At 37.3% G+C, this 72,089-nt stretch overlaps 1 protein-coding gene across 1 annotated transcript; it reads right to left on the bottom strand.

The window, feature by feature from the left end:
- Nucleotides 1-21,313: 21,313 nt before the first annotated feature.
- LOC120524288 (olfactory receptor 10A6-like) lies at nucleotides 21,314-52,121 on the bottom strand. Its single transcript, XM_039746148.1, has 3 exons — nucleotides 51,855-52,121; nucleotides 45,349-45,462; nucleotides 21,314-22,279 (listed from the first exon to the last, which is right to left on the bottom strand). Exons 1-3 carry the CDS (start codon nucleotides 52,119-52,121, stop codon nucleotides 21,314-21,316), a joined length of 1,347 nt encoding a protein of 448 aa, XP_039602082.1.
- Nucleotides 52,122-72,089: the final 19,968 nt, after the last annotated feature.

Below are 72,089 nucleotides of genomic sequence, written 5' to 3'. Positions count from 1 at the left end.
CGATTAGTAATACAAGAATAACCTGATTTTATTGGCATGCAGCAAAGGTATCTTTTGTTTAAGTACATTTTTTATCTATACTAATAAAAGGCAAAGCCCTCACTGACTCACTTACTCACTGATTCACTCACTCATCACTAATTCTCCAACTTCCCGTGTAGGTAGAAGGCTGAAATTTGGCAGGCTTATTCTTTACAGCTTACTTACAAAAGTTAAGCACGTTTCATTTCGAAATTCTACACGTAACGGTCGTAACGGTCGACAACGTCCGCCATGTTGAACTTTCTTATTTATGCTGTGATATATAAATCAATAAACTGAGCAACAGGTTGTAAAACAGAGTTAGTAATTTGTGAGGGATAACTTGCTGGGACCAGTGTCCCAGTTGGAATTGATTTGGGATCCCTACCTGACCAGGATACCAGTATCACAGAAAGACAGAGGAAAACAATATATTAAGGTTATTGTCTCTCTCATATGCTTGGCAGCAGTGTCCCAGACCTATGGTGCCCCTGAAGCATCATGGGAGTTGTAGTTCTTTGGGTCAGCCCTATTGGGTCCAGTTGGCGCCACCAGGGGTGCTGAAGGGACTAGTGGGCCCTACTAATTTCGGGACACCCAAAGTACTTCAGTGTCTGCATTAAAAGGAGCGTTGTCCTGGTGAATCGGAGCTGGGAGAGGAGATAGGCAACACTTGCCTAAGAGGAGTAGCTGTTCAGTGCAGTGAAGAGTGAAGTAGAATTTTTACAATTGTCTTTGGAAGGTACTGTTTTATAATAAATCCCTTTGTTTTAAACTTGCGACTTGTTTTATGTGTTAGTGTTTGGGGCTGTGTGTGCCCCCTGTTATTCACAAACTGTAGTAACTGGCAAGTCAGAAGCATTATATGTAGGCATGACAAAATACATACAGCTTGACGATAAAAATCTTTTCACAATATGAAATTTTCATAAAAGAAATGTACTGTGTGTTTAGTGTTACTTTTGCAAAATAAATTCAAATCAGTGCACAAAGTTTTAATATATATTTTTGTAGGCTTGTTCTTTTTATTTAAATAAAATAATCTTGAAATATTAACATAACATATTTCTGCTGCAGTAACATAAGATGTGTTGCATGTATGTGTGACAATAATAACCCCACAAACCTATAATATAAAAGCTACTCTACCAAGTTTAAGTTTATCTTTTCATTTTCTGAATTAATATATCTATCATCGTTACAACAATGGCAGCCCCATTATTTCCTGATTGAATGCCTTACTGACCCATTAGCTGTGGTTCCTGGCTGGATCTATAAAGACCTTATGATATACTATGTCCTTTTAAAAGCAATTTGACAATCGACACTCTGCTTGAAGCTGACACTACTCCACAGTGGTCCCCTGCAGTTGAACACGCTCACCCACTGGCACAGACGTTTGATTTGACCAGAAGAGCAAGCACCGGATATTTGGCTGCTTTTTCTCTTTCTCCTCCATTCTAGAGGCCTGCTGTAAAGAGCAATTCAAGATCCACTGCTGTAAAATTCCTTCTTACTTGAATGTACCCCTATTTCTGAATCAATATCAGTGAAAGATGTATTGATGTCATGAACACACATTTTCGTATCTGTGACTTGTGAAATCTGTGCCCAATCGAGTTTTAGTATTTCAGGAAAATTGTTCCATTACAGTAAGTTTGTGCTTTAGTGGCTTTGATCTAATTGAAAACAAGTATGAAGATGTAGTGGGGCATCCATAAAATAATGCGATTCGCTGTACTCATTCGAAAATGCAACTTACTAAATTAGATGTGTGGATATGAGACACTTAACCTGTTGTTCAACCCGACTTTCACATACAGTGATGTTTATGTTGTGTGCCGTTGAACAGACGTTGAATAACGATTTTGTCAAAGTGCAAGTGCGCGGTTTTTCAATTCGTTCTTTAAATTCCCTGCATTTGATGAAAGACATTTTTGTTTGGCTTTGTGTTTCATTTCACTTATGTGGTAATGTCATAAAACACATGATACAAGGCCACATTTTGTATTTGTAGCATTTTGTATCACAAAACTCAATAAATTGAATTATTGTCTTATGCGAATTATTACTATGCAATTTGGATTGAAATTAAAATACGGGAATATGAAGAGACTGGTAAAAAGCAGCAGTTTTTTACCAATTAAATCGGACTCACAAGCTTGATTACCAATGACCATAGAAGAAACACCGAATGCAGGATCACATTTAGAAATCGTACTTCACTTGCTTTTGGCCTTCCTTTAGGTATTGTGTCATATTCATAACTACAAAAGCACCACTCTTATCTGAAGTATTGAAAAAGGGTTTTATATTGAATATATTTAAACTCTCTATATCCCTAATAACCAACTGACTAATTGATCGACACTTTGACTTTACCTATATCTTTTGACAAATGACAAAAAAGTTGACATGTTTTTTAGCAGCTTCTTTTATCTTTTCATTTCTTAAACTGTAAATCAGAGGGTTCACCATTGGAAGCAGAAGATAAGTTAAGCTCCCAACAAAAATGCGTCTTTCATACAAGAAGCCATCCATTTTAAACTCTGCATATACGATAAAACCAAAAACATAGCATATCGATACCAAAACCATATGTGAAGAGCACATAGAGAAGGCTTTTTTTCGACTTTCTCTTTTCTTTAGCCGTAGAACAGAGAGCAGAATTTTAACATAGCTCCACAATACATAAATCAAGGGAACGTAGTTAACAATAAGCGCTAACCCAAATAATCCGTCTTCTTGATTGGTAGCTTCAGCACAAGAGAGGGAAACTACAGCTGGATAGTCACAGTAACAGTGCATGATTTTATTAGAGGCACAGTAGGGCAGAAATGAAGCTAATATGCTGTTAGCCGCTGGGACCAAAAAGCCCAGTATCCAGGTGACTGCCAATATTAGAAAACATTTTTTAGTATTTATGATCACATTATAATGTAGGGGTTTCACTACAGCAATATATCGGTCATACGCCATCGCTGCAAATAAGAAGTTTTCTGTACCTCCAAAAGAAATAATAAAATACAATTGCACAAAGCAGCTGGAAAAGTTAATCTTATTATACCCAGTAAAGACAGCAAGAAGTTTTGGTGTAATTGAAATTGCTATCAGAATGTCTAAAAGGGATACATTACAAAGAAAAAAATACATGGGGGTGTGCAGCCTGTGGTCCAGTGAGACCAAAATAATGAAGAAGAGGTTAGTAGTTAATGTGATTAACAGCACAAGGAAGCCGAGAAAGAGAAGAATCTTGTAGTCTTGAAAGTCTGGAAAACACACAAGCTCAAATTCTGTAACAGTCAAAGGTGTTGATCCGTTCATTTGTATAACGATGAGGTCATACTGTAAAAAACAAAAAAATTAAATTACGTTTCATGTCTTGATGTTATTATATCTAAAATACGTCTTCAAAAGTTAAACAATAAAATAATCTTTTGTCACTGTGTGCAGGCGAGCCTGCAAGTTTATGTGAATGAGCTCTCACCTCCATTTAAAATCCTAATTTTCCTCCTCTTCATCTTTTTGTTGTTTTGTTTAAAATATGTTTGAAGACGCTCTCGCTTGATGCATTTCTGTCTAATTTACATTAACTGTAATCAAAGAATTGTGAGCAGCTTGCATTTTCTTCTGAGCTTTCACTTGCAATGATCAATTTTGCACCTCTGTCCCATAACACTTGTTCCTAAGCAGCCTCACTGACTGATTCACCCATGACAGTGTGCCCAAACACACCTCCCAGCTCCATTATTAAATTTGCTGATAGCATCACCATCATGGTCCTGATCATCCTCAATGACGCAATGGATTAAAGAGGAAAAACATTGTGATCTGACATGGGGATGCCAGGAAAACAAACTCTTAATTTAATAACTGCAAAAACATATAGACAATAGTAAGCAGGCAGTAGACGGCTCGTAGAGTGCAATGGAGGATATCATCAGCTTTACATTTTTTGATGTCAGGTATGAGCCACTTTGAAACACTCACAAGGTCAGATGCGAGCCTAGCATTTTTCCGGAATCAGCTCTCCTGTAGGTAAATCAAGATGTGTGACATTGCTGCATGCTACATCTCTCCTTAAAGAAGGGCTGACCACACACATCAAGTATTTCTGCAGATTGGAACGAGACAATAATGTAGCTAAGACACTGAATTAAGAAAGCTAATATTTATGTAAAGTGCATAATCTGACAGGCAACACCAAAGAGAAGGCAGGATGTCATTCATAAATAACTGGAAAAGGTGGAAGAAAAGAATTTAACTATGCTAGCTATAACTGGCAATTATTAATTAAAATTTAAAAACGGTTAGCTACGTTACTTGTCGAAGACAGGTAATATAATACATTTTAAAATATTTCACATCTCTTGCTCTGTGTATCTTCCCGTGGCTGGCTGAACCTTTCTTGATGAGCCATAAAGTCTGCCTCTCAGCCCCTGTCATTTTGCGGTGTGTTACTCGCCTCTTGTCTCCTTTTGTACTTCTCGTCTTTGAATGCGACTCTCATTGTGTGTTCTACACTGTTACTCCTCCACTTGCACTTCCTCTTTCGGTCAATTAACCAAAGCCAAATCAATGAATAAGATTGCTCAGAGAGACTGAGCACACACACACACGCACACACACAGACCATTGTGTTTTGGTATACAATAGATTTTAATTTCTTGAAATGTCACTGTCAACATGCAGAATGTGTTTATGTCTGTTTGAATCACACACATTTAATGACACAAATGCTAAAACTGTCTTGTATCAGCAGCACAAAATAGAAGGAGGCAAAGGTTTTAACTAAGCAAATATTTTCAAAAAAGGCAAGACTTTAAGGGCAATGAATAGTGATTGAATGTGCAGATGAACTGTAAGTCTGATGGATACCAATTATAGAGAGATCGGTCAACATCACAAATTTAGAAAATTATCAAGGTTTTAACATAGGAACCTAAAGAACTATCCAGTTAAAGAAGAAGGCTGCAAACCTGCAAAGACATTTAGAGGAAGTGATTGAATGTGGACTGAAAGCCTAAAAGCTTGTCTGTTTCCTCACTCTCAGCTTTCATTCTACCACCTGGCGATCCATGAAGTTGTTTGAATCCAACCGAGTGCATGTAGAGGAAGCAGGGATAGGGAGATTGGTCAGAACTGAGGTAAGGATGATTGTAGCCAAATATAGAGAGGTCCTTGAAGAACACCTGCTCCGGAGTGCACGTCACCTCAGAACTGGGGCCATGGTTCACCTTCCAGGATGATAAGGACCTAAAGCACACAGCCAAGTCCACACTGGAGGGGCTTTAGGACAAATCTCTGGGTGTTCTTGAGTGGTCCAGCCAAAGCCCAGACTTGAACCTCACAGACCATGTATGGAGATGGCAGTTCATAGATGCTTTTCATCCAGTCTAACATAAATTAAGAGGGTCTCACAAGAAGAATGGTGTGTAAGGCTGGTAGAGACTTGCTAAAGAACATGCCAAAGGGACTCCTACAAAGTACTGAATTAAGGGTCTCAATACTTCTATGAATGAGAGATTTCAGTTTTTGATTTAAATTAAATTTGCAAATTTTTCCGAAAACTTGTTTTCACTTTGTCTTTGAGCTATTAAGTGTAGAGTGATGGCCAAAATGGTACATTTAACCATTTAAATTTAATCTATAACACAATAAAGTGTGATGAAAGTGTAGGGCTCTGAACAATTTCTGAAAACAGTGTATAAATGTAATTTTATGTTTAGGTTTATTAAGTTTAAAATAATCAGGTTCCCTTTATATTATTTATAATTTAGTGTTATGTTGTTGAATTGTAATTTATGTTTTGTTGTCAAAATAAAAATATATTAAATAATTGATTTTTCCCAAGGTAAATATTTTTTACTAGGCTCACCTGCCTGCAAAAACATATAGACAGTAGTAAGCAGGCAGTGGTCGACTTTTAAGTTGAATACTTCTCAAGGCAATTCAATATGTAGATCAATTTGATATTTTATACAAACTGATTAATTTGGTTATATTGCATTTGAGTGGTATTACTTTAATACTCGTAGTTTCTGTTATTTTTGTGATGAAATTGAAACTTTTTCTATATTGAGGTCGCCCTGAACCCCCCTGATATTTACTACGCGGTGAGGCATTTGTACTCCATCAACATTAATTATTTCCAGAGACATAATTTTGCCAGCTCATCGCGCACAAAAGCAAGGGAACGATGGGAGCACCAGAACTCTGCTCACATCATGTCGCTTCGTACCGCAAGCTGCAATTAGTATGTCTGTGATAAGCGGAATACCGCTACGCTTTCCACTCACGGGACGGAAGGACAATCCTGATCGCTTTTATATAGAAGGATTACTTAGTCTATATTTTATAAACAGTTAATACTGCAAAAGTAATAAATGATATTCTATATTCAAAACACATGCAAACATTCTTAAAACTTTTGTGATTAAATTGCCACTACACATTTTATTTTTAATAAAAATTTTACATACCTGATTCATGTCCGTAATTGTCTTGTCATGTCATGTCTTCACATTTGGCAAGGTTTCAATATACAGTACAATCAGAAAACCAGAAAAATAAAAATAAATGTGTGTCTTTAGTAAGTAATTCCTTATGATCTGTTCAGATAAACTGCTTTCAAATACTGAGAGAGCCCTGTACCAGCATCTATTAAGCATGCTTCGTATTATCCCCTAGGGCCTAATTTAGAAATAAATAAATAAATGAATAAATAAATCGTACGCAATTACTGTAATTAAAGAATCTCTGAGTGACATTACACCAGAGACATACTACCTAACCAGTTTATATTTAAAATAACTTGTTCAGATTTATCTTCAGAAGGACAAATATATATATTTATATATATACAGTTTAGTGTATATTTATACTGTATGTATGTGTGTATATGTACTGTATATATTGTCACAGTCAACAAAACCCATGATGAGTAAACGGTCAAGAGACGAAGGGCTACGAAAGGGTACTAACCTTTCTCTCTCTTTTTCCGCAGAAACAAAGAAGAAAAATAAACTGCCATATCACAGAGCCAAAATGGCCAACTTGTCTTTCCGCCCCTCCTTGATGACATCATGAACAAGTCGGACCCAAGACGTCACTTCCCCCATTTAATTTCCTGTAGCCATTTTGATTTTCTGTATAAATGCCCCCCTATTTGCAATGTTATTTTGTCAAATGCTTGGTTGAACTCTTATGCTTTAGCTTTATTTTGACCTGTCCGTTGGACATTATATGGGGCAGTTCCCAAAAACTTTATTTGGTTGGCTGTCGAATTTTCTTTCCATTACAATATATATATACTGTATATATATATATATATATATATATATATATATATATATATATATATATATATATATATATATATATATATATATATATATATATATATATATATATATATATATATATATATACAAAAAGTTTAAAGATTCAGTTTAAGGATTTTGAAATTGTTCTAGGTATGACACAAATGCATACCCAAATACCCCTCCTGAAAGATATCCAGTACCTCTTCATCAGCATGTGTCCCACTCTACCTGTTATCTTTGCAAATTTTCTCTCCATGTTTTCACTCACTGTCTACAGTATACTGGATTATATTCTTTTCTGACAGTCACTGGCATCTCCTATCACTGATCAGAGGTTGAGAGTGGCCTCCTTGTCAGACCAGTTATCTCGTGCTGGCATCTGCCTTTACTCTGTAAGCTTACTTCAAGATGGTGACTTAATACAACCGTGCTTAAAAGTTCTGATTTTTGTATCAAGCTGTCCTTTATGCTGGACAACTTTTTAACCATCAACACTAATTCTGTCAGCAACCCCCCTTATGTCTGGTTGGCTGTTAAAGGTACTATAAGAGATCTTACTATAAATGAATCTGCTGGATTAGTACAGGCATATCATTAAAAAATCCATGATTTGAAATAAAACCTATCTGCTCTTAAGGAAAAGCACCCTTGAGTTAGAGATCCTGACCATGAATCATTGATCACCACTACCAGATATGAACCAAACACTCTACTGCTGCAAAAAGCAGATTTTGAGATCCACTAAGCTGAGTAATTAATTAACAGCTATGTTGTTGCCAGGCATCTACGTCCATCTCTGCCATTAAAAATAATTCAGGCACCACCTCCCCAGACTCATTAAAATTAAATAAATCCTTTTATGAGTTTTACTCAGATTTATTCCTATCCCTGCTCTCCGCAAGATGAAATATCCTCTTTTCTAAATAAATGACCCTTTCTCAGATTAAATAAGATGAAGGCTGTGAGACATGACTCTCCCGTTACTTCTCCCTTTCCCTGTTCATCTCATCTGCAATCGTATGACAGTGCAAATGTGGAGAGTACAATTTCCATCTAACAGAAAGAGTGCAAAGTTTAAATAGGAGCAAAGACAAAAGAGAGCAGCTGTTGAACTTTTTTTTTCCAACCACCATGGATAATGATTTAAGTTCCTTACGGCAGGCATGTAAAACATGCGGACCCCTGGGCTGCATGCAGCCCGCAACAGAAATCTTTGTTAGCACTGAACTTGTACAAAATGATTACTATTGTTTGTGTTTGAATCTTTCTGCATTTTCGGCGTTACTAATTGACTTTTCTCACTTCTGCCTTCCGACAAAAGCGCGTTTTCCCATGGCATTACGGTACCGGAAACGTCATCTGCTAGTATAGCCACGAGCCTTGACCAAAATTAATGAGCCGCAACGTCACAACTGAAGTGCTAGGGTGCAGCAGGGGCGGCTTTAGGAATGTGCAAACTGTGCACCTGCACAGGGCTGCCAAGGCAATATATATTGAATATAAAACAGAAAGAGAAAATAACGACACAGCTGACTGCAATGTGGCCAAAAAACATTGTGTTTCTTGTTAATTGGTACGCTGCATTTACTAATGTCGCTAGAGTCGGAGCAGTAAGCTATATGTAGTATTATAACGTTCTGCCGTAATGAGAATATCATGGGACGCCACTTGGTTTTCAAGTCACAGGCACGTGCATATACAGTACAGGCCAAAAGTTTGGACACACCTCCTCATTCAATGTGTTTTCTTTATTTTCATGACCATTTACAACACTCCATCACTCTCCTTCTTGGTCAAATAGCCCTTACACAGCCTGGAGGTGTGTTTGGGGTCATTGTCTTGTTGAAAAATAAATGATCGTCCAACTAACCTGACTTCTGCACAACACAACTGCTGGTCCCAACCCCATTGATAAAGCAAGAAATTCCACTAAATAACCTGATAAGGCACACCTGTGAAGTGAAAACCATTTCAGGTGACTACCTGTTGAAGCTCATCGAGAGAATGCCAAGAGTGTGCAAAGCAGTAATCAGAGCAAAGGGTGGCTATTTTGAAGAAACTAGAATATAAAACGTGTTTTCAGTTATTTCACCTTTTTTTGTTAAGTACATAACTCCACATGTGTTCATTCATAGTTTTGATGCCTTTAGTAAGAATTTACCAATGTAAATGGTCATGAAAATAAAGAAAACACATTGAATGAGGAGGTGTGTCCAAACTTTTGGCCTGTACTGTAGAAGAGTGTCATGAGCACGAGGCGGCTATGCAGTATCCACAACGGACGTGGCAATCTGCCATGCATAAGATACCATATTGACATTGGCGGGCAAAGGGGCCACCAATTCTTTCTCTGCCCAGGGCCGCCACGAGCCTAGAGCCGCCCCTGCTAGGCTACACTACTGGCTGGGCTGCTGAGACTGGCCACTGGGCAGAACTGACCATCACGAGTAGTAATACCCCGTATATTTTCACGTTTTTTTCCCCTAGTTTTATGTAATTTTGTGCCAGTATTGTAACAAACAGTTAGTGAAGACTACAGCTGAAGATCTGAAGTGGACGCAAGAAGTTGGTGAGTTGTTTATTAACATATTTTTGTGATTTTGAGTTTGTAAAATTAGTGTAGGTCAGTTGGCTTTTTGCATATTGGCTTATTTTACAATATAAAATTTGAAGTAAACTTCCATCCATCCATTTTCCAACCCGATGAATCCGATCACAGGGTCATGGGGGTCTGCTGGAGCCAATCCCAGCCAACACAGAGCACAAGCCAGGAACCAATCCCGGGCAGGGTGCCAACCCACCGCAGGACACACACAAACACACCCAAACACCAAGCACACACTAGGGCCAATTTAGAATCGCCAGTCCACCTAACCTGCATATCTTTGGACTGTGGGAGGAAACCCACACAGACACAGGGAGAACATGCAAACTCCACGCAGGGAGGACCCAGGAAGCAAACCTGGGTCTCCTAACTGCAAGGCAGCAGCGCTACCACTGCACCACCGTGCCACCTTGAAGTAAACTTAGTAAAGTAAAATTAGATTTTTGGAGAATTTGTTTTCCAACTTGAATTACTGAGCAATGAATTCAGTGAGCGTTTTCGTGATTTCAGTTCACACGAACAGGACTTTGCGCTGTTCTCTTACAACATTGAGAATGTGCCTGAGAATATCCAAATGGAATTGATTAAACTGCAGTCAGATTCTATTCTGAAGGCAAAATACAACGAAGTTGGTGTACCAGGCTTGTATGCTTATCTGCCACCCTCGGATGTGTTTGGAAGCACTTACCTTTGTGAGCAATTGTTTTCATTAATGAAAGCTACCAAAACCTCACATCGCTCAGGACTTACTGTCAAGCACCTTTCATCCCTCATAAAAGTTGCAGCTGCACAAGTTTTCAAGCCTGATATTGACAAACTGGTTACTAACAAGAGATGCCAAGTGTCGGGACAAAAGAGATAGATCTCACACTGTAAGACTCCTATATAAGCAATGAATATAATATAATAATATAAGGAGCTAGCTAAGAGGATAAGACTCTAATTGTATGCTGTTGTACAGAGATTGTATGGAAATAAATTGGTTTTCTTTAAACTTTAAGTGTTACATTTTTTTAAGTTTTCAGTATTGGAAAGGAAGCTACAGTAACTTTGTATAATAGTATAATAGTATTTGTTACAGTGTGACCCGCTGACGCACGTATGGCAGTCGAAGCGGCCCACCAGTGGTGTGAGTTTTATCTTTTTATCCTTCATCCTGGACTGTGTTTAGCCATGTTACAGTTACTCTTTTCCCCAATTTAATTTTAATCTGGACTATTTCCTGAGAAATATATGGGTCCAAAGGTGTTTTATATAGTGCTGCCAAATCGTTAGAAAGCAATAATCATTACTATCCAAAAGAAAAAAAAAACTACCAAACCCAAATACATGCTTTTATTTTTATTTTTTTTTCTATTTTAACATATTTTAATCTTCATTTAAGCAGTATCTATAGTTAAATGTGATATAATGTAACAAGTCTCATGCCACATTTACATTTTGAACTCCAGGGTTTCTTAAACTTTTTTAGCTTCTTCCCAACCCATTCCCATGAGTGGTAGGTCGTCTGTGTAATGATCATCAGAGATTCCCCCTTGGAGAATCGTTGATGATCATCATGGGGTTTGGTTGCAGAGGCTAAAAAAAAGTCTAAAAAAAACCAATTTCATCATGGGACATACAGATTGCTCTTACCACTACTGATGTCAATGTGCATGAAACAGCCCGCACAAATTAGATCTTTTTTTTTTTAATTTTATTGTAATCATTCCATACAAATAAAAAATTTTTTACAAAAAAATAGGATTGAAAAACAAGTCTCCTCCCACCCCTGAGAGAGAGAGCATGGCCAATGGAGTATAACTTAAGACTTATAAACATACCTAAATTGATAAGTTTAATAGGGCAATAGAGATGAATGGAGAAGAAAAAGAAATGCGGAGATAATTGCTCCTCGGTGCTTTAACACTAGAATTACCAGAGTCTACGAAAAAACTCGTAGATCCATCCCACCTTAAATCGCTTCTTAAAACCGTTCTCACCTCTCCGCCAGCCTCCTTTGTCCTGTAAATGTGCCGATAAAAACAAACTGCAAGCAGCCGGCTATTCCATCCCCCCACCGACTTAGAACGTGCACGAACTTCTCCAAGCTCATGCCTTGATTGATTATCTGGGAGTGAAGTGGAGTTTTAGAGTGGAAATAATAAATTGTTCTTTGAAACACACGCATTTCATGTGTGTTCCGTTTCTACAGTAATCTGTGTAAACACAATGTTAAAACAGAAACATTTTTCATATTTTAGTAGTAAATGTTATAAAATGTAGGTATAAACAATAAAATGTGTGAAGCCTGAAGGCCAAAGATCAAATAAACACTTTCATAAAAGGTTCAAGAATGTTACAAAAGTTTCCGTGGCGTACTGGTAAGATTTTGTCACTTATAGCGCAGCAGAATTGCTGTACATCAAGAGTCCCAAGTTTGATTCCACGCTGGGGAGAACATTTTTTTTAACCTTCGCCATTCTGCCTGCCTGAACTCCCTGTCTATCTATATAGTAATAACAGTAATTTTATTGTTATATAGGAGCTTCACTGTCCGCCTATCATATAGTGCCTTTCCTTCCTATCTATCTATATATCTATCCCCTTAGCTGTTTTTTATATATCTATTATTCAGTGCCTTCCCTGTTTATTTATATATCTAGTGCCTTCTCTGCCTGTCTGTCTGTCTGATTGCATATAGTGCTGAACTTACTGCTCTGTACTATTCTGTCCTCTGCGTGTCCTGAAATACAAAAGAAACACCACCATACAGCAACATGTGTGAATCCGAATCCCGATCTGACGTTGTTCGTTTTCAAATAATATTTCATGTACTGTGTGTTGAACCTGCAGCACTGAATAAGCTGACGCCTTCTGTAACAGCGTCAGCGTGTATTCAAACCCAATCTGACGTTCGTTTTCAAATAATATTGCATGTACTGTACTATTTTAGAATAAAAACATACATTTGATTTCAGTCAGTCTGTAAGAGCCAGTGTAAATGCATGATAATTGTAAAGGTTAGCTTTTTTTTTTTTTAAATTCAGTTCCATTCTCTCAGTCGTGTTCACGATCCCCCCTCCCCATCTGACACTGCTGTTTTCACATAAAGACGCACTATAGCTCGAATGTGATTTATTTGGTGATGCGCTATAGCTCGAACGTTATTTATGTAGGGAAGAAAGTACAATGTCAGGTGCTCATTCAGTGTAATAGGAACCATAGCCCAGATTGATGTGTACACTACAACAAGTAGACATGTCGTGAATGTAGGAAGGGTGTATGGGAATTGTTAATATTTGAATGTGATGATTTTATATAGCATGGATTGGAAATCAGCAATTTTTAGCATTACCCCACGCAAGCTGTCGTATCAACCGCCTACTGTAACTTGCTTTATTTTTTCTTCACTTATAGTCTAGAATAAAAGTGCACTTGTTTTGTTATACTTGTACTCCAACATATGTTCCTGTGTTTGAGCGACATGGTCATGCTCAAAAAATAGACATGTAATGCCACGAAAAGTGCACGCAGGCACTACAGTTCGCAAGCATTGGTACAAGAATGCAGTCACAAGTATGCTGCAGAGCTATAGTGCATCTTTATGTGAAAACAGCAGTGTCCTTAGGATCCTGAACATGACTGAGATAATGAAAAGTGAATAAAAAAACAAAAAACTAACCTTTACAAGTATCATAAATTACACGGGCTGTTACACACTGAAATCAAATGTATGTTTTTATTCTGAAATAGTAAGAATAAGAGCAGTTTACTTCTCAAAACTGAGTTGTGCGGGATCAAACTCATTACCTTTTGATTATTAGTCAGCAGCTGATACCATTATGCTACCGTAGCAGCTGTAGTAAGTATGTGTCAATGTGGCATGCTAAGGCAGCATTTTTCCTGCAGTTATATTTTTGAATAAAAGCATACTTGTTCTGTTATATTTGTACCTTTTGTGAAAGTTTTTCTTTGATATTTGGACTTCAGGCTTCATACATTATATAGTTTATGCCTACATTTTGTCATTTACTACTACAATATGAAAAACGCTTCTGTTTTAAAAATTTGTTTACACGGATTACTGTAGAAATGGAACACATGTGAAATGCGTGTATTCCAAATAACGATCTATTATTTCCACTCTAAAACTCCACTTCACTCCCAGATAATCAATCAAGGCATGAGCTGGTAGAAGCACGTTCTAAGTCGGTGGAGGATAGAATAGCCGGCTACTTGCAACTTTTCTTTATCAGCACATTTAGATTAACAAAAGACGCTGGCGGAGAAGTGAGAATGGTTTTAAGAAGCGATTTAAGGTGGGACAGATCTACAAGTTTTTTCGTAGGCTCTGGTAATTCTAGTGTTAAGTGTTATTGTATTTGTATTTCATGAAGGTTCATTGTTTACATTTGAACCAGACGCTTGCGTTTCTTTTTTCATATTATATTTGTACTTATTGTGTACTATGTTGGTATCACAACACACTTAATAAAAAAACAAATCGAAAACTAATAATATTAAAATCAAATCCTTACCCACTAAAGGGCACCATTTTTAAATTAAATCATTTTTTAGTTTTTCACAATGGTGCATTGCTTATAACAGATCGAGAGTCATTGGTTTGAATTTTGATCACAAATGTTGTAAGCATGGCATTCCCACTTTCTTTCTGTGCCCACATGGGTTTTCCTTTGGGGACTCTAGTTTTGCTCCCACAAGTACGGGTTAGCTTAAGGGGAGATTCTACATTGGCCCAAGTGCATGTTTGTGTGAGAGGGTACTGCAATGGACAGTTCTGGATACTTTGGCCGACTGGGACCCCACTTGGGTGCACTTTAGATAAAATGAGATTGTGCCGGATGAGTGATTTAAGGTGGGACGGATCTACCAGTTTTTTCGTAGGCTCTGGTAATTCTAGTGTTATAAGCGTATTCTAAAATATTATTGATTAGATTCTGCCAGGTTTTGAAAAAATTCTGTACTGATCCTCTAACTGAATATTTGATTTTTTCCAATTTCAAATAGTATAAAACATCGGTTTCCCACTGACTTTAAAGAGTAGAGTTAGAAGTGTAGTGAATGCAATCACAGTTTGTTTGTCCTTCTCCACTTTAAACCCATCTGGAAGAACACCAAACACAGCTGTTAATGGGTTAGGAGGGATTGTGACACCAAGGCTATCTGAAAGGCACTTAAAAATTTTGGTCCAAAATGATGTTAATTTGGTGCAGGCCCAAAACATGTGACCAGTGAGGCTGGTGCTTGATTGCAGCGTTCACAGGTTCGATCTTGCCCTGGAAACATTTTGTACAGTTTTAGGCGAGGCAGATGTGCTCGATATATAATTGTAAGTTGAATAATTGTATGCTTTGCGCATATGAAGCTCGAGTGAAGTCTCTGCATTGCTATTTTCCACTCCTTTTCTAATATATTGATTAAGAGATCTTTTTCCCATTGTCCTCTTGTATCTTTAAAAGGGAGGGACTGTCAAATAATTTTATATATTGCAGAGATGGTGTCTAAGTCCTTGAAATTGAGCAATATTTTTCTGGCATGGAGGAGGGTGCAAGATGAAGAAAATTGGGCAGGTTCTGCTTAACAAAGTTCCTGATTTGAAGATAGTAAAAGGCTGGAAAGTTAAATTTGGAATGTAATTGTTTATAGGATGCAAAGATGCTGTCTATATAAAGATCTTTCAACAATTTAATCCCAAATCATTTCCAGATATTTAAAACTGCATATGTTTGTGATGGTTGAAAGGTGGTTCTCTTGTAGAGGTGCCACAGATAAAAGATTCTCCATCTTAAAATGCTTTCTACATTGGTTCCAGATTCTGAGTGAGTGAAGCACAATTGGGTTGTTAGTATATTGTTGATAACTTGCATTTATTGTTTGTTTTTAGTATTTTCAGTATTACAAAATTTCATGCAAAACATAAGATATTCGACAGGAAGCTCAGCTGCTTTTCTCACCACTACCTGTTATGATGTTATATACTGTATATGACATAATCGCAATTCAAGCCATCTTCAGAAAGACCATAGGAAATGTGTGTGAAAACACAAAACCAAAAATAAGACTACAATACAGGAGCAAAGCACAAAGTCGTTAGCCTGATATATTGCTTGCACAGAGACAGAGAGAGATAATAAAATCGGGAGATGACATGTAATTTTCTGTTCTCGATTACCGGCAGGATTACAACGCTATTATGTCTGTGGCAGCTCATAAAATGATATCAAAACAATCAACAATCTGGGCCATACAATTAGCAACTACTCCTTGCATTGCAGCAAAAAACATCAAAAACCATCATAAATCCACAAAATGCAGCCAGAAATCTTTATTTAATTCATGAACAATTCATAAAGTAAAATATACATAAATATTTGCATCAAAGTAAAAGGAGAGCAATAGGAAATGCATCAAAACTCAATATCAACACAAATCCTGAAATCAAAATATATTGTATTAGCAATTAACAAAGATTCTGAAAATGAAGTAAACATGGTCATTAATAAGCCTACATTTAAATTATGTACAAAGAGAATACTGATCTAATTATCACAGAACAAATAAATTCATAAATATTAAAATATAAGAGTATGGTACACACATACAATCTGTAGCCTGAGGAAAGAGTAAAAGAAAAAATGTTACCAAATCTAATAGACTATCTAAACGGTCATCACAAAAAATAGAGCAGCAGAAAATTAGGATATTTATCCAATGTTCATGTCTACAAGTCACAGTGTGATCACCATGAGGAGAGCATCATACATAAATGAATAGTCGTGCCGCTTCTTCAGGGTGTTAATATTGTAAAGGTACATGAGACAATAAAGAAATAAAAAAAAAATAAAAAAAGCTGTCTATACAGGTAGTCCCCAGGTTACGGACATCCGACCTACGACTTAAGAATGGGGCTGCAGCTGTGACACATGTGCCTCTGTAACTGCCGCTCCATCATCTTCGGCCTGGGGCGCTGCAAGAGGTGGCTGGATGGAGGCAATTTAGCTGCTCACGCAGTGTAGTGTCTCTCGTAACATAGCAGGAAGTTGCCACTCATTCAAGTACACCAGACGTGCTGAGGAGCAGTGCCTTCCTGCTGTGATAGCGTGGACAGTGCTGTGCAGAAGAATTCATCTTAACTTTTTGTCTTCACCCTTCAATACTGTCTCTGAAACACAAATCTGATGCAAGTGCTGATGATACAGTAAAGAAGAGAAAAACCATCACCATTGAAAATAAAGTAGAAATAATAAAAAGGTCAGAGAGAGGTGAAACTCCATCATTCATTGGCAGAACACTTGGTTACAGTCGGTCAACAATAGCATTTATTAAAATAATGTACCTGTTCCGAGTTACATACAAATTCAACTTAAGTACAAACCTACAGTCCCTATCTTGTAAATAACCTGGGGACTACCTGTATATCTTTATGATAAACTGCAGAAATAAATGAGCTACAAAAAATTTACAATTATGAGTAACTACAAATTGGCAACTGCAAATGGTAGGTTATCTTTTTGAATTAACCTAATTTACTATAAGTCTGACCTTCATAAACCCAGTGTGTGACACAACTCAGGCAACTATTAGAAGAAAAAATAAAGCAGTTTATACAAGGTTGCACAAATAATAATGTGAATGCTACTCATGTATTAAGTAAAGGCTAAAAACTTAAGATAGCCTTACCTCACACAAGTCTAGGCCAAAAATATGTCATCTAAATAAAGAACAGACATGTAATAGAACTATATGGAAGAAATTAAACAAACTATAAATAATGATCATAAAAATAGAAGATATACAGCAAGTAATCTATAAAAAACACAGAAGGGCTTATGAAGAAACAAAGACACTGTTTGATTGTTAACAAAGAATAAGCAATAAGGTGTATTCACAAGGAGAAATAATAAAAAGAATAAAGCAAAAAGGAGTGAAAAATAATGAATATTCTTTACGTGTGTATGAAATAAAGAGTAATAAACATTTAGCCAAGGCCTCAAACCTAAATTATGTGTAGTTTAAATCAAACTAAACTGATTTAAAACTAACTGCTTTGGCTTTTCTCAGGGATTTTCGCTTTATTTAATAATCAGTTTAAAACTTTGGATGTTTCAAAATGTCCTTTTTTATAACAAGGGAGCCCAGCAAGGTAACCTAAAACATGTTTGTAGTATGATTGTTGTAATAAAGAGTGTAAAAAAAGTTTACACTTTAGCTTAAAATAAAACTTTGTTAATGCAACATACTGTATTTATTTTCCACTGTAATATCTTGACCTTAAACATGTAATAAGATTTTCTATAGAAAAGGTTACTGACATTACCACATCATGTTTGTTGTTTGACCATCTTTAGTACTGTATATTTTACTTCTATAAAGGAGTGTTGTGTTGTTATAAAATTCTGAAACACAAGTGTTTAACAGAGAGTTTTTAAATGTTTATGTTCAGCAAAGCAATGGTGTGTGTCTTCCTGTCTGGAAATTTTTACATAGAGTAGAAGACAGAAGCACAACAGTACTTCAGCACTGGAATTTGATCAACGATTTAGAGCAGGAGAACCAAATGTGATATTAAGGTGGTTATGCTTAAAGAAATTGCCTAATTATTTGTCTAACTAGTCTCAGTATGATAAGCTCATCTTTATTATGCAGCCCCTAGCTGGCCGATTAACCTTCAGCATGGAGTATAATGTATCTCTCTCTGTCTATAACCTAATACAGGGTGATCTAATGTCTCATAAATGAATTACATAGATTAAAATGTTATCAACTTTATGCTAAATATTCTCTTGTGTATTCATACATTATGAAGTCTTCGTCTAACTAAGGATTGTCAGCATTACCCGATTAGTAATACAAAAATAACCTGCTTTTATTGGCATGCAGCAAAGGTAAGCTAATTTTTTATACTGTATATTACTGAAGTCTGAATAACCTTTTTATGTAAGCTGAATATGGGTCAGGGGCCTCATGTATAAACGGTGCATACGCACAGAAATATTGCGTAAGAACGTTTTCACGTTCAAATCGAAATGTATAAAACCTAAACTTGGTGTAAAGCCACGCACATTTCCATGGTAGCTCATACCCTGTCGTACGCAAGTTCTCCGCTTGGTTTTGCAGACTGGCAGCACCTAGCGTCAAAGCAGTGCTATTGTTCCTGTGTGGTTTATCTTTCTTTTTTAGATCCACATCCCTCAAGTGGCTTTATAAATACACTGAAATTAACCGCATATTGTTTATTAGTTTAATGCATCTGATTGTAATTAACCTGTAACAATATAATGGTCCACAGAATGGCCAAACTATTCTAAATACCATAACTGTTTTAGCGTTGTTACTCTCACTGCAACTTCTTCTTCTTTCAGCTGCTCCCGTTAGGGGTTGCCACAGCGGATCCTAACCTAATCAGGATGACAGTATCACAGAAAGACAGATGAAGGCAATATATTCAGGTTATTGTCTCCAGGCCTATGGTGCCCCTGAGGCATCATGGGAGTTGCAGTTCTTTGGTCAGCCCTATTGGGTCCAGTTGGTGCTACCAGGGGGCACTGAAGGGACTAGAGGGCCCTACTAATTTCGGGACACCATAAGTACTTCAGTGTCTGCAATAAAAGGGGTCTTGTCCAGGTGAGTAGGGGCTGGGAGAGGAGATAGGCAACACACGCCTTGGAGCAGTAGCAGTTCACTGCAGAGAAGAGAGAAGGAGAATCCTTACAATTATCTTTGGAAGGTACTGTTTTATAATAAGTCCCTTTGTTTTGCACCCAGGACTTGTTTTATGTGTTCGTGTTTGAGGCTGTGTGCGCTCCCTGTCATTCACAAACTAAAGTACCAGGGAAGTCAGAAGCATTATAATTAGGCATGACAAAATACACACAGCTTGACTATAAAAATGTTTTCACAATATGAAATTTTCATAAAAGAAATGTACTGTGTGTTTAGTGTTACTTTTGCAAAATAAATTCAAGTCAGTGCAAAAAGTTTTAGCAAGTTTTAACATATATTTTTGTAGGCTTGTTCTTTTTTATTTAAAATATTAACATAACATATTTCCGTTGCAGTAACATAAGACGTGATGCATATATACGTGTGAAAATAATAACTCAACAAACATATAATATAAGCCAGCTCTAACCAAGTTTAAGTTTATCTTTTCATTTTCTGAATTAATATATCTATCATTGTTCCAACAATGGCAGCCCCATTATTTCCTCCTTGAATGCCTTACTGACCCATTAGCTGTGGTTTTTGGCTGGATCTATAAAGACCTTATGATGTAATATTTCCTTTTAAAAACAATTTTGACAGTTGACACTCTGCATGAAGCTGAGACTACTCTGTAGTGTCCCCTGCAGTTGAACACGCTCACTCACTGGCACAAACTTCTGATTTGACCAGAAGAGCAAGCACTGGGAATTTGGCTGCTTTTTCTCTTTCTCCTCCATTCTAGAGGTTTGCTGTTAAGAGCAATTCAAGATCCACTGCTGTAAAATGTCTTCTTACTTGAATGCACCCCTATTTCTGAATCAATATCAGTGAAAGATGTATTGATGTCATGAACACTCATTTTCGAAATCTGTGCCCAATCACGTTTTAGTATTTCAGGAAAACTGTTCCAATACAGCAAGTTTGTGCTTTAGTGGCTTTGATCTAATTGAAAATAATTATGTAGATGTAGTGGGGCATCTATAAAATAATGCAATTCGCTGTACTCATTCGAAAATGCAACTTACTAAATTAGATGTGTGGATGTGAGACACTTAACCTGTTGTTCAACCCCACTTTCACATACAGTGATGTTTATGTTGTGTGCCGTTGAACAGACGTTGAATAACGATTTTGTCAAAGTGCAAGTGCGCGGTTTTTCAATTCAATCTTAAAATTCCCTGCATTTGATGAAAGACATTTTTGTTTGGCTTTGTGTTTTATTTCACTTATGTGTTCATACAACACATGATACAAGGCCACATTTCGCATTTATAGCATTTTGTATCACAAAACTCAATAAATTGAAATATTGTCTTATGCCAATTATTACTATGCAATTTGGACTGAAGTTAAAATACGGGAATATGAAGAGACTGGTAAAAAGTAGCAGTTTTTTACCAATTAAATCGGACTCACAAGCTTGATTACCAATGACCATAGAAGAAACACCGAATGCAGGATCACATTTAGAAATCTGGAACCATGTAGCGTACTTCACTTGCTTTTGGCCTTCCTTTAGGTATTGTGTCATATTCATAACTACAAAAGCACCACTCTTTTCTGAAATATTGAAAAAGGGTTTTATATTGAATATATATGAACTCTCTACATCCCTAATAACCAACTGACTAATTGATCGACACTTTGACTTTACCTATATCTTTTGACAAATGACAAAAAAGTTGACATGTTTTTTAGCAGCTTCTTTTATCTTTTCATTTCTTAAACTGTAAATCAGAGGGTTCACCATTGGAAGCAGAAGATAAGTTAAGCTCCCAACAAAAATGCGTCTTTCATACGAGAAGCCATCCATTTTAAACTCTGCATATATGATAAAACCAAAAACATAGCATATCGATACCAAAACCATATGTGAAGAGCACATAGAGAAGGCTTTTGATCGACTTTCTCTTGTTTTTAGCTTTAGAACAGAGAGCAGAATTTTAACATAGCTCCACAATACATAAATCAAGGGCACGTAGTTAACAATAAGCGCTAACCCAAATAATCCGTCTTCTTGATTGGTAGCTTCAGCACAAGAGAGGGAAACTACAGCTGGATAGTCACAGTAACAGTGCATGATTTTATTAGAGGCACAGTAGGGCAGAAATGAAGCTAATATTGTGTTAGCCGCTGGGACCAAAAAGCCCAGTATCCAGGTTACTGCCAATATTAGAAAACATTTTTTAGTATTTATGATCACATTATAATGTAGGGGTTTCACTACAGCAATATATCGGTCATACGCCATCGCTGCAAATAAGAAGTTTTCTGCACCTCCAAAAGAAATAATAAAATACAATTGCACAAAGCAGCTGGAAAAGTTAATCTTATTATACCCAGTAAAGACAGCAAGAAGTTTTGGTGTAATTGAAATTGCTATCAGAATGTCTAAAAGGGATACATTACAAAGAAAAAAATACATGGGGGTGTGCAGCCTGTGGTCCAGTGAGACCAAAATAATGAAGAAGAGGTTAGTAGTTAATGTGATTAACAGCAGAACAAGGAACCCGACAAAGAGAAGCATCTTGTAGTCCTGAAAGCCCGGGAAGCACACAAGCTCAAATTCTGTAACAGTCAAAGGTGTTGATCCGTTCATTTGTATAACGATGAGATCATACTGTAAAAAACAAAAAAATGAAATTACTTTTCATGTCTTGATGTTATTATATCTAAAATACGTCTTCCAAAGTTAAACAATAAAATAATCTTTTGTCACTGTGTGCAGGCGAGCCTGCAAGTTTATGTGAATGAGCTGTTCACCTCCATTTAAAATCCTATTTTTCTTCCTCTTCAACTTTTTGTTGTTTTGTTTAAAATATGTTTGAAGACGCTCTCGCTTGATGCATTTCTGTCTAATTTACATTAACTGTAATCAAAGAATTGTGAGCAGCTTGCATTTTCTTCTGAGCTTTCACTTGCAATGATCAATTTTGCACCTCTGTCCCATAACACTTGTTCCTAAGCAGCCTCACCGACTGATTCACCCATGACAGTGTGCCCAAACACACCTCCCAACTCCATTATTAAATTTGCTGATAGCATCACCATCATGGTCCTGATCATCCTCAATGACGCAATGGATTAAAGAGGAAAAACATTGTGATCTGACATGGGGATGCCAGGAAAACAAACTCTTAATTTAATAACTGCAAAAACATATAGACAGTAGTAAGCAGGCAGTAGACGGCTCGTAGAGTGCAATGGAGGATATCATCAGCTTTACATTTTTTGATGTCAGGTATGAGCCACTTTGAAACACTCACAAGGTCAGATGCGAGCCTAGCATTTTTCCGGAATCAGCTCTCCCGTAGGTAAATCAAGATGTGTGACATTGCTGCATGCTACATCTCTCCTTAAAGAAGGGCTGACCACACACATCAAGTATTACTGCAGATTGGAACGAGACAATAATGTAGCTAAGACACTGAATTAAGAAAGCTAATATTTATGTAAAGTGCATAATCTGACAGGCAACACCAAAGAGAAGGCAGGATGTCATTCATAAATAACTGGAAAAGGTGGAAGAAAAGAATTTAACTATGCTAGCTATAACTGGCAATTATTAATTAAAATTTAAAAACGGTTAGCTACGTTACTTGTCGAAGACAGGTAATATAATACATTTTAAAATATTTCACATCTCTTCCTCTGTGTATCTTCCCGTGGCTGGCTGAACCTTTCTTGATGAGCCATAAAGTCTGCCTCTCAGCCCCTGTCATTTTGCGGTGTGTTACTCGCCTCTTGTCTCCTTTTGTACTTCTCGTCTTTGAATGCGACTCTCATTGTGTGTTCTACACTGTTACTCCTCCACTTGCACTTCCTCTTTCGGTCAATTAACCAAAGCCAAATCAATGAATAAGATTGCTCAGAGAGACTGAGCACACACACACACGCACACACACAGACCATTGTGTTTTGGTATACAATAGATTTTAATTTCCTAAAACATCGCTGTCAACATGCAGAATGTTGCTTATCAGATGAGAGAGTGTTTATGTCTGTTTGAATCACACACTTAATTTAGTGACACAAATGCTAAAACTGTCTTGTATCAACAGCACAAAATGGAAGGAGGCAAAGGTTTTAACTAAACAAATATTTTCAAATAAGGCAAGACTTTAAGTGCAATGAATAGTGATTGAATGTGCAGATGAACTGTAAGTCTGATGAATACCAATTATAGAGAGATCGGTCAACATTACAATTTAGAAAATTATCAAGGTTTTAACATAGGAACCTAAAGAACTATCCAGTTAAAGAAGAAGGCTGCAAACCTGCAAATAAGAGAAGGTGATTGAATGTGGATTGAAAGCTTGAAGCTTTTCTGTTTCCTCACTCTCAGTTTTCATGCTACCACCTGGTGATCCATGAAGTTGTTTGAATCCAACCGAGTGCACATAGAGAGAGCAGGGATAGGGAGATTGGTCAGAACTGAGGTAAGGATGATTGTAGCTAAATATAGAGAGGTCCTTGAAGAACACCTGCTTCAGAGTGCATGCCACCTCAGACAGGGGCCATGGTTCACCTTCCAGGATGATAAGGACCTAAAGCGCACAGCCAAGTCCACGCTGAAGGGGCTTTAAGACAAATCTCTGGGTGTTCTTGAGTGGTCCAGCCAAAGCCCAGACTTGAACCCCACAGACCATGTGTGGAGATGGCAGTTCATAGATGCTTCTCATCCAGTCTAACAGAAATTGAGAGGGTCTCACAAGAAGAATGGTGTGTAAGGATGGTAGAGACTTGCTAAAGAACATGCCAAAGGGACTCCTACAAAGTACTGAATGAAGGGTCTGAATACTTCTATGAATGAGAGATTTCAGTTTTTGATTTAAATTAAATTTGCAAATCTTTCTGAAAACCTGTTTTCACTTTGTCTTTGAGCTATTAAGTGTAGAGTGATGGCCAAAATGGTACATTTAACCATTTAAATTTAATCTATAACACAATAAAGTGTGATGAAAGTATAGGGGTCTGAACACTTTCTGAAAACAGTGTATAAATATAATTTTATGTATAGGTTTATTCAGTTTAAAATAATCAGCTTCCCTTTATATTATTTATAATTTAGGTTGTTGAAATGTAATTTATGTTTTCTTGTCAAAATCAAAATACTGTATATTAAATAATTGATTTTTTTATAGGGTAAATATTTTTTATTACTTAATCTATATTATATAACAGTTAATACTGCAAAAGTAATAAATGATGTTCCATATTTAAAAAAAAGGGAAACATTCTTAAAACTTTTGTGATTAAATTGCTACTACACATTTTATTTCTAATAAAAATTTTACATACCTGATTCATGTTCTTTATTTCCCTATGTAATGTCTTTGCGTTCGGCAAGGTTTCAATATACAATCAGAAAACCAGAAAAATAAAAATAAATGTGTGTGTTTAATAAAGCAATTCCTTATGATCCATTCAGATAAACTGCTTTCAAATACTGAGAGAGCCCTGTGCCAGCATCTATTAAACATGTGCAGGATTATCCCCTAGGGCCTAATGTAAAAATAAATAAATAAAATGTACGCAATTACTGTAATTACTTAAATCTCTGAGTGACATTACACCAGAGGCATACTACCTAACCAGTTTATATTTACAATAACTTGGGCAAATTAACCTTCAGAAGAACAAATATATATGTGTGTGTGTGTGTATACATACATAAAAAGTTTAAAGATTCAGTTTAAGGATTTTGAAATTGTTCAAAATGACACAAATACATACCCAAATCCCCATCCTGATAGATATCCCCTGTTCCCTTTGCAAACTTTCTCTCCATGTTTTCCCACACAGTCTATACTGGACTATTTTCTTCTCTTGACAGTCACTGGCGTCTCCTATCACTGACCAGAGGTTGAGTGTGGCCTCCTTGTCAGACCAGTTATCTTGTGCTTGCATCTGCCTTTACTCCCGAAGCGTATTTCAAGATTGTGCTGTAATATAACCATCCCTAAAAGTGCTGATTTTTGTATCAAACTGTCCTCTATGCTGGACAACTTCTTAACCATCAGCTCTAATTCTGTCAGTAATCCCCCTTATGTCTGGTTGGCTGTTAAAGGTACTATAAGAGATTTCACTATAAGTTACTCTGCTTTCTTAGTACAAGCACATCATTAAAAAATACATGATTTGGAATAATGTGTATCTGCTCTTAAAGAAAAGCACCCTCGAGATAGAGATCCTGACCATGAATCATTGATGACTACTACCAGATTGGAACCAAACTCCCTGCAGCTGCAAAAAGCAGATTTTGATATGTGCCAAGCTGAGTCACTTACTAGCACTTGAGCTACGTTGTTGCCAGGCATCTGCATCCATCTCTGCCATTAAAAATAATGCATGCACCACCTACCCTGACTCATTAAAATGAAATAAATCCTTTTATGAGTTTTTTTCAGATTTATTCCTATCCCTGCTCTTTGCAAGATGAAATATTGTCTTTTCTTAATAATTGACCCCTTCCCAGATTAAATAAGCTGAAGGCTGAGAGACTTGACTCTCCCATTATCAAGTAAAGGCTGAAATAAGTTCTGGACTCAATGAGAACCGGCAGAGCTCTGGGCCTAGTTGGGTTGTCACCTGAGGTTCTCTCCACCTTTTGGTGTCACCTTGAAACAGTTTACATGCATATGTTAACCCCTCAGTAAACTCAGCCTCAATTACTCTCCATTTAAAAGAGGGTAAAGACCCTACGAAGGGTACAATTTTCTGCCCATTTTTTTTTTTTTAATGAACACAAACATAAAATTGTTGGCTAAGCTTTTAGCGAGGTGACAATCTGTTATTTACACAGTGATTCTTTCAGAGCAGACTGGTTTTATTAATGCTTGCTAGGTAGCAAACAATGTCTGATGCCTTCTACATGTATGAGACTTTCTGTGGTAGGTAATGTACTTAGTTGAGGTTTTATCAGCATGGTCAAGACCATATATTCATCTCCTATGGCAGTTTTACTCACTAATTCAAAAATCTCTTGCCCTTTCTGAATTTTCAAAGGTGGTAGGCAGGGATGACCTTTTTCTCCATTGCTCTTCAATATCTCCCTTGAGTCCTTATCAATTACTTTGGGACGTCATCAGTTAATTACATGAATTACAATGTTTGGCTCCTACCATAAATTATCGATCTATACAGATGATATTTTGCTCTTCTTGGGGAATGCCCCAAGTGATCTGCCATACATTGTTAAATTATTTGATTCTTATAAATGTCTTTCATGTTTTATATTAAAGTGATCAAAATAGTTTCTTCTACCTCTAAATTTGCTTTGTAAATTTTGCTCCTGTCCTCCTTTCATACCTTTAGCTACGTCAATTAAATATCTAGGCATTGACAGGTTTAATTCACTGTAAGAAACCTTTACTCTCAATTATCTTCAAACTGTCAATATGGTAAGAGGGGCTCTGACTTCATGGTCATCATGAATATCTGAGTGACAGATTCATGATCAGATTTTTGATCCAGATTATTAAAATGAATAGGTCCCCGTGTCAATTTTCTTAGAGCAGTGTTTCCACTCCCTGTCCATCTTAAGCACTGCTTCAATGTATATCCACTTCTGCCTACCTCTCTGTGGATCAAAAAAAGACTTGCATTAAAAACACCCCACTGGTTCAAGACAAAGGTGAGGATGCTTTTCACTGTTGGATTTTGACTTATACTATTGGGCTTTTCCACTGTGCCCAGTATGGCAATGGAAGTCCCACCCTGCTGATCCTCAATCATGATTGCTGCTTGGGTCAAAAAGAGTATCTGTAACTTCTGTTCTCACCCTCCCCTTTACTGGTTTTAAGTTTAGGGCTTTCAAGATGGGTCCTGTAATCACTTACACATTAGAAATACAGTATGGTGCAAGGTAGAAAAGCATCTGATCCCTTCTCCAGCCTGGCACGCACAGTCTACTATTTCTTACAACACAGCACCATGCATTGCAGGTGATTCCATTACATTCCAGTCCTGGTCTAATAAATGTATTCTCACAACGGGTGATATACTGAATTTGATGAGTCAGGCCTCCAAATCTTCCAATCTCTAAAGAATTCCTTGTCTATCCCCACATCTTTCTTTATGTTTTATTTAAAAGTCAGATCTGTCTAAAAAACATGTGGTGTTCCAATCTTTATATTTCCATTCTATGTATAATTTCTCACTTACTCACTCCATCCCTGGACACAAACTAGTGTCTCCATTATACACAATGCTTTGTAAGGAATCATTATCACTCACTATCAATTAAGTCAAAGATTTTTTACATAGTCCTTCAATTTCATGGAATTTAGTTTAAAAAAAATGTCTCATTGGTATCAAGGAATCTTAATTATCAACAAACTTATCACCCATTTTTATTTTTATTATTTTATTTTTTATGTTACCTCCAATAAACGATAGACTTGGAGATTGTCAGCTGGCTCATATTGTCACTTTTACTTCATAAATACCCTTTTGGATTTGTCAGCGGTAAGGATTAATGGGGCATTTGGCTTTTACGTTGATAAGTGGCATATGGTGCCGTTGGTCCAAGCACAGGTGCACCCATGTCACAGCCACAACCCCAATCTTTAGCTCTTTTTAATGGTCTGATGATATGCTGTTCCTTTGTTTGGTGGTTCTTGCTTTAATGTAGCATGGGTTGGGTTGGATTGTGGATAATGGGTTTTAAGGTGTGTGGTAGGCACCGATCATGGGGTTTTACTTTATTGTAACTCCTTTCGGAATGTTTTATGTTACCATATAATGTGTTTCCTTTCATTCGTATTTCAATTAAAATTTGATCACAAAAAAAAAAAAACAGAGAAAAGGTGTCTCATGGCCAGAACAGAGACAGGGTAGACAGTGTACACACTTCATGGTATTATTTCTTCATCTGTACTTTTCTGTACAATGCTTAAAATGCTCAATTAACAGACTGCAGAGCTTTTAGTGATGTGCCAGCGATTGCAGCAAAATTGAATCTGCAGAGAACTTAGGATTTTACTAAAATCACTAGAGCTGTTTCTCAACCAGACCAATTCACAGAAATGATCCAGGTAGAAAGGCGTTCCAGGTGCTTGACCACCTGGTTCCAATTGCACTTCCTTGGGGGGGTTGAAGAGTTGTCCAGCTGGGCTGTGGAATCCATGCAGCACCCCCTGGCAGCCACCCCAACTCCCAACCAGTCTGTTGAGGACTCCATCTCTCATGGAGCCCTGCATGAGGTTAAGGCATCACCGCTGGCCAGGGAGGCTGCCACTAAGTGTCCCAGGGGAGGTATTGAGTTGCCCACGGTTGCCTACCCGGAACATATGCAGCAGGGCGTCTCGGCCGGCTGCCACAATATATATATATATATATAACTTCTCCTTTCCCTGTTCATCTCAACAGCAATTGTATGGCAGTGCAAATGTTGGGGAGTACAATTGACATCTGACAAAAAGAGTGCAAAGTTTAAATAGGAGCAAAGACAAAAAAGATAACTTTTTTTTTCCAACCACCTTAGATAACAATTTATCTTTACGGGACTGCAGGTTTTATCTTACAATATGTCTTTTCATCCCTCATCCTGGACTATGTTTAGCTTGTTACAGTTACACTTTTGACCAATCTAATTTTAATCTGGACTATTTCCTGAGAAATGTATGGGTCTGAAGGTGGCTTATTTAGTGGCTGCCAAATTGTTAGGGAGCAATCATCATTACTAGACAAAAAATAAATAAATTAAAAACTACCAAACCCAAATACTTGCTTTTAGCAAGTTTCAATATTACAAACTTTCATGCAAAACATAACATTTTCGAAAGCAAACTCAGCTGCTTTGCTCACCACTACCTGTTGTGATGTTATATATATGACATAATTGCAATTCAGGCCATTTTCAGAAAAACCATTGGAAATGTGTCTGGAAACACAAAACAAAAAATAAGACTACATTTAAAGCAAAGCACAAAGTCGTTAAATTGATATATTGCTTGCACAGAGAGAGAGAGATAATAAAATCGGGAGATGGCATGTAATTTTCTGTTCTGGATTATTGGCAGGATTATACAACTATTATGTCTGTGGCAGCTCATAAAGTGACATCAAAACAAACAACCATCTGGGCCACACACATAGCAATTTCTCCTTGCATTGCAGCAACAAACATCACAAAATGTAAAGAAAAACAAGAAGACTGCACTGTAAACAAAAAAAACATAATGATAAATAATTCCAACTTTTCTGAACTTAAAAACCATTATAAATCCACAAAATGCAGCCAGAAATCTTTAATTCATGAAAAATTCATAAAGTAAAGTATACATAAATATTTGCATCAGAATAAAAGGAAAGCAGTAGGAAAGGCATCAAAACTCAATATCAACACAAATGCTGAAATCAAAATATATTGCATTAGCAATTAAGAAAGATATTGAATATGTAATAAACATAGTCATCAATAAGCCTGTATTAAAATTTTGTACAAAGAAAACACTGATCTAATTATCACAGAACAAGTAAGTTCATAAATATTAAAAGATAAGAATATGGTACACACATACAATCTGTGGTCTGAAGAAAGATCAAGAGAAAAATTGTTACCAAATCTAATAGAGTAAACGGTCGTCACAAAAAATAGAGCAGCAGAAAATTAGGATGTTTATCCAGTGTTCATGTCTACAAGTCACAGTGTGATCACCACGTGTAGAGCATCATACATAAATGAATAGTCTTGTCACTTCTTCAGGGTGTTAATGTCATAAAGATACCTGAGACGATAAAGGAATAAACTAAGGCCAAAACCTAGCTGTATATCTTTATGATAAACTGAAGAAATAAATGAGCTGCAAAAAATTAACAATTATGATTACAAAATGGCTACTGCAAATGGTAGGTTATCTTTTTGCATTAACCTAATTTGTTATATGTGTGACCTTCATAAAACCAGTGTGTGACACAACTCAGGCAACTATTAGAAGAAAAAATAAAGCAGTTTATACAAGTTTGTGCAAATAATAATGTGAATGCTGCTCACATATTAAGTAAAGGCTAAGAATTGAAGATAGACTTACCTCACACAAGTCTAGGCAAAAAATTACTTCTGAACAAAGAACATACATGTAATAGAACTATATGGAAGAAATTTAACAAACTGTAAATAATGATCATAAAAACAGAAGATATACAGCAAGTAAATTTAAAAAAAAGAGAAGCATTTACTAAGAATCAAAGACAGTTTGATTGTTAACAAAGAATAAGCAATAATGTGTATTCACAAGAAGAAATAATAAAGGAATAAAACCAAAAGAGGAGTGAAAAATAATGAATATTCTTTACATGTGTGTATGAAATAAAGAGTAACAGACATTTAGCCAAGGCCTCAAACCTAAACCGTGTGCAGTTTAGATCAAACTGAACCGATGTTAAACTACTTGTGTTGGCTGTTGTCACGGATTTTCTCTTTATTAAATAATCAGTTTAAAGCTTTGGATGTTTCAAAAGTTCCTTTTTTTATACCAAGGAAACCCAGCACAATAACCTAAAACATGTTCAGAGTATGATCATTGTAATAAAGAGTGTAAAAAAAGTTAACACTTTAGTTTAAAATAAAAATTTGTAATATGTTGACCTTAAACTTTTAATAAGATTTTCTATAGTAAAGAAGGTTAATGACATTACCCACCATGTTTGTGGCTTGACCATCTTTAGTACTGTATATTTTACATCTATATTGAAGGGCTGTGGTGTCGTAAAATTCTGAAAAACAGAGTGGTTAACATAGAGTTTTTAAATGTTATTTTTATGTTCAGCAAAGCAATGAGGTGTGTCTTCCTGTCTGGAAATTCTTACATAAAGTAGTGGACAGAAGCACAACAGTACTTCAGTAGTGGAATTTGATCGATGATTTAGAGCAGCAGAACCAAATGTGATATTGAGGTGGTTATGCTTAAGGAAATTGCCTTACTATTTGTCTAACTATTCTCAATATGATAAGTTCATCTTTAGTATGCAGCCCCTAGCTAGCCACATGTCCTTCAGCATGGAGTATCATTCTCTCTCTGTAAACTAATACAGGGTGATCTAATGTCCCATACATTACTTACTTGTATATTCATGCACTATGAAGTCTTTGTCTAAGGACTGTCAGCATAACCCGATTAGTAATACAAGAATAACCTGCTTTTATTGGTGTGCGGCAAAGGTATTTGTGTTTAAATACATTTCTTATATACTACTGAAGTCTGAAGATCCTTTTTATGTAAGCTGAATATGGGTCAGGAGATTTTCACTATCATAACCATTGCAACTCCCTTATACCAACTGCCTTAATGTCCTCCTTCACCACTTCCATAGACCTCCTGTTTGGCCTTCCTCTTTTCCTCTTGTGTGGTGGTTCCATTCTCAACATTCTTTTCCTGATGTACCCCTCATGTCATTTTTGTATGTGCCCAAACCATCTCAATCTAGCCAATCTTGCATGGTCACTTTTCTGCCTCACTCCGCACTGTCCGTGCAATGCAGCCAAAGGGTGAGTGAGCTATCTTGAAGGCTTTTACTGGACGTACCTCGTTGTAAACTGAAATATACACAATAGAAACATACAGACATTTACAGGTGTACAATCAAAGACAATAAAGAATGGTTTAAAAAGCAATACATAGCAGACAGTGTACATTAAACAATAAAGCTTTTAAAGACACTTACAAGGCGAGTGATTTCCACGGTTGGATCAAGACAAAGAGAAGCGCGCAGACAGAGGTTCAAATTGCTGCGTACCACAACTAACCAGACAGAGGGGTTTGTATACCCTAAGGATACATTTTGGACGTGACCGAAAGAAGAGATAAAGGGGTCCCTACGTGAGACACATGGGGTGTATTGTATTCAAATGTTTATTATGGGACCTACGTGCTTTACGTGAGTTTCATAGACTTTTATAGTACCACTGTGAGTGTGGGACGTGACTGACTGGTGTGTTAATAAATGACAAGATGAAGGGGGAGCACAGTTCAACAAATAACAGTCTGAACTAACAAGATGTGGAGCAGAACAGTCATCAAACTGTCGTACCTGTGCTGTCCCTATAATATACTCATTTCTAATCCTGTATATTCCCGTTACTCCAAGCGAAACACATAGCATCTTCGCTGTTCGCTTCATGAACTGCTAAGAAACAACCTGACACGATTAAGAAGGTTACGCCTGACCCAAAAGTGCTTTTTGGTACTCTCAGGTCCCAAATAAAAGGAGCAAGTCAGAGTTGGGATAGGAGCAGGACAACACTTGTCTAGGAGGAGTAGAGGAGAACAGAGAAAGAAAAGAACTGGGTTACTGTGTTAAGTTTGTGAAAAAGCGATTCGCTGTACTTATTCGAAAATGCAACTTACTAAATTAGATGTGTGGATATGAGACACTTAACCTGCGGTTCAACCCCACTTTCACATACAGTGATGTTAGTGTTGTGTGCCATTGAACAGACGTTGAATAACAATTTTGTCAAAGTGCAAGTGCATGGTTTTTCAATTTGATCTTTAAATTCCCTGCATTTGATGAAAGACATTTTCTTTTGGTTTTGTATTTCATCTCATGATACATGATACAAGGCCACATTTCTTATTGGCAGTATCTTGTATCAATACAACAAAATATGGTCTGATGCCTTGAGCAAGGCCTTTAATCTGCAATTTCTCCGTTCTAGGTATGACATTAATCTGTATCTATGTAGGCCCTCCAACCTGCAGGGAAAACCTGGGGGTTGGTGGCAGAATTGGCACTCCAGCCACCATAAAAAACCTCACACTGTTCCACTCCATCTGAACTAGTGTGGTGCTGAGGTGTCACCTGTTGCATGGCTGCACTCGGCTCCTAATCTGGATCCTTAGTTGGTTTGTCGTATGGTGAGTGCGGCAATGCGCTATATCAGTGCCTGTTCCTAACCTCTATCTATCTGCTAGTTAGATTGACAATAATTGTGGAATATGAGGATACTGGTTAAAAGTAATACTTTTTTATCAAATAATTGGACTCACAAGCTTGATTAACAATGGAGGTGACCATTGAAAAAACACAGAATGCTAGATCACATTTAGAAATCTCAAACTGTTTAATGGATTTTTCCTTCCTCTACGTATTGTGTTGTATTCATAACTACAAAAGCACCGCCCCTGTATTATATGGCTATGAAATCTCTACCTAATTCCCTAATAACTAATTGACAGAAGGTATTCCCTTCAAGGTTAGGGTATTGACTTTTAGAAATCTGGAACCATGTAGCGTATTTCATTTGCTTTTGGCCTTCCTTTAGGTATTGTGTCATATTCATAAATACAAAAGCACCACTCATCTGAAATATTGAAAAAGAGTTTTAAATTGAATATATTTAAACTCTCTACATCCCTAATAACCAACTGACTAATTGATCGACACTTTGACTTTACCCATATCTTTTGACAAATGGCAAAAAAGTTGACATGTTTTTTAGCAGTCAGTTTTATTTTTTCATTTCTTAAACTGTAAATCAGAGGGTTCACCATTGGAAGTAGAAGATAAGTTAAGCTCCCAACTAAAATGCGTCTTTCATACGAGAAGCCTTCAATTTTAAACTCTGCATATATGATAAAACCAAAAACCTAGCATATCGCCACCAAAACAATATGTGAAGAGCACATCGAAACAGCTTTTGTTCAGCTTTCTCTTGTCTTTAGCCATAGAACAGAGAGCAGAATTTTGACATAACTCCACAATACATAAATTAGGGGCACACAGTTAGCAATAACAGCTAACCCAAATACTTCATCTTCTTGATTGGTAACTTCAGCACAAGCCATGGAAACTACAGCTGGATAGTCACAGTAACAGTGCATGATTTTATTAGAGGCACAATAGGGCAGAAGTGAAACTAATATGATGTTAGCCGCTGGGAAAAAAAGCCCAGTATCCAGGTGACTGCAATTATTAGGAAACATTTTTTTGTATTTATGATCATATTATAATGTAGGGGTTTCACTACAGTAACATATCGGTCATAAGCCATTGCTGCCAATTTGAAGTTCTCTGTACCTCCAAAAGAGACAATAAAATACAATTGCACAAAGTATTCGGAAAAGTTAATCTTATTATATCCAATAAAAACAGCAAGAAGTTTTGGTATAATTGAAGTTCCCACCAAAATGTCTAAAAGGGATAAATTACAGAAAAAAAAATACATTGGGTTGTAAAGCCTGTGGTCCAGTGAGACCAAAAGAATGAAGAAGAGGTTAGTACTTAATGTGATTAACAGCAGAACAAGGAATCCAACAAAGAGAAACATCTTGTATTCCTGAAAGCCTGGAAAACACAAAAGTTCAAATTCAGTAAGCGTTGAAGGTGTTGATCCATTCATTTTTATATCGATGAGATCATACTGTAAAAAACAAAAAAATGAAATTATGTTTCATGTCTTGATGTTAGTCAGTGTCTTGCAAAGATATACTGCAGAATAAATTTGAGTCAGCATATGACTTTATGATTCACTTAGGACTGCATGGCCTGCTCTACCTCCGTCGTAAGATTTGCTGATGACACCGCCATCACTGGCCTGATGACCCACAATGAGTGCATTTACATGTGCTTTAATAACCCAGTTATTTACAGAAACATGGTTTCTAAAATACCATGTAAACCCTTATCCCATAGAGTTCTCCACAAGTAACCCAGTTATATGGCCATGTAAACCCTTAATCTGGTTACAATTAAGGTTTTTGTAGGCTACATATTTATACTGCACTCTGTTCAACTGCTTAGCTTCACACACACTTTCAACAGTAGCGGTCACAGTTGGAAATGTCCACAAATAGCAATTTCCTGAGGCTAATGCTCGAGTGATCTCATTATTCTTTCTCCTGTCTCAATATTTCAGAATTTTTTTTGGGGGTCAAATTTTTATTGATAAATTAGAAAAGGAATCCAGTAAAACTTTTTGTACATTAAAAAAACTTTCAGGGATATTATGTAAGAACAAAATAAAAACAAATACCCTGTGATCGGCAACACCTGACAAAACACAAAAAAGAGTCGATATTTAAACTGACACACATACTATCCCCCCACACTGTAGCACAAGGCAAACTAAGGAAAAAGCATAATTGTTTGTTGATCAGTGGAATGTACAGTGTTAAGCTCAGGAGTACAGTCCTGGGAGCAGCACAGTAACACAGAATGTGTTTATCTACCCATCCATTATCCAACCCACTATATCCTAATTATAGAATCACGGGGGTCCGCTGGAACCAATCTCTACAGGATTTCATGCAGAATATTCCTCTGCTCGGCTGTGCAACTGAGGCCCACAAAGGAGTGACTTAACAATATACTTGATTCTTGCCTTACACCCAGTGCTTCTGGGATAATAATAGCACAAGTACATTTACATCAACAGTGATCAGACGACTCAATGCATGTTGCTTTAATATAAAGCGTCAGTTTAGTTTTAATCTAGCTATTTGCCAAGGATGTGTTGAAACCGTGTGATTGGGTAATGCAGCGGCCAATGTTCATACCACTCATTTTCAGTGGCTCCAGGTTGGGGATGTAAAAATAAGATGAATGTGATTTACTTCACAGCACACAAAGGGCTACATTTATTTGTAAAACACAAGGAAATTATTGTGGTTTTCTGTGTTTCCGGTCAGTTTCATGAAGGTTCAAATATTGGTTTAGGATTTAAAAACAAATGTGCAGTTGTTCATAAAAAAAAGAAAAAGTAACACAGTTTTCTCATGACATTTTATAATAAGTAATTATACAACACCAGTAACGGTGACTTGGGTATTCCTAGTTTTCATCCTATTTCTCTGTATGTTTACCATTCATTTGCTCAGAGTTTGATGCGCTTGCTGCTTCCTGAGCAGCTCTTCTTTTCTCAACCCCACTTCTTCTCTTCTTTCGTCGGCATCTTTTCACATTAAAACTGATTGAGTCAGTGTTTGTGTTGCAATTAATTAATAAGTTTTCTTTAATTTTTCACTTGGTTGGGTAAGTGACAGCGAAGGTGGTAGGGATGAGAATGGTGCCCGTACACATGCACCGCCCTGCTGGCCGCTGCAGAGAGTTGATTCTACAATAAAATAAAAATAAAAAGAGGAATGACCTTAGAGGTCAATTGTCACCCTGAAAACTGATAGTAAATGTAATGTAGTATATGCGTACTAAATTTCAGGTCAATAGGTCAAACGGTTTGTGAGCTACGGGTGTTTGAAAATCCTGGACAGACAAACGAACAGCCACGGTAGTGTATTATATATAAAGATATATAGTTATTTTTTAAAGTAATGAGCAACCTAACTAAGTTGCTTTTAGAACATTAGAACACTCTAGACAAGAACAGGCCATTCAGCCCAACAAAGCTCGCCAGTCCTATCCACTTATTTCTTCCAAGAAAACATCAAGTCTTACTGTCTACCACACTACTTGGTAGCTTATTCCAAGTGTCTATCGTTCTTTGTGTAAAGAAAAACTTCCTAATGTTAGTGCGAAATTTACTCTTAACAAGTTTCCAACTGTGTCCCCGTGTTCTTGATGAACTAATTTTAAAATAACAGTCTCTATCCACTGTACTAATTCCCTTCATAATTTTAAACACTTCAATCATGTCACCTCTTAATCTTCTTTAGCTTAAACTGTATAGGCTCAGCTCTTTTTTTTTTATTAATCTTATTGCAATCCATACAAAGCAATCAAGTTTTTACAAAAAGAAAAATTGAGTTAAGAACAGATCAATCCCCACCCCTGAGAAAGAGAGCAAGCCAAACAGTGTAAAATATAAGGCTTGTAAACATACTTAAATTAATAAATTCTCTGTGCTTCATTACCTTATTTTAAAATGTTACTGATTAGCTCCTGCCATGTTTTGAAAAAAGTCTGTACGGATCTTCTAACTGAGTATTTGATTTTTTCCAATTTCAAATAATATAACACATCGGTTTCCCACTGACTTAAAAGAGGAGAGTTTGGGTTCTTCCAGTTTATCAGAATAAGTCTGCGTGCCAAGAGTGTAGTGAATGCAATCACAATTTGTTTGTCTTTCTCCACTTTAAGCCCCTCTGGAAGAACCCCAAACACAGCTGTTAATGGGTTAGGAGGGATTGTGAGTCCAAGGCAGTCTGAAAGGTAAGTAAAAATTTTGGTCCGGAATGATGTTAATTTGGTGCAGGACCAAAAAATGTGACCCAGTGAGGCTGGGACTTGGTTGCAATGTTCGCAGGTTGGATCATGTTTTAGTCAAGACAGATGTGCTCGATATATAATTTTGAGTTGTATAATTGTATGCTTTGCGCATATGGAGCTCGAGTGAATTCTCTGCATTGCTACTTTCCACTCCTTTTCTGATATATTAATTGAGAGATCTTTTTCCCAGTGTCCTCTTGGATCTTTGAAAGGAAGGGATTGTAAAATGATTTTATATATTGTAGAGATGTAGTCCTTGAGACTGAGCAATATTTTTTACAGCATGGATGAGGGTGTAAGATGAGGAAAATCTGGAAGGTTCTGTTTAACAAAGTTCCTGATTTGAAGATAGTGAAAGAAATGTGTAGCTGGAATGTTAAATTTGGAATGTAATTGTTCATAGGATGCAAAGAAGTTGTCTATATAAAGATCTCTAAGCAAGTTAATTCCAAATTTTTTCCAGATACAGTAATCCCTCCTTGATCGCGGGGGTTGCGTTCCAGACCCCCCCGCAATAGGTAAAAATGCGCAAAGTAGAAACCATATGTTTGTATGGTTATTTTTATATATTTTAAGCCCTTATAAACTCTCCCACACTGTTTATAAATGTTCCCCGCAGAGTTATACAGCATAATCGCTTTGTATTCTCTTAGATATCAGGTAAGATTCATTGAAATTATGTATGTAAACACACTGTTTTATATACAGTAAAACCTAAATATTATTTTAAAGATATTGAGTGTCTCCAATATCACATATATTACAGCCATTACGATAGATATGCCACCAGCAATAAATACGTACAATGCAACAAAAATAGTATACAGTAAATGTGTATGTACAGTGACACTAAACGTACGTACATGTACTAAGTACTGTAAGTAGAAAATGAATTATGGTTACTCACCAACAATGACACGATGACTCGTCTGATAACAATGAGTTTAATTTTACTGCACAACAAAGGAGAGCGTTACAGTTCTTCCAAACGAGCCACTTCAGGTGATTGTGTAGCACTGCCGTTGTTCTTCTTCTGGCAGTCTTCAATTCAAATCCCTAAAGCAGATTCCATCCAGACTACTGCCTTATTGCATCCACTTACAACTCGTTTTGCACCCTGGTTAAAAGGACACTGCGGCCGTAGATCTTATATTCCTTTCCTACTTTTTAAATAAAAAGAATCGTAGCCTTCAACAAATCCAAAACATTTACCTTTTTGGCAATCGTTAACATCTTCCGTTTACGCTTGGGCACGGCCCCTGAAGCAGTAGCAGATTGTTTTGGAGCCATAATGAAGGGCTTGACTATGCACAAAGATAAACACAAAAGAGCACAACTCTTTACACAGCGAAACACGTTGATGCTGAATGAGTGAGACGAGACTTCCTGGTTAACACTGCATTCAGCAGGCAGGAACTTAACTGCGTGCTCTGATTGGTTAGCTTCTCAGTCAGGAGAACTTAACTGCGTGCTCTGATTGGTTAGTTTCTCAGTCATCCGCCAATAACGTCCCTTGTATGAAATCAACTGGGCAAACCAACTGAGGAAGCATGTACAGGAAGTAAAAAGACACATTGTCCGCAGAACCCGCGAAGCAGCGCAAAATCCGTGTTATATATTTATTTATGCTTTCATATAAAATCCGGATAGAGTGAAGCCGCGAAAGTCGAAGCGATATAGCGAGGGATTACTGTATTAAAAACTGCATATGTTTGTGAAGGTTGAAAGAGGTGGTTCTCTTGCAGAGGTACCACAGATAGAAGCTACTACGTCTTAAAATGCTTTCTACATTGGTTCCAGATTCTAAGTGAGTGGAGCACAATTGGGTTATTTGTATATTGCAGACAACGTGTATTTATTGGAGCACAGAGCAAGGAATACAAAAAAGTGTTCTTCTATTTGTGTCCAGGTTCTTATGGCCTGTATATTTGCTGCCCAGTAATAAAACTGGAAGTTAGGTAGAGCCATGCCGCCTTCTGCCTTTTGTCTTTGTAGGGTCGCTCTTTTGATGCGTGGATGTTTTGAATTCCAAATAAATGAGGTTATTGTTGAATGATTTATTAATGTACTGTATATTGGAATGTTTTGAAATAAAAAGGAGCTTAGGAAGAATATTCATCTTAACAGTGTTAATTCTTCCAGCTAGTGTGAGATGAAGGGTTGACCATCTATGCAAGTCTTGTTTAATTTTTTCCATGCAGACAGTGAAATTTTGTTGATAAAGAGCTTTATGTTTACTTGTGATGTTTACTCTTAGGTATTTAAACTGTTCTGCAATGATAAAAGGTAGGGTATCTAATCTAATATTATATGCTTGAGAATTCACTGGAAAGAGTACACTTTTATTCAGATTAATTCTGAGACCAGAGATCTTTTGAAATTCTGTGAGTGCTGCTAAGACTGCAGGCACAGAATTTTCTGGGTCCGATATATACAGTACCATATCATCTGCATATAATGAGATTTTCTGTTCCAGTCCTTCTCTGCTAATCCCCTTTATCTGATCAGTATTTCGACAATGTATTGCCAGTGGTTCAATGGCAATGCAAACAGCAGCGTGACAAGGGCATCCTTGTCTAGTGCCACGTTCTAGTTTAAAGTAGTCTGAGCAAATGTTGTTGATGCAAACTGAAGCTTCTGGGTTAGTATACAGTAATTTAATCCATGCACAAATGTTCGGGCCAAACCCAAACTTCTCCAATGTAGTAAAAGGTATTTCCATTCAATCATGTGAATGCTTTTTCTGCATCCAATGATAATAATATTTCTGGGGTGTTTGATTTAGTTGGTGAGTATATTACATTAAACAGGCGTCGAAGATTTGAAGATAAGTGTCGGCCCCTAATAAATCCAGTTTGGTCTTGTGATATTACGAGGGAGCACTTTCTCCATCCTTCTAGCTATGATTTTAGAGAGTATTTTAACGTCGTTATTCAGAAGTGAAATTGGTCTGTATGATGCACATTGTAATAAGTCCTTATTTTGTTTTGGAAAACAGTGATTAGTGCTTGGCGAAAGGTTTGTGGAAGAGATTGGTTATCTCTGGCTTCTGTAAATGTTGCTAATAGGAGGGAGCTAGCTGAGCGGAGAATTTCTTGTAAAATTCTGCAGGGTAGCCATCAGGGCCTGCTGCTTTCCACCTTGGAGTGACTTTATAGCATCTAGTAATTCTGATAATGCAGAGGTTTATCAAGTTCCTCCACACTAAAAGCGTCTATTTGTGGTATCTGTAATGTATCCAGAAATGCATTAGATTGTGTATTGTCTTCTTTAAACTCAGTAGTATATAGGGATTTATAGTAGTCTCTGAAAGTGTGCATTATATTTTTGTGTTGATGATTTTATCTCCGTTCGTGTTGGTGATTACGAGATTGCTTGTGAATTTGTTGAAAAAGCTTATTAGCTTTCTCCATGTTCATAATAATGATGTCTGGATTTGTAAATTAGTTGTTCAGTTTCTTTAGTTGTCAAGAGGTTTAATTCTGAATGTAGAGCCTGCCTTCTCCTATGTAGAGTCTCGCTTGGTAGTCTGGCATGTTCTTCATCTATTTTAGTAATTTCTTTTTATCTCTGCTACTTTCTTGGCTTGGATTTATTTCTGTGGGAAAGATATGAGATAATCTGTCCTCTTAAGAAGGCCTTAAGAGTTTCCCAGAGTATTCCTGCAGAGATCTCGGGGATGTATTTGTCTCTAGAAAGAATTTGATTTGTTTGGATATAAATTCAGTACAATTCTCGTCAGCTAATAGAAGCGGGTTGAGGCCATCTGCGGGTGAGTGTATGGGGCTTAGTAATTTTAGCTCCAAGATCATAGGTGCATGGTCAGAAATAACAATAGCATCGTATTTGCAAGATTTAATCTTAGGCAAGAAGTTATTGTCTATAAAGAAGTAATCAATCCTTGAGTAGCAATGATGTACTGGTGAGTAGAAAGAATATGTTCTTGAATTTGGGTTTAAAAACCTCCAGGCGTTTGATAAGTTGTGATCAGTTATAAACTTTGTAATTATCTTTGTGGTGTTAGATGCTGTTCCCCCTGTGGAGGAAGTCCTATCTAAAAGTGGATTTAGAACACAATTAAAGTCCCCAGCCATTATAACTTTATGAGTGTTTAGATTGGGAATGGATGCAAATAAATTTTGTATAAATTCCTTATCATCAACATTAGGTGCATAAACATTTATCAAAATCATTTTACAGTTAGATAAGTCTCCCATGACCATTACATATCTCCCTTCAGGATCCAATACTACATCTGATGCTACAAATGGTACTGTTCTATGTATGAGAATTCCCACACCTCTAGTTTTCTTTGTAAAACTAGAATGGAACATTTGGCCAGTCCAGTCTTTTGCAGCCGGAACTGATCCTTGCTTAGTAAGTGGGTTTCCTGTAAAAATACTATTTTAGCATTTAGACCTGTTAGGCGAGAGAGTACTTTCTTTCTCTTTAATTCGTGATTCAGGCCTTTAACATTCCAGCTTACAAAGTTAACTGTCCCATCATGGAGACACTGATTCTGAGTTTTTGATGTCATTTTATAGTCTTAACTGGAAGTGAGACAGCTTCGGCCTTAATTTCCTATTTCCCCTAGAGTTGTTGCCATGCAGCTTATTATTACGTTGGTAGTTATAATTATAAAGATTAATAGGATAGATTAGGTATAGATCAAGCCTGCTCTCTTCTCTCTCCCCTTAACCCCCACCTCCCTTTTGCCTCCCTAAGTGAGGCTAAAACCCACTTCACACAGTCCCAGTCCTCTGACATACCCAGAGACAGAGCACGTCCAAAGCAAAACAAGCCAATATAGTCTTTAAAAAGAAAAAAAGAATTTTGCACTTAAAATATATATATAGTCTTCAGCAATTTTAGTGCATTAAGATGATACACCCAGATAATAAACCCGGGTGATGGTGTTAAAAATGTGTCCAGAATAAGCATAACAAGTCTTAATGCAGTAATAGCAATAACAATAAACCAAGGGTATGATATTGAACAGTCTCGTTTAGGGTAGAGATGAAATAATTAGAAAAAAAGAAAAAGAAAAAGTAATTAAGCTCAATAAAACATAAACAGATAGCACCCTAGTAATACTAAGTAATAATGAGAATATATGCTGATAAAAACCCATATTTTAAAAGGAATAGATCAGACAGTAGAATATTAATCCTTGCTTTATCATTAACCGCCATGACTCACTATTATGTATCAGAATAGTCCCGGGATCAGCTTTCTTAATTCCTTTTCTGCTTCTTCCTTGCTAGCGAAGACATAGAATTGACCCTGCCATTCCACTTTCAGTTTTGCCAGATACAAGAGGCTGTATTTGACGCTGGCTTGCCATAACCGCTGTTTAATGTTGTAGAAGGCTGCGCGTTTAGTAGCTGTTGCTGGAGAGAAGTCCGGGAAGATACGAATGTGGTTATTTTAATATATAATATCTTCCTTGTTTCTGAGGAGTGCCATCACCTGTAGCTTCAATGATAATCGTTCAAAACGAACTATAAAAGATCTGGGTCTGGGTCTAACGGCGTTTGATCCGCGTACGCGGTAAGCCGCTGCTATCTCAGATTCTGCTTTAAAGTCGTCCCTGATTAGAAAAAAGTTCAGCTGCGAATTTCACATGGTTTGAACTTTCTCGATTCTCAGGCAGACCTTCAATTCTGACGTTATACCTTCTACTTCCATCTTCCAAAGCAGCCAGTCTGTCTCTGAGTTTTTTGTATTCGGAGCTCACATTTTCTGCTTTTTCTTCAGCACTGGTAGCTACATTTTCTACTAATTCAATCCTAGTCATGAATGTCTCCTTGAGATCCTCCAATTGATCAGTGAGCGTTTCAATTTTACCCAGCACCTGTCTCATCTCCACTTGCATTTCTTTTCTCAACCTTTGCATTGCCTGTTGCAGCATCAGCCGTTGCGTTTCGTTTGCTTGTTTCAACTCCTGCCGCTGTGTTTCGTTTGCTTGTTGCCATTCCTGTTTCAATTCCTGTTTCAGTCTCTCATGTGCCTTTGCCCTTGCTTTCTCATTTGCCTTCTCGGTTTTCTTTATATCTTGTATGAGCTCAGTGAGCATCACCTCCAGTTTAGATATTTCAATTGTGCTTTCTTGTACCGTAGGTGAAGCGTCAGGCTCTACTGTAGCCTGTGTCCCCGCTATTCCCGGCTCGCGTGGAGTAATTGAGATTGCGAACTGTAAGGCCTTTTCCAGTTTCAGATGTTCTTCTCCGATCAGCGAGCTATCGAGATCTGCACTCGCGATCGTACATTCGCTCCCCATTTCACTCTCAGCCGGCGATGATGTAGCGGACCTTGGTCCCGAGGAGTCTGTACTTTCGCCCAGCTGATCCAGGTCTCTCTCTGAAAGGCCGTATCTTGAGCTAGGGCTTGCTGATCTTAGCTTGGGTGCAGCTTTAGTTTTCAATTCTTTCGGACCCCCTTTCTTGCTGGCCATGTTTATATATGCTTACATATATACTGTAGCAGTCTCCTTAGGGTTGAATAGATACAGGATATCTCAGGATAATAAGCAAATAATATGAAAAATAACACCACTGCTAGCGAAGCTCCACTTCAGACGTCCATCTCTCGCATCGGACGAGACCAAAATCCCAACTCAGCTCTTTTAATCTTTCCTCATAATTAAACCCCTGTAGCCCTAGAATCAGCCTAGTCAATCTTCTCTGGACCTTTTCTAGTGTGGCTATGTCCTTTTTGTAGCCTGGAGACCAAAACTGCACACAGTACTCCAGATGAGGCCTCACCAGTGCATTATAAAGGTTGAGCAGAACCTCCTTGGACTTGTACTCTACACATCGTGTTATATAACCTGACATTCTGTTAGCCTTCTTAATGGCTTCTGAACACTGTCGGGAAGTCGATAGTTTAGAGTCCACTATGACTCCTAAATCCTTCTCATAAGGTGTACTCTCGATTTCCAGACCGCCCATTGTGTATTCAAACCTAACATTTTTACTTCCTATGTGTAATACTTTACATTAAGAAAAACACTATATAAATGTAATGAATTATTATGATTATTATTTACTGACATTAAATTTCATCTGCCTAATTCTGTATGCTATCCAAGAACTTCTGTAATGATATAACGGATTCCAAATTATCTGCTAATCCACCTATCTTGGTATCATCTGTAAAAACCAGCTTGTTACTTATGTTCCTATCTAAATCATTTATATATATTAAAAAAGCAGCTGCCCTAGCATTGACTCCTGTGGAAAACCACTCTTAACATCGGCCAGTTCTGATGAGGTTCCTCTCAACATCACCCTCTGCTTCCTGTGTCTGAGCCAATTCTGGACCCATCTTTAAAGTAACACTCACTACACTACTCAGGAGCTTCTTTTTGGATTCATGGCAGCTGACGATAAGTTTTAACTCTTTCTTGCATAGTTTAATGACATTGGAACATTTTCCCAAGAAGAACTCCACAGGTGGACTTTCGCACGTTAAATGCAGGTATTTATGAAACCAGGTTTCTGCATTAACTGGATGACTCACCTTATCCCAGTTTTGGGTGTGCATGTCGATGCACTCATTGATGAGATGGCTTACAGAGAAAAGTATTGCCTTGCAACATGCTGATGCCAGGACAATAAACTCTCCCTTTAATATCTGCAAGACCAAATAACAGGTTATAGACTCCAGGAAACAAGCAGCAGACCATATTCCCTTCTATGGCATATGGAATTCTATGGAGAGGATCATTTCTTGTTGTCAGGTACAAGCCAGTTTGCAACACTCCCAAAATCAGGAACAAATACAGCACAGCTTTGCAAGACCTAAGACCTCATTTATAAAACCTTGCTTAGAATACATAATAAAATTTTGTTTACGCGAGAAAGGCAAAATTGGTATACAGACAAAAAAAAAAACTGGATTTATAAAACTGTACGTACGCCATGTGTTACACCAAGTTCCTTTAAAAATCTCTGTTCAACTATGTTCATATTCATGATCTAATCACCATATAAATTGGCCATGTTCTTGAGTGACGTCTATACTACAAATCACAGAAGAACTCAGAAAACGAATTAAGTGAATGTGATCTTGAGGTATTACTGACTGAAATGGAGACCACAGAAACATTCTTTTCGCTAATCTCTCTGCAGGAGTTGCAAATAAAACAAAAAGAAAACACAAGAGTGGGAGAAAGTGACAGCAGCAGAGCGCAGAGAGCAATAGCAATGTACCATCATATGGCAGAAACAAAAGGAACTACAGTGTGTATTGATGCAGACTGGTCAGAACTGTGATACATTAAGAATATTCTTTTTGAACTCGTAGAAAAATAAAATAAAATAATTTAGCCAAGTAAATGTCAATATTGCAAAATAAAAGTTTATTTACATTTAACGTACAGTACAACTCCAAACATCTTGGCATTGCCATTGCGTTGATGTCCTGAGGGAGATAGTGTGGGTCATTCCTGCCTATGTCAGGTGGCAGAGGCAGTTCCATTTTTCTGAACTATGTTGCATAGTACGGCACAAACTATCACAATGTGGCCTACCTCTGTGGGGTTGTACAGCTGTGTGATGCCTGATAGGTCTAAAATATCGCCATCTACCTTTTAATGAACCAATGGTCCATTCTATCACTGACTGTGTGTGGGAGTGCATTTCATTATATCTTTTCTATTGTTTTGTTTTCTTTGAGGGTTAGTGAATGGTGCAATTCTGAGGGGGTCCACACTATCAACTGAAAGAAAGATTATACAAGTTGTGCTGTGTGATGTACGACATAACTAGAAATGGCAGCGTTAGTATTTTTGAAGGATATTGCCAATGGCAGTCTATGCAAGGAATGGCATTTTTGGAATTGCAATGATTTTTTGGCTCAATACTGTCTTAGAAGCTCATTTAAACTTCCTGGAGCTGTCCACTCTTTTTTTGATGAATTGGTTCCTGCATTACAGGAACTATAATGCAGTAATCACGTGATCCCTGATCCGTTGCAGTTTTCCACAGCTGTAGGGTATTTTGCAACAGGTGCTTTTCACCATGATACAAGAATGATGCAATCATCCCTGAACTGCGTCATGTCATCTGTATGAAACGGTATAATTAAGATGCTAATATACAGATACATTCAATTTCCTTATGGACAGGTTGAAATCAAAAGTCATCTTGCAGCAATTAATGATTTTCCTAATGTCGTCAGCATTATTGACTGCACATGTGTCACAGTAAAGGCATTGTCACAGAATCAATTTCCTTTAGTAATCAGAATGCACTTTCATTCAGTTCATATACAACTAATATGTGATGCTCAAATGTGTTTGTGTAACTTTGTTATGAGGTAGCCTGGCTGAACCCATGATTGTTGAGTTTTTTTACATAGTGGCGTGGTTAAGTAGACATATAGGTCTTGCTGTGTGTAATGGTTGGCTTCTTGGTAACGCTGCCATTGTCAGTTATGCCGTACAATATACAGCACACCCTTTTAATAGACAAAACAGATTGGCTACACACTAAGGCAATTAACATTAAGCATATACATCAGGGTTATTACCGACACTGAAGACAGCTTTATTGAGAGAACATGTCAGTAAACTGTGGGAGAATTAGTTTAACAACATTGGATTGTGATTGATGGCTTTGACGTAACGTTAAACCAGTTTTTCATGCTAAATTCGCATTTTATAAACCTTGACTTTTTCATAAGAAATAGCTTATACATGTTTCCAAGTATAAACCATACATTTTAATTTTAACTTCATCAGCTTCCCTATATATTTTTAGAAGTTATGTTTTTTTTTGTCTGTTTTTCCGGGGTAAATATTGTTTCTTAGTTAGTTAGTTCAAAGTTCATACTGCAAAAGTAATACATGTTCTTCTATATTAAAAAATGCATTTTTTGTCTTTGTAATTAAGTAACCACTACACATTTTACATAAAGAAATCAGTTTATATACCTGACGCATGTTCTTTATTTACCTATGTAATGTCTTTGCATTTGGGAAATTTTCAACATAACATCATTAGAAATGTGAAAAAAGGAATACAGTGATCCCTCGCTATATCGCGCTTCGACTTTCGCGGCTTCACTCCATCCTGCATTTTCAATTAAGAATATCTAAATATATATCACAGATTTTTCGCTGGTTCGCGGATTTCTGCAGACAATGGGTCTTTTAATTTATGGTACATGCTTCCTCAGTTGGTTTGCCCAGTTGATTTCATACAAGGGACGCTATTAGCGGATGGCTGAGAAGCTACCCAATCAGAGCGCGTATTACATATTAAATACTCCTAAATGATATAAGATATGCTTCCCGCGAAAACTTCAAAGCTCTAACAGCCTGTATTGATTTTTGAATGTTTGCTTTTCTCTGCCTCTCTATCTCTCTCTCTGACATTCTCTGCTCCTGACAGAGGGGGTGTGAGCAGAGGGGCTGTTTGCACATAGGCTGTTTGATTAGAAGATATGGACGGGGACGCGCCTGTAAAAAATGCTGAAAGACTACCTTCACATTGATCCTTTCATTGCGGCTGCTTTATTGCGGTGCTTCCCATACTTAAAAGCCCAACAGCCCTATTGATTTTTGCTTGTTTACTTTTCTCATGCACTCTCTCTCTGACATTCTCTGCTCCTGACACACACACTCCTTTGAAGAGGAAGATATGTTTGCATTCTTTTAATTGTGAAAAAGAACTGTCATCTCTGTCTTTTCATGGAGCACAGTTTAAACTTTTGACTAAAGGGTGTTATTTCATGTCTAGAGGGCTCTAATAATGTTAAAAAACGTATTTAGAAGGTTGTAAACAGGTTTTCTATGCTCTAACTGTGAAAATATTAGATTTATAAATAAAAAATCCTACTTTATGGAAATTCATTTATCTGTCTGGAGCGGATTAACAGCGATAAATGAGGGTTTACTGTATAACTGTGCAGAGAATATTTATAAACAGTGTGGGAGAGTTTCTAAGGGCTTAAAATATATAAAAATAACCATACAAACATATGGTTTCTACTTCGCTGGATTTTTCACCTATCGCGGGGGGTTCTGGAACGCAACCCCCGCGATCGAGGAGGGATTACTGTAATATATACTGTATGTGTCTTTAGTAAAACAATCCCTGATGGTGTATTCAGGTAAACTGCTTTCAAAAACAGAGAGAGACACGTACTAGCATCTATTAAACATGCAGGGGATTAGGCACAAGATACTTATTTATAAATAAAAAAATTCTATGCAAATGATTAAACAGTCTCTGAGGTAAATTCAACCAGAGACATATGACCTAACAATCCAGAAAGTTTTAATTCCTTGTTGTATTTATGTATCAAAACAGAATTCGGTAACCAAAAAAAAATCCTTAACCAAAGAAAACTGAGCACATGCAGCAAAGATTTGTCTTGAAAAGCTTAAAACTGGGATAACAAGAGTGCTGTGGTGTCATATTTTAAATAATTTTCTTGATGATTCACATATGACAAAGTCACAACAAAGATGATCGCGAAAATTACCTCACCAAAGTGTCAAAAATGTTTAAGTCACCATTCCAATGTTAAAAAACAACCTAACACAATAAAGCCAAAACACAAACTCAAAAGGATGTGTGAAATTTATATAGGACCATAAAAATAACGAGACTCGCATCATGTTCCCTTTTGAATTAGATATTGGACTTGCCTGTGTCACCTTGGTGGTACTGTATCTTGGCAGAGAAATTTACATATACTGTAGCATCACAAAGATGGTGGGCACTAGTCCAGCCTAAGTTTCTGCGTGCTACAGAATATTCCTATCTGAGATGGGCATTGTGCTGTTTAGCTTCACAGATGTTAAAGTGATCAACCCCTCCTGAATTCTACGCCTTAACTGTTCCAATATTGTGTATAGGGGTATATGATTTGGAATGTGGAGAGGTAATAAGCCAGTCGAGTGGACCCTGTTATGTATATGCAAGATGCCTGAGAATTATTGTTGAGTGCAAGAAAATCAGGATATGATAAAGCAGCAGCATGAGGAGACAAGCAAGGGTGAAAATACCAAGACAGCAAAACTAAACTGAGTAACAAAAATCTCAAAAGCCAAGATGGAAATGGAGGTGAAATTCAGAAAGAGGTCATAACTAAAATACAGTTCAGACTGCTATGGCCTACTTGGATTAAAGCAAACTATTGATAAGAATATAGGCAACCATACTTATACTATTATTTCTATGACATCATCAGTATGACGACCAATCAAATTCAAAGGTATCGCAAAATAAAGAAAATAAGTCGCTATCCAAAATCAACTTTGGAACTTCACTTTTGAACGTGGAATATACAGAATTAGTATTCACAAGTGCAAACCCCCCAAAATATACAAAACCATGCATATAACAATAGCTCAACACTACTGGCTCTTAAGCTGTTTTTCTAATTTAATTTTAGTAGTGTTTCTCATAATTTGTAGAGGTGTTCAAAGCCAACCTGGGTTCTGGAAGCCATTTATTCAAGTCCTGATGGTGAACACACATAAAGAAGGCCAACATGGTCTTCTGATTAATGTTCACTCCTTTAGTCAGATAAGTCTGGGGGTGATATGATGCTGCTACAGTCCTTCTCATTCTTTAGGCAGCACATAACTCTTCGAAAATTTAACTCATTAATTGGGGACCATGAGATACTTTTCAGACCAACAGTAGGTGAAGATTTTGTTCTTTAGATTGCAGCAGATCAGAGCTGCAACTATTTAGTGAAGTTGCTTATCACTATAATCAGGATTGTTTTCCACAGTGTCATGGCAGAAAATAGTCCCATCAAATCCAATAACAACAACACCACAGTGAAGGTCAACTGTAGATGTCCAAGATGCTTACCAGGTGGAGTTTGTACTGTTGATAGGTCTTCATATGCTGCCACACATCTTTATAGAATGCTGGCTACCAGACCAGCTCCAAGATCCTCAGTATGGTCTTCAATTATCACAGATGTGCACTGACAGGACCGCTGTAGTGATTTAAGAACTCAGTGAAACATTCCTGTAGAACCATTTTATTCCTTCTTGGGTTGTTGGTATTGTCTCTAAAGGACCCCCTTGGACATCACTGAGATGTATGCAGCTAGGTTACAGGTTAGGTTTTTCTTCCTAAACGTCCCTGCCTCACAGGACTTATTAATTACATATGTTTTGTCCTGCATGGTCAGGGACAAGATGGGAGATGGAGCTTGTGGTGCCACAAAACAAAAATCTCCATGGTTGGCAGCCCTAAAGATAAGGCATTTGTGACAATGTTAATACAGCCCATTTTGTACAAGTCTCTAAAAGAAACATCTTGAAGACACAACGGCGGTTTGATAAACCTGAAAAGTCAGTGTGTTATGGTCAACGTACATCTTTAAATCAACCCCCTTTGGACAACCACCAAACACAATTTTCCATATGGTGAATTGTTGAGCTCAGCACCATACAAAATTTGGGATGCCTAGGCTACCTTTTCTTTATTGGATTAGGATAGATTAGATTAGATAAACTTTATTAATCCCATGGGAAAATTCTACTGCATACAGCAATACTAACACAAAAGACAAAAATACAGACTCACACTGCAAATAATACAGCCAAGCTATCAATCAATTAATCAATAAAAAAAAATAAACATAACAAGTACATCGGGTGGAAGCATTGAATTGCCTGGTAGCAGTGGGTAGAAAAGAGTCTCAGAGGCGCTTCTTAGCACACCGTGGTAGAATGAGCCTAGGGCTAAATGTACTCCAAGAGCGCACCATCTGGAGGGGATGGAGGGGATTTCTCATGATAGCAATTCATTTTCCCACCATCCTCTTTTCTACAACAGCTTCCAGTGTGTCCAGGATTCACTCTGTGATGGAGCAGACTTTCTTGATAAGTTTGTTCAGACATTGTGCTTCTTTTATGCTCAGGTGGTTTCCCCAGGAGACTGCAATGTAGAACACCACACTGGCTACTATGGACTGGTAGAACATTTCCAGCAACTTGCTGCATACATCAAAAGACTTAAGTTTCTGTAGCAAGTCCATTCTGGTCTGGCCTTCTCGTCCAGCACCACTGTGTTGTCAGACCAGTCCAGTTTGTCGTGTATGTGAACTCCCAGGTACTTCTGGCTCTGCACCACTTCCACTTCCCCCCACCGAATGGTTGTTGGTCTCGGAGGCTGCTTGGCACACTGGAAGTCCACCTTCAGCTCTTTCTCTTTGCTGATGTTGAGTTGCAGGTTGTACTCTCTGTACCACAATACTAAGTCCTCCACAATGAGGTACATCCAGTAAAACCCTTCAAGAAAACCCACACTTGTCATTTTTATGTGGAAATGCTGTGTTGTTTAAGCTCTCTGCGGCTGCGCTGCACAAACAGCACAGAATAAGACAGAAAAATTTGGATTAAAAAATGGTGATCCAGTCATTGAGAACTGAGGGTATAACAGTGGGAAGCCTAGAGAATTAACTTTCAAATAATGATAAAATTATTTATTCATTCACCCTTTTTATTTTAATAATACGTATACAGAAAAGATGTATATTATTATCAAATCAAAAAATGAATCATGCGTTACGATTACAGTTTTAAAATACAAATGTACATCTCTGCATATTTATTTTTTAATGTTTACTTACATCCTTAAATATCCTTAATTCTGATTATTGGATATTTACAGTCCACTCAGTTTTTAGAAAAGTATATCAAGGTTTGTACTGGATTATTTTTCACTACCAAGAATATTATCTAGTAAGTTAACAGTTTCTAATGATTTTAGATGGCAATTAATTTATTTTTTGGAAAAATTGAATAATGGTTAAAACATTTTTTAGCAGCTTCCTTAAATTTCTGATTACTTAAACTGTAAATCATGGGGTTCACCATTGGAATTAAGAGACAGTTTAAGCTGCCTACTAAAATGCGCCAGTCATTCAAAAAGTCATCCAATTCTAACTCCACAAATGTAATCGAAGCAGAAAGATAATATATTAGCACAACAATCACGTGAGAAGAGCACTTTGAAAAGGCCTTTGCTCGGCTCTCTGTTGTTTTTAACTTTAAAACAGAAAGTACAATTCTGATGTAGGTCCAGAGCACATAAAGCAAAGGCACCACATTGACAACAATAGCAAGTGCAAAAGTTCCACTGGCATGATCAGCAATGTTGGCACAAGCCAGGGAAATGACCGCAGGATAGTCGCAATAACAGTGCATGACTTTATCAGAAGCACAGTAAGACAGATTGCTTGCTAATATTATGGGGGCAGCTGGAATTAGAAAGCCCAGTGTCCAGGAGGTAGCCATTATTACCAAACATGTCTTGACATTTATAATTACATTATAATGGAGTGGTTTCACTACAGCAATATATCGATCATACGCCATTGCTGCTACCATGCAGTTTTCTACAACTCCGACAGAATTAATAATATACATTTGTCCGAAGCAAGCAGGCAGAGTAATTTTGTCATTATATTCAAGCAGACCTGCTAAGAGTTTGGGTATAATTGCTGTAGTTATCAGTACATCTAACAGGGATAAATTGAAAAGAAAAAAGTACATGGGTGTGTGAAGCCGGTGGTCCAATGAAACCAGAAGGAGGATAAGGAGATTCGCTGTTACAATAATTAACAGAAGAATAAGAAATCCAAGAAACAGAATTATCCTATAATCTGAAAGAGCTGAAAAGCAAACCAGCTCAAATTTAGTGAAGTAGCTGGTCTTGGAGCCATTCAATTCAGCATTGCTGATGTCATCCTGGAAAGACAGAAAGATGAAAGCAAATGTCACTCATTATTTAGTGCATCTTCACGTCTTATTAAAATGACATGTAATGGAATTAAGATCTTTGTGAAGGTCATGCATAAGCTTTATGGGCAGGGATTAATGAGCACCTTAGGACAAATAAGAAGTCGTGTTTCTTATACCTACCACTTTTAATATATTTAACTAGTTTGGAACTTTACATAATACGTTGTACTTAATTCAGAGGAGTTCTTCTGGAGTATCTCATTTATCTAAAGCTGATTGATGAAAATGAAAATATATTGAAATTAGACCTGGGAAAAGTTAACACGTTAATTTTTGCAATTAATGTGGCCTGTTTACCGCATTAGGAAATATTGTCGCATCCCGCATCGGCAAGAAAATAAACACCTCAGGGAATGCTTTAGCCAAGGCAGCATTTTCATGCATTTTGTTTTTACATTACAAAATAAAAATAAAGTTAAGTATGTACCTAAAAATTACATACACATCCAGTCCCATATTTATATACTACCTGTAAAAGTTTTATGAAATAAAATTTTCATTTAAAGATTTGAAATTTGAATTAGGCAATTTCACAATGATATTCCGAATGTCTATACATAGCGCTGTTGTTCAGTTTCTTGATTTATGCAGTAGTTGCAGGGGAGAGGGAGGAAAGGGGATGGGGAGAGAGTTTTACGGCAGTCCTGGTGCAATGCTAGAGAAAAGTCGTAAAGGTAAAAATTACACCCTATGTTTTTTTCATTTCATTTTTCTGCAAGAAGATTGAATCAAAGTCATATCGCATTTATCTCTGAGTGGAACTCAAACCAAAATAAGTCTCTAGTACCTCTGTATTTAACTCGCTGGTCTGCCATGTAGCTTACACTGCTGTCTGCTCAAATGTAATGACACAATTACACAGAAGTGTAATGATTATCCTGACCCATTATTTCAGTTTGCAGTATCTTTGCTAATTTATGCTAATTTAATTTATTATTAAGGCACACCACGGTTCTACCAGCCACAAAAGCATTAAATCTCTTAGATGTGCTAAACTTTCCAAAGAGATAAGACAGGGGGGTGGCAAAAAAGCAGCTTGGAGATTGACATTCGCAGAGAGTATAATTTTTTAATCATTGATGGTGATGAACAATTTCAGTTAGGATTTGCTGATTTTTAATACAAGTTTTAATATATGTCTACATAAGAGATGCTTATTCTTTCAGTTAAATTAGTCTTTAGCAGTGCATTCAAAGTCAACAGTCATTTTGATTGTTTTTTACTTTGACACATCTGTTTCATATGCTATACCAATCTGAGAATACGTTGGCTTCTTTTCTTATTGCTTTCTTTTCAACTTGCCTTTTAGGAAGGCATTGAAATTCAAGTTGTACTTGTTTTTATTAAAAATTCAGGTTTAAGGTCATTCTTTAAGTTTTAAGTTTGTGTTGACTGCACATTAATTTTGTGATTCAGTGTGTATTTACTTTATTATTTATCTAATACTTTTATAATTACAAGTGTTAATTTTAGATGTGATTAATTGTGATTACATATGTTTACAGTGCATCCGGAAAGTATTCATTGCGCTTCACTTTTTCCATATTTTGTTATGTTACAGCCTTATTCCAAAATGGATCAAATTCATTTTTTTTCCCGCAGAATTCTAAACACAACACCCCATAATGACAACGTGAAAAAAGTTTACTTGAGGTTTTTGCAAATTTATTAAAAATAAAAAAACTGAGAAATCACATGTACATAAGTATTCACAGCCTTTGCCATGAAGCTCAAAACTGAGCTCAGGTGCATCCTGTTTCCCCTGATCATCCTTGAGATGTTTCTGCAACTTATTTGGAGTCCACCTGTGGTAAATTCAGTTGATTGGACATGATTTGGAAAGGCACACACCTGTCTATATAAGGTCCCACAGTTGACAGTTCATGTCAGAGCACAAACCATGCATGAAGTCAAAGGAATTGTCTGTAGACCTCCGAGACAGGATTGTCTCAAGGCACAAATCTGGGGAAGGTTACAGAAAAATTTCTGCTGCTTTGAAGGTCCCAATGAGCACAGTGGCCTCCATCATCCGTAAGTGGAAGAAGTTCGAAACCACCAGGACTCTTCCTAGAGCTGGCCAGCCATCTAAACTGAGCGATCGGGGGAGAAGGGCCTTAGTCAGGGAGGTGACCAAGAACCCGACAGTGACTCTGTAAGAACTCCAGAGGTCCTCTGTGGAGAGAGAAGAACCTTCCAGAAGGACAACCATCTCTGCAGCAATCCACCAATCAGGCCTGTATAGTAAAGTGGCCAGACGGAAGCTACTCCTTAGTAAAAGGCACATGGCAGCCCACCTGGAGTTTGCCAAAAGGCACCTGAAGGACTCTCAGACCATGAGAAACTTCTCTGGTCTGAAGAGACAAAGATTGAACTCTTTGGTGTGAATGCCAGGCGTCACATTTGGAGGAAACCAGGCACCGCTCATCACCAGGCCAAAACCATCCCTACAGTGAAGCATGGTGGTGGCAGCATCATGCTGTTGGGATGTTTTTCAGTGGCAGGAACTGGGAGACTATTCAGTATAAAGGCAAAGATGACTGCAGCAATATACAGATACATCCTGGATGAAAACCTGCTCCAGAGTGCTCTTGACCTCAGACTGGGGTGACGGTTCATTTTTCAGCAGGACAACAACCCTAAGCACACAGCCAAGATATCAAAGGAGTGTCTTCAGGACAACTCTGGGAATGTCCTTGAGTGGCCCAGCCAGAGCCCAGACTTGAATCTGATTGAACATCTCTGGAGAGATCTTAAATTGGCTGTGCACCGACGCTTCCCATCCAACCTGATGGATCTCGAGAGGTGCTGTAAAGAGGAATGGGTGAAACTGGCCAAAGATAGGTGTGCCAAGCTTGTGGCATCATATTCAAAAAGACTTGAGGCTGTAATTGCTGCCAAAGGTGCATCGACAAAGTATTGAACAAAGGCTGTGAATACTTATGTACATGTGATTTCTCAGTTTTTTTATTTTTAATAAATTTGCAAAAACCTCAAGTAAACTTTTTTCACATTGTCATTATGGGGTGTTGTGTGTAGAATTCTGAGGAAAAAAATGAATTTAATCCATTTTGGAATAAGGCTGTAACATAACAAAATGTGGAAAAAGTGATGCGCTGTAATTTGTTACATAAATGAACCTAACTGATAAAGGAAGCTTTTGTGTTAAGAGTTTTCTAGTCTCCCATGCTGATTTGAAGAAGACACAGACAGGGCTGCTACTACAGGTGCAAATAAAGGACGGCCATGTTGGCATTTCATATATAACGTCTCATGATGAATGAGAATGAGACAGAACGCGTACAGAGCATAGTGGGGGCACAATGCGACTCCATCCTAGTTCACAGCCCATCTGAAGTACAGTCAAGTTAAGCGGCTGCTTGGATCTGCGTGCATTTGTTAGTGTATTTTCAGATCCTTTTATCTGATAGTGGCTACTACTGGCTACTATCAGTGACAAGCCAGTAGCCAGATCAATTCTAATCTTAAGTAGTAATATTAAATAGTAAATAAGTTCAGAAACAAAAAGAAAAACAGTGAGAAATACTGAGCTCCTGTAAAAAAAAAGGCTGCTGCTTGCACAGTTTCTAGAAGTCCTACAATCCAAAGCAAGATTAAAGTAATGTAATATAACATACAACATATTTAACTTATCTCCTACTTAACATATACATTTTATAATACATGTAAAATACAATAAGCAAAAATACAGGATTCTACTATTGTTTCAGCAGCACTAACACTGATTCTGTCCTTTTCTTCCATCTGAAGAACTGAATGCATCTCTCAATCAGCTCTTTGCTTTATTTTATGATGAACATTCTACATGTTTATAAAGATTTTCTTTACTAGTTTCAACTAAAACTGACATTCTTTTCTATTCAAATTCTGTAAGAATCTTTAAAACTTCTTTTTTTGTGTCCTTACTCTTAAAATATGTAGATACTGTATATGTTAAAGCATAGACTCTGGAAATCATCTGCAGTTTGTGGAGGTGCGATTGTCCACAGACATTACTGCAGGGCTTCATATTATCATAGTTGACAATATATTCTAAAATATTGGGAATATGTTGTAAGACACGTTTTAGAAAACTACAACTACTTATTTTTAAATATACTGTAACAACTAGTAATAATATTCTGTTCAGTACATTTTACAGTTTATATTTAAAGATACCTGGTCATTATATATAAAAGGCGGGATATTTTTAAAATATGTTAACTCAGTACTGAAAATATTATGCAACTAATATCTCAGAGGTGTTTTTTATATTGAGATATGTTCAGGATCAGCCCACACCGTGACACGGCACAAATGATAAACCTACTAGCTGTGCTGCCTGTCTAAGACGGTTTGAAATCTAAGTAATCAACGCAGACCTCATGAAACCACAGAGGAAAGACAAACAAGAGATAAATTCGCTTACTCACTGATAAACAAAGTTGACTATGTCTACAAAATGAACCCGCTGACTCTGTATTTCAATTTTTTTCTGAAGATTTCAATGGTTTCTAGGAGCCTGGGATTTTTACAGCCCGGGCTTACACATCTAGTGTAGTAATAAAAATCATTCCATTTCTCATTCCAACAGATGGCAAATCAGAAACATTTGTAGTAATAAAATGCATTAATATACATTTTTGAGATGCTGTTTATGTTGGAGTAGCAAATGCAAAGCATTCTATTACTACAAATGTTTGTAATGTGGCATCCTTTGGAATGAGTAAAAGATAGCAACCAGATGGACACACATATACACAGATGGTAGATTGGTAGATGGTAGATTATTAACTGAGTACAAGAAGTAATAAAGCTCTAAATTATAGCCTATGTATGCTGGCGGAGTGGTCGACGTGAATGACAGTTAGTCAATTCAGGAAAATAAATTGAAATCATATGTAAGACTTAGGTGTAGCCTCTTGTGTGTAAAAAGATAAGCCATGAATGATCTGCCTTGGGTCTGGACACACAAAATATTGCATGTCTTATACACAATATAATGGTTAATTTGTTTTTCACATTGCTTTAAAGGCAATATATGTCTCCTTATATTTCACATATAATCTTAAAAATGGATATTTGAACTAGTAGTTAGTTAGCTCATACTGAAGGATATCTCAACATATTTTTGATTATATTGCAATATATTCAGTGTCTGTAAGATTAATGTAAAGGTTTGCATAAATGAAAACATATTTATTGTCATCACTCACATAACTTGATTTTAAATTGGCAGATCCTTATATGAGTCAGTGTCTGATGAGCTTTACCCCTTTTCAGTCCCCACCTAGGACTGAACCCCAGCTTTTGCTCGCAAAGCCCTGCTATCACTCGTCTAACTGGCTGAATATCTTTGATGGACTTGACAGGTAACAGCCTTGTTACATGTTGGAGTTGTGTCTTCACCTCACCGTCACAGACTGACATGTCAAATGCTGTATCTGTTCTAACTGAAGTTTTCCAGAATAAAGCAGAGTGATGAGAAAATGCAGACAAAGACACAATTATAATCAAACGGTAGTCAATATTGGATAGATTTTAAAGGTCACTTATTGAAGTAAGGAATAGACTCTTTTAAAGGTGGACTTAAGAAGGGGACACGCCAAAATCAGCCCTTCAACTGTATTTATGATTATGACGATGATGATGACAAAACTTCATTTGTCAATGTGTATCCTAATTGACATTTTTTTCCATCTATTTAAATTAATTAAAAGTTTATCTCTTAAAATTTTCTTCACACCTTTTTCTTACTTTAAAAAACTTTTTTCTAGGAATGGCAGAGATTTTTAATGGCATCCTTCATGTCTTTTTGCTTCTCCATGAGAAACATGCATTTTTATATCAAGCCTGGCCCAATCTGAGCTTTAGAAATGTATTCAGATACTATGTTGAATGACCATCTTTACTTGAAGTGATAAAAGCATTGAGTTTCTAACATTGTTTGTATTTATAAGTGTGAAATTATCTTTGAGGGAATGCTTCAATGTTCAAGTAGATAGAGGCAATAGACACAGGATGGTTCATCATGGTGGATTATTGTTTTAACTGATGCAGTTTCTTTGTCATAAACAAAATTTTGAACATGAAAATGGACTCTCCTTTAAAAATACTAGTCAACAGACAAAATGTTTCCTGGACAAAAACACCTTGTTACCCCTAATGTACACCACCTGAATATGAAAATTGACTTTTAGGTCTAGTTTTTGAGCTGTAGATAACATCTTCCGAGAGTGGACAGGGCTTTTGCTGCCAACAAGAAAAAGTTGAATGAGGAAGAATACAGGAGGGGATTTCCATTGGACGACAGATATGAGAACTTCACAAGGATGATCACTTTGATGTTTGATGTGTGGAACTCTTTCAAGCAAGTGTTTCCATGAAAACAAGAGACCTGAAAACCAAGAAATCTCAGCAATGGAACAGAGACACCAAGAGAAATGGAGTCCTGTGATGCTTGCAGACTACTAATGGACTGTGACAAGAGGCAGTCCTGATGCTGGCTACAAACACCAAGTGAAGAAAAAGAGGACATTGTAGACCTGCCTGAGAACTTTGCTACAGCTATGAATTTATTCTTGTCTACCCTAGTTTGGTGAAAATGCCATACGTTCACACAAACATACACTACTACACACATTTTACATGGCAAAAAAAATACATATGCAAAAAATAGGGGAAAAAATTATTAAGCAAAAAAAATGGCCAATGAGGTAAGCAAAATTTACTTGAAAAGATTTCTTAAAATAAGTTAAATAATCTTAAATACGAGTTTCTTCATATGTCAATAAAAATTAAGGGTACGAGATTTAATGGGCTTGATATAAAAAAATGTATAAGGATTCACTGGATTTTCACTACATGTGATATGATATGAAAAATGTACTTTCAGAGAAGAAACAAAAAATTACATTTGTTGACTTGTAATTATTAGTAATCACATTTATCCATCGATACATTTTTAAATAGGTTTGTAGGAAAGCACAAACTTCCCTGGCAGCATTAGGTGCAAAGCTGGAAACAACTCTGGATGGGACAGCAACTTATCACGGGACACTGGGACAAGTTAGAGATACCAAATGTGTTTGGAAGGTGGGAAGACAAGTAGACAAATTAGGAAAATCAGCATGAATAACAGAAGAAAAAATGATGACAAATGTTGACTAATGCAGAAAATGATTAAGAATTTCCATGCATGCTCTTCAATAAATGACTTGGCATCCCATCATACTAATAAAACACTTGTACATACCTGACTCATTTTGTTTCCTGGCTTGCTCTTGTAGTTGTAACTTTGGTTTTTAATTTTTTTTCACAAGAAATGCAGTAGCAACAAAACAGCTTAGCAAAACATTTTTCAAATTTATAGATACGGTGTAGAGACAATACTTGGTGTGAGCATCTAATCAGAAATGCATAAGGGGAGCATGGTCTCATTTTATAAATGAATATAAATGCATACACACCAATACTGTAGCAGCTGTCAGTCTGTAGGGTTTACTTTGGTGAATTCACCTGTGGCTGGCAGTATCATATTATCAAGTGAATTTGGAATTAAAAGAAGCAATGAGAAAGAATACTTAAAATTATATGACAAATTTATAGTGGTTATACTGTATATCAGAGAAGTGAATCTAATCTGAAGTGTGTTAACACATTGACTACTGGACTAATTATAACCAAAATGCTGCAGCATAGGGCTATACAGGTCAGGTTAGGTGAGATCAGGTTAGGGAGCATGTACTGGTACAGCACGTTGCCACACCCACAACACGATGAAACAGCCCAGGATCCTGATTGGCAACCCCCCAGGCAGACACGCGGTCCAGTCCTACCTTCCAGAAATGACCAACTATCTGCCACAGACAGATGTTACGCGGGCTTCCCTTTGGCCTGGTCCAGCCGCTTGAGTCCTCAACAATGAGGATCTGTGAGCCAGATCACCTTCAGGGAATCGTGCCACATGGCTGTCGTGCCATAACTGATACTCCCTCACATTGCAAATAATGTGCCTCATTCAGGACTCCATGACACAAAGTCAAGCCAGTGGTACCCAAAGATTCTCCGAAGAGACACTGTATTGAAGGAGTCCAGTCTTCATCTCAGGTCTCTGGAGAGTGTCCATGTCTCGCAATCATATAGCAAAACAGGAAGCATCAGGAGTCTAAAGACTTGGACCTTCGTCCTTTTGCAAAGATATCAGGAATGCACAACACCCCTTTCCAGTGTCCTTATGATCCCCCATGCTCACCCAATTCTTCTACCAACTTCATAGAAAGAATCACCAGAGACATGAATGTCACTGCAAAGGTAAGTAAACCTCTTGACAAGGTTGACACTCTTTCCGCTGACTGATACACTGCTGATGCCTGTACCCAAGAGGTCATTAAAGGCCTGGATTTTGTTTTTTATCCAGAACACTCAAAAGCCCAGACACTCAGACTCACAGCTCAGTCTCTCAAGATCACAGTATCGTTGGCAAAGTAAAGCTCAGTGAATCTTTCTTCACCAACAGAAGTTCCACAGCCACTGGACACCACGACCCTGCCCAACACCCAGTCCATGCAAGCACTGAACAGAGTAGGAGCAGAACACACCCCGATGAACCCCAGAGTTAACTGGGAAAAGCACAGAGGTTCTGGCTCCATTCTGCACAGCACTCTTAGTACCAGTGTACAGGACTGCCATGATATCCAGCAATTTTGGGGGGATCCACCGAAGTCTCAGGATGTCCCACAGTGCAGCTCAATCAACTGAGTCGAACAATTTACGAAAATTGACAAATGCTACAAAGAAACTCTGCCAATATTCGTATTTGTGCTCCATGAGAATACTCAGTGCTAAGATGTGGTCGATGGTAGATCGGTTGATGGTGTAAAACCAGACTTCTTCCTTCAGTGGTAAGTGAGTATGTGTTCATGGATCCCATTGAGGATAACCCTAGCAAGGACTTACCCGGCTCCGAGAGCAGTCAGATGACGCCCATCTCCCAAATGGAAGCAAAGATTGTTTGCAATGCAAGGAGAAAAGCTTTACCACCAGCCTGAGAAAGTTCATCCTGGATACTACAGATCCCTGCAGCCTTCCTTACCCTCAGCTGGATCACCACCTGGGCAATCTCAATGAGACTGGGTGGTTCACAGCTACACTAATTGGAGGATCAACATCAAGATCCATGGACCCAGAGATGTCCAATGTCCTAGCCAGAGGATCAGCTTTAAACAGCTGCTCAAAGTAGACAGCCCAACGGGTCACAACTGCAGTGTCATCCATAAGGACCACTCTATCAGCTGCCCTAACTGCAAAATGTAAGAAGGAGCCTGAGTTGCCTTGAAAACTTGCATATTGTAATATTTTTAGTTTTGCTTGACTTCTCATAAGAACTGTATTAGAAAGCAATGGTTTTGTTATCAATAATAACTGCCAAAAATGTAAAGATACTTAATTACTTTATTTTGACGAGCAACACGACTAAAAGTCTACAGTTGAATTACAATCTTTAGAGTATGGCACCATGTAGAGTGCAGGCTTAGAAGCACGTGTGCCCCATATACTGTATAATTGATTTCTTTGCACTGTCCACACTTGTTGCACACAACATATTTAACTGTTTGCGCTCAGTGGGTGGCAGAATGCTGTTGTGACAAAATGGATGGTCCGTGATGAAGAAAAGCCTTTGGGCATCTATTGGCAACATTGCCAGAGACTACAGCTTCCATATCATCCAGTTGTTTTTCACTAGTTTGATCATTTATTCATTTTGCAACAAATGTTGTTGTTTCAAAACATTAGCAGTTTTATACCATTTTTTTTTTGTTTTTTTTAATGGACTGTCTATTTATAACACTATTTTCTGCAACCTGTTGCTTCTAAAAAACATTCTGTGGCTATCAACTATAGTAGATAACTGACACATGGCAGCAGCTGGTTGTGTCTGTAGTGGCTGTATACTGAGATACAAGTTATATTGTAAGTTGCACCTGGACAGGCTCAATAGGATATGACTAAACTCATAAGTTGTGTTTAAAGTGTTAAAATATGTAAGAAAAAATATTTTTTTACTGTCAGCTTAAGCTTGCCCATTGATATTTTCACGCATATATAACATTTGGTAATATTTTGGAATGACAGTGTGAAATATGTTACATTGAAAAAGCAAACAAATGTGAAAAAGATGTGCAGGTGAAAGAGAAAAATGTACTTGAAACTGCATGTCTGTTGTAAAAAGGCACTATATATGCGACTGACCCGATACAAATTGGACATGGAGGCATACATATAAAATAAAAGAACTATTTATTTTTCTTCCCCTTTAGGGCATGCTTTCCCCGTAATCCCCACAGGCACAAAACACTCCCAAGCACAATACACCAATACAAAAGCACTCTTTCTTTGCACCACCACTCCTCTCAGGCAACCTTGTCCTACTCCACCCGATTCTGGCCCCAGAGTGGTGGTTGCTGGCTTCTTTTCTTGGGCACCCGGAAGTGCTCCAGGTGTTTGATTGCCGACATCTGGCTGCACTTCTGGATGTGGCAAAACCATTGCCCATAAGAGTCCAGAAGCTCCTGCTGCTGAACCCCCTGGCAGGGCCTGCGGAACCCAACAGGGCTGCACAACACTCCAACCCCCATGAAGCCCTGGGGGAGTCAGAGGCACCGCTGCAATCCAGGGAGGCTGCCCTCTAGCGTCCAGGGGGAGATATTGTGTTTCCCATGCTTGCTCCCCTGGAACATATGCTGCAGGGGGTCCCGGCTGGTCATGGGACCCCGCCATCCGTCACACTGTTTAACTAGGACATCCTGACGTTTGCACCTGCACAACCAAATTAGAAATGAGATCATAAACAATATTTAACTTTTTATTTTGTTCTCAGATAACAGTTTACATAAAAGAAGATTTTCTTTTAACCAAGTGTCCACCCATGACTCTTAATGTATTTAACTATTTTGGGACTTTACACAATACTTAATATAGAGGCAGGTTTCTGGATTATATCATTTATCTGTATGCTGATTTGCAAAAAAATGTAATATATTCAAATGTGTTATGTAAATGCAAATGAAAAGACTGTTCTGTTAGATTTCTTCAGTCTGCCATGCTGCATTACCAAAAGCATGTTGGACTCAATCAGTTGTTGTAAATAAAGGACATCCATGTTGGAGTTCATACTGTATATAACCTTGGCTCATGACTCTTCTTTATTTACTGAGCATTTTTCTGCATCACAAGACTCACATTTTTTCTCTGCATTGTGCATAGAATAATTTCGAACCAAGTAGGTAATTCAGAAAAAATTAAAATTATCAATCCTATTCACCTGCTTTCTACATGTTTCAGCTGGATTTCCGACCTGGTTGGGATTCAAAAATACCATTTACATTTATGTTGTTCATGTATTTATATTAACAGTTCTGAATACTTAATTTCTATATGTCAATGTGTATTCTGCTATGATCATTGTGTTTTGTGGGTGGTTGCCCATCACCTCAGCTGACTGCCCTCAGCCCTGATTAAAACCCACAGTCTCTTGCAGGACCAGATTTAGCTACTTTGCCACTATTGTGGTTATGCATACGTTTCATAAGAGCACTCTGTCTTTAATAATATGTAATACTAGAAAAACAAAGACATTCCTATTTGATATGATTTTATATAAAATGTATATTTAAACAAAGAATTGGACAGAATTATATTTTTACATAAATACATCTGAACATATCTTCACATCTGCTTTTGAATGCTCTTATTTAAATGCAGAACACTATTTTAATTAGGCTTTACATTTAGTCTGGTGGGTTTTGTGCCAAAATGAAAATATTTCACTGCTCATTTGTGAATATTTACTGCCCATTAATTTTTACAAAAAGTGACTTCAAGTTTGTATAAACTTAATTTTCTATATTAAAATGAGCTAAAAATTTGATAACTTTTCGAAGGCAATTAAGTTATTTTTTTAAAGTATGGTAAAAGCATGTTTTAACTGCTTCCTTTACCTTTTGATTTCTTAAACTGTAAATCATGGGATTGACCATTGGAATAAAAAGATATCTTAAGATGACTAACAAAATGTGTCCATCATTTGTGAAGTCATCCACTTCTTAGAAGAGAGCAGCAGCACAAGTAGCGAATCACATATGCACATAGTTTTTTTACAAGCACCAAAAAAGAACAGCTGAAAATCTAATTAAATCCATCAGTAAAGTTCAACTGGAGTAAAAGCCAAGATCTGCTGAGTAGAAGTAACCAACAGCGGAAAGTGGATTTGCCTAGAGGCTGGTAAAAGCTTAAAGTTGATGGTCACATAGTGATTAATTTGAACACAGAAAACACCGAAAGCTACTGCAGACAGGGATAAAGATGAACTTGGTACTGAACTGAAGTTGCATCAGTTCTCTGCCTGTTGAGAGTGCGTTTATATGTTTGGTGTCCCGCAGCATGTACAGCTCATATTTTCAGGCCAACAATACAGACAGCTTTACCAGCCAAAAATTTGGTCGGGAAAAATACATGCTTTGGAGGACCACTTAAGGAACTTGATAGTGATTAGGCAAACCAAATATTGGAATGACTCAGTTTGTTTAGACAATGCGGCTTCAGTCCCTCCAGGTCCCACTGTAGTCAGTGCATAGCAGCAATTTGGCTGAAGGATGAGTGAGTAACAGTGAGACAGGGGTCTAAGAACCCAAAATCACTAGTTTGGACCCAGAACAGATTCTCAGTACTCTGCAGCATGCCTGTGGAGCCAGAGAACAATAACATGCTCATAACTGGCAATTAGAGCCATAGTTTTAGAATTTCAAACTATGTAATTCCAGCGGTTAATGTTAAATGCCTCCTGGGGTGAAGGTATCTGATCTGAGTTGCTAAAATGGCAGCACCAAAAACGTTTATGTCAGACTTAGGGTTGAAATGTACTGTAATATTAAGCCATTTATCAATGCCAAGTTCATGTTTTATAAACCCAGACTCTTAAATAAGTAGTAGCTTACAAGTGTAAGTAGGTTTTATACGTGCAGACCCAACTCTTCAGCAGGTAAAACTACATCTACATCTCTCCTTAAAGAAGAGACGACCGCACACATTAAGTATTTCTGTAGATTGGAACATGTCAATAATGTAGCTAACACGTTGAATTTAAAAAATGAATATTTATTTGAACAAGTCCATAACCAGATAGGCAAAAGCAAAAAGAAGGCAGGCTGTCATTTACAAGGAACCAGAAATTGTGGCAAAAACAGTAGGGATTTACAGTAGCTGTGCTCACTATAAAGTTTAAGTTTAAAAATGATTTTCATTTCCTATAACACAGTTGTCGATATGTAGAATGTTGCTTATCAGATGAGAGAATGTTTATCACTATATGAATCACACACTGAAGACAGAAATGTTAAAATTGCCTTATACTAGAAGCAAAAAATGGAAGGTGACAAACAATTATAACTAGGAGAGTTGAAGAAACTTTTCAAAAAGACAATTGACTGCATATCAGCCCAGACGTCAACAGAGATGAAAAGTGATTCAACTTGCAGATGGACTGAAAACCTGGAGCCTGTCTCCTATAAAGAGGTCAAGGAAGATCACTCTTTGTAAAGTAAAGAACTTGAAGAAATGTTCAGAAGAGGAAGTTTGCGTATCAGCTAAGAAATTAAGAAGAAGTGATTGAACATGCTGGTGGACTGAAAGCCTGATGGCTGGCTGCTCACTCACTCTTTGCTCTCATTCTACCCCTAGAGATCCATTCAATTGTATCAGTACAACTGTGTTGGTCCGAAATGAAGAAAACATTGAGAGAAAATAAAAGTAGCAATTTTTTATCAATTAAATTGGACTCACAAGCTGGATTAACAATGGAGGTGACCAAAGAAGAAAAGTGGAAAGGTGAATCACATTTTCAAAATCTTGTACCATGTGGTGTACTTTATTTGCCTTTGGCCTTGCTCTAGATATTGTAACGCACTCATATAATAATAATAATAATAATAATAATAATAATAATAATAATAATAATAATAATAATTCTTTACATTTATATAACACTTTTCTCCCTTACTCAAAGCCCTTTACATAGTGAATGGGGAGCCACTTCAACCACTTCTAATGTGTAGCATGAACCTGAATGATGCGACAGCATCCATTTTGCGCCAGTCTGCTCACCACATATTACAGTGGTGTGAAAAACTATTTGCCCCCTTCCTGATTTCTTATTCTTTTGCATGTTTATCACACAAAATGTTTCTGATCATCAAACACATTTAACCATTAGTCAAATATAACACAAGTAAACACAAAATGCAGTTTTTAAATGATGGTTTTTATTATTTAGGGAGAAAAAAAAATCCAAATCTACATGGCCCTGTGTGAAAAGTAATTGCCCCTGAACCTAATAACTGGTTGGGCCACCCTTAGCAGCAATAACTGCAATCAAGCGTTTGCGATAACTTGCAATGAGTCTTTTACAGCGCTCTGGAGGAATTTCGGCCCACTCATCTTTGCAGAATTGTTTTAATTCAGCTTTATTTGAGGGTTTTCTAGCATGAACCGCCTTTTAAGGTCATGCCATAGCATCTCAATTGGATTCAGGTCAGGACTTTGACTAGGCCACTCCAAAGTCTTCATTTTGTTTTTCTTCAGCCATTCAGAGGTGGATTTGCTGGTGTGTTTTGGGTCATTGTCCTGTTGCAGCACCCAAGATCGCTTCAGCTTGAGTTGACGAACAGATGGCGGACATTCTCCTTCAGGATTTTTGGTAGACAGTAGAATTCATGGTTCCATCTATCACAGCAAGCCTTCCAGGTCCTGAAGCAGCAAAACAACCCCAGACCATCACACTACCACCACCATATTTTACTGTTGGTATGATGTTCTTTTTCTGAAATGCTGTGTTCCTTTTACGCCAGATGTAACATTTGACATTTGCCTTCCAAAAAGTTCAACTTTTGTCTCATCAGTCCACAAGGTATTTTCCCAAAAGTCTTGGTAATCATTGAGATGTTTCTTAGCAAAATTGAGACGAGCCCTAATGTTGTTTTTGCTTAACAGTGGTTTGCGTCTTGGAAATCTGCCATGCAGGCCGTTTTTGCCCAGTCTCTTTCTTATGGTGGAGTCGTGAACACTGACCTTAATTGAGGCAAGTGAGGCCTGCGGTTCTTTAGTCATTGTCCTGGGGTCTTTTGTGACCTCTCGGATGAGTCGTCTCTGCGCTCTTGGGGTCATTTTGGTCGGCCGGCCACTCCTGGGAAGGTTCACCACTGTTCCATGTTTTTGCCATTTGTGGATAATGGCTCTCACTGTGGTTCGCTGGAGGCCCAAAGCTTTAGAAATGGCTTTCTAACCTTTACCAGACTGATAGATCTCAATTACTCCTGTTCTCAGTTGTTCCTGAATTTCTTTGGATCTTGGCATGATGTCTAGCTTTTGAGGTGCTTTTGGTCGACTTCTCTGTGTCAGGCAGCTCCTATTTAAGTGAGTTCTTGATTGAAACAGGTGTGGCAGTAATCAGGCCTGGGGGGGGGCTACGGAAATTGAACTCAGGTGTGATACACCACAGTTAGGTTATTTTTAACAAGGGGCAATTACTTTTCACACAGGGCCATGTAGGTTTGGATTTGTTTTCTCCCTAAATAATAAAAACCATCATTTAAAAACTGCATTTTGTGTTTACTTGTGTTATATTTGGCTAATGGTTAAATGTGTTTGATGATCAGAAACATTTTGTGTGACAAACATGCAAAAGAATAAGAAATAAGGAAGGGGGCAAATAGTTTTTCACACCACTGTAGCTCTTGGGAGGTGAAGTGGTGAAAGAGAAACAGCCAGTTAGAGACAGGGGATGTTTAAGGGGCTAGGATGACTAGGCCATGTAGGGCAATTTAAAAGCATCACCGGTAAGCAAAATATTGAAAAAGTGTTTCATATTGTATGTCTCTGAACTCTCTACGAACGTCATAACTAATCAACATGAAGCATTTCCTTCACGGTTAAGGCATTGACTTTGCCTTCTGCTTTTGGCAAATGACAAAAAAGCTTGAAAGCTTTTTAACAGCTTCTTTTATCTTTTCATTTCTTATACTGTAAATTAGAGGGTTCACCATTGGAAGAAGAAGATAACTTAAGCTCCCAACAAAAATGCGTCTTTCATATGAGAAACCCTCCATTTTCAACTCTATAAACATGATAAAAGCAAAAACATAGTTCATCACCACCATAACAATATGTGAAGAGCACATTGAAAAGGCTTTTGTTCGGCTTTCTCTTGTCTTCAGCCTTAGAACACAGAGCACAATTTTCGCATAGCTCCATAATACGTAAATCAAGGGCACATAGTTAGCAATAACAGCTAACCCAAATAATCCATCTGCTTGATCGGTAATTTCAGCACAAGCGAGGGAAAGTAAAGCTGGAAGGTCACAGTAACAGTGCATGATTTTATTAGAAACACAGAAGGGCAGAATCGAAGCTAATATGGTGTTTGCCGCTGGAAACAGAAATCCTAGTATCCAGGTGATTACCATTATTAGAAAACATTTTTTCCCATTTATAATCATATTATAATGTAAGGGTTTAACTACGGCAATATATCGGTCATATGCCATTGCTGCAAATAAGAAGTTTTCTGTACATCCAGAAGAAATAATAAAATAAAGTTGTAAAAAACAGTCAGAAAAGTTAATCTTATTATATCCTCTAAAAACAGCAAGAAGTTTTGGTGTAATTGAAATTGCCATCATAATATCTAAAAGGGATAAATTACAAAGAAAAAAATACATTGGGGTGTGTAGCCTGTGGTCCAGTGAGACCAAAAGAATGAACAAGAGGTTAGTAGTTAATGTGATTAACAGCAGAACAAGGAATCCAAAAAAGAGAAACATCTTGTAGTCTTGAAAGCCTGGAAAACACACAAGCTCAAATTCTGTAACAGTCGAAAGTGTGGATCCATTCATTTGTACATCAATGCGATCAAGCTGTAAAAAACAAAAAGAAGAAATTACACGTCATGACTTGATTGAATTACAAATATTTAGAACAATCTAGCATATCCATTTTAATTAAGAAGACAGAACATTCCCAGTTTCTAGATCTCCACAATGCAACAAAATAATGCTCACAAATCAGGCATTAGGCAGGAACAGGTAATCAGGAGAAAGTTTTGTTCAGTGAACCACACAAAGATTCAAATTAGGTTGTGATCAAGGCAAAGTCCATAAAAATAAATCCAAATTCAATGCAAAAAGTAATCAATTGGATCCATGAACTATACATACAGTAAGAGAAAGTGAATGAAGTGTAAGAAGAGCAAGGTCCAACACAAATTCTAATGAAAAAATGTTGTTAACAGGGAGGAACAGTAGCAACATCCCCTCCGCCACTGATCATTATTTGACGACATGGGAAAGGCTCTATATAAATAAAATGTATTATTATTACTATTATTAACATATATCTTGCAAAGTAAACAACAGAATCAATCCAAGCATATTACTTTATGATAGCACCTGTGATGCCCTGTACCCACCACATACCTCAGAGTCGCCTAAGCAGTGGGCATCTAGTAGTTGTACTGAGGATAAGGTAGGGTAAATGAGAGAGATTCAGACAAGATAGAACAAAAATACATTTTCAAAAGTTTAAGAACACGAAAAGTCGAGATGGGCACAGCTGCAGACCTCACAGCTCCACTATTCAGCAGCTCCACTGGACAGTCAATTGCAGTACTGGTTTTTGCCACAGCCTGGTAAGAGAACTGCCAGCAACGGAGACTCACTCAGTAAAGGGCTACAGCAAAAAGGCTGCCCCCTTCACTGAGGACACTTTTCAGAATGCTAGGTTGTCGGGGCTTTGCAGCAGCACAGAAAGAGGAGAGAGACCGCGGTGAGAGAGTATTACAACAAAGTATTTTTTTGTTTCTGACAGTTTCCCCATATGACACGAGTCCATAGAAATCCTGTTACTACGAAGATCATTCAGCAGCAGATACTTTCATTACAACAAACTGACCTTGAAATGCTTGAATGAAGCATCCACAGAGCAGTTAGTTCTGTCTGTGGTCACAGCTCAGTTGTGCACATTTGCACAACGATCCCCAAACAGAAACATTGTAAAAAATGTCCTTTCTTCAAACTTTCCTCATACTTTTTTTGCTGTTTTTGTTTTCTGTGGTTTTCAGTGATACATTTTCCATATTGTTCGTTAACATTTGAAAAACATCCATTGGAATTTAACTCATTGTCACCCTTCTATAGAAATGGCAGACACGAAAAAACGATAACAGTGTTAATGTTTGTGATGTGCAGTCTGTTGGAATGACAAATGCAATGCATATGTCTTTGAAAAAAGAAGAAGAATCTCGAGTTGCAAACGTATGCAAACTGCTGCATTTGAAGACACCGAAAAAGCCGTTTGTATGTGGTTCAGTGATGCTCGTTCAAGAAACATTCCAATTAATACAGCACTCATTCAAGAAAATATTAGGGTTTTT

Source organism: Polypterus senegalus, chromosome 2, assembly GCF_016835505.1.
Source record: "Polypterus senegalus isolate Bchr_013 chromosome 2, ASM1683550v1, whole genome shotgun sequence".
NCBI lineage: Eukaryota > Metazoa > Chordata > Cladistia > Polypteriformes > Polypteridae > Polypterus > Polypterus senegalus.
The sequence above is the reverse complement of the archived record's forward strand: the minus strand, read 5'-3'. Positions and strand labels throughout refer to the sequence as shown.

What these genes read in the sequence shown, in the direction of transcription:
- LOC120524288 (XM_039746148.1), bottom strand. Translation starts at nt 52,121, where the DNA reads ATGACAAGTGTGGGTTTTCTTGAAGGGTTTTACTGGATGTACCTCATT. An exon ending in CAGTGGTGCTGGACGAGAAG is followed by an intron (nt 45,463 to 51,854) that starts GCCAGACCAGAA and finishes TTGGTCTTGCAG; the next exon opens with ATATTAAAGGGAGAGTTTAT. An exon ending in ACACCCAAAACTGGGATAAG is followed by an intron (nt 22,280 to 45,348) that starts GTGAGTCATCCA and finishes TGTTTTTTACAG; the next exon opens with TATGATCTCATCGTTATACA.